At 39.6% G+C, this 61,095-nt stretch overlaps 3 protein-coding genes across 3 annotated transcripts in view; 1 reads left to right on the top strand and 2 right to left on the bottom strand.

The window, feature by feature from the left end:
• The window catches only part of wdr7 (WD repeat domain 7), a 111,964-nt gene extending 107,715 nt beyond the window's left edge, over positions 1-4,249 (bottom strand). The window contains exons 1-3 of the mRNA XM_079847554.1: positions 4,126-4,249; positions 1,043-1,214; positions 237-343 (exon numbers count right to left, since the gene is read on the bottom strand). Of these exons, the coding sequence (XP_079703680.1) occupies positions 237-343; positions 1,043-1,201 (266 nt within the window). The 5' untranslated portion in view covers positions 1,202-1,214; positions 4,126-4,249. The remainder of the gene's footprint in view (positions 1-236; positions 344-1,042; positions 1,215-4,125) is intronic.
• Positions 4,250-9,645: 5,396 nt separating this feature from the next.
• LOC307144751 (lysosome membrane protein 2-like) lies at positions 9,646-50,612 on the top strand (the record flags this gene model as incomplete). Its single annotated transcript, XM_079847312.1, has 12 exons — positions 9,646-9,920; positions 26,428-26,588; positions 27,664-27,811; positions 29,695-29,889; positions 33,595-33,686; positions 33,791-33,910; positions 37,043-37,221; positions 41,387-41,505; positions 42,590-42,663; positions 42,776-42,827; positions 42,909-43,061; positions 50,568-50,612. The coding sequence occupies exons 1-12, from the start codon at positions 9,798-9,800 to the stop codon at positions 50,610-50,612; spliced, it is 1,461 nt and encodes a 486-aa protein (XP_079703438.1). The 5' UTR covers positions 9,646-9,797.
• A 5,356-nt stretch (positions 50,613-55,968) lies between these two features.
• Positions 55,969-60,877, bottom strand: vmo1b (vitelline membrane outer layer 1 homolog b). Its single transcript, XM_079846668.1, has 4 exons — positions 60,495-60,877; positions 59,374-59,510; positions 57,453-57,566; positions 55,969-56,541 (listed from the first exon to the last, which is right to left on the bottom strand). The coding sequence occupies exons 1-4, from the start codon at positions 60,693-60,695 to the stop codon at positions 56,358-56,360; spliced, it is 636 nt and encodes a 211-aa protein (XP_079702794.1). The 5' UTR covers positions 60,696-60,877; the 3' UTR covers positions 55,969-56,357.
• Positions 60,878-61,095: the final 218 nt, after the last annotated feature.

The raw sequence follows: 61,095 nt of genomic DNA, 5'->3' as shown, positions 1-61,095 counted from the left end.
GAAAAACAAACAGGTTCTGAGAAGGTTCGCAAGTTGAACCAACTTTGAACCAGCACCAGTTCTGAACCAGTTCTTTTTTGGTGGAAAGGGGGTAACTGTCATCAAAAACCTAAAGATACAAAACAAAATAAATGCTTTTATGACGTGTTTATACAAACCTGCCAAGTGTGAACACAGCCTTATAGTACTTAAAGAGCCCATGACAAACACACACACTCTCTCTCTCTCTCTCTCACCCGTTCTCGGAGGCGCTGACGAGGTATTGTTTGTCACTTCCAGCGCTGGCCTTGGACAGACAGGTGACGGAGGCCGTGTGTCCAAACAGCAGAGCGCGGGGATTGATCTAAACACACACACACACACACACTCATCAAATAACACTGAGCGTTTATTAGAGCTGCACGCTTATGATATTTTCTGAATAGACAACTAAACAAAATAACATGCCATTTACTCAAGGTTCTGACAAAATGTTAATTGCCACTATGTATTTAAAAAATATTTAATTAATTTGACTTTTTTTTGTTTAAAAAAAACAAAACAGTTTGAATGATGATTCAATGACTCACTCATATAGACTTCACTTGTGTAATTACTGGATGAATCAGTGTTTTTAAACGAATCTCTTGAATGAATTGTCATTCTTTTCTCTTCTCTTATACTCTATATCTATTTTTTAGACTAAACTGGGAAGAGTCACAGCACTTTGTCCTATCGTTAGTTTAACTGCTTCTATTGTTCTCATTTGTAAGTAGCTTTGGATAAAAGCGTCTGGTAAATGATTTCATGTAAATGTAAACAAATCAATGACTCGCTCATAAAGACTTCACTTGTTTCATTACTGGATGAATTAGTGTTTTGAACAAATGAAGTCCGAGCTTCTGTTTTCACCTTTACTTTCATTGTGTGGAAGAAAGAAAGTCAAACAGGTTTGGAACGACACGAGGGCGAGTAATCGATGTCAGAATGTCCCTTTTTGTGTGAACGATCCCTTTAATGGAAAAAAAAAAAAGACATGCGCGACCTCGCTGTGACCTCTCACCTCCAGCTCTGAGGTCATGTCCCAGATGCAGATCTGTCCATCATGGCAGCCGGTGATGATGGTGGCCAGATCGTCCATCACCAGCAGGCTGGAGATACAGTGAGTGGGAGCATTGCGGCCCCACAGAACTATGGGTAATACCAGACTGTTTCCTGACATGTTCTCTGCGATACTGAAAAGAGAGAGAGCAAAAGGAAACAGTGATTAGACACAGTCATTGTTGGAAATTCTCAAAACACAAAAAAGAGGAACTAGTAGAGAAAAAAGCCCAGGTGAAAACAAAAGGCCTGGTCATACTAAGAATAGCAGAAATTAAAATAATCAGAATAATCATTTTAATATATAACATCATGGTTTTATAATTAATATAATACAATAATTTTAACAATAAAACTTAATACGCAATAATTTAACAATATTTTCTTTACAACATTTTAAAAAGATATAGCAATTATATAAACACTTTCAGTTAATAAAAGTGAATAAAACTGTTGCCTGCGATCATTTAAAGCAGGATAATCCAGAATAGGCTTTATAGTCTATGAGTTCTTACAAAAATTACATACTTTTCAATAAATTATAGCAGGCAACAGTTTTATTCAGACATTTAATTAAGGACATAATTAAAAATAAATCGTATATTTTCTGTTAAATATCAAACTGAAAGAGATCATATAATTGCTATATCTTTTGTTGTAAAGAAAATCTAAAAATATATAAAATGTTGTAAAGAAAATATTGTTAAATTATTGCATGCAGGTTTTTTTTTATTTACATAGTTTTATTGTTGAAATAATTACATTTTAGTTTTTTTGTTTTTTTTACAATTCTTGCTTTTAGTTTACAGAATTTGAGCATGTCAAAGAAAACAATGGAAAAATGTTTCATTTATAATGGGTTTCTGATATTTATGATAAAATAACTTATTTATGACACTCATTGGATATGTTTGGCCTGGAGTAGCACACTAGCATACTCATACTGTACTATTCCTGCAGTAAACAGCATGTATATAATGTCAGAATACAAATACTATAGAGTAAATGACATATAAGGACAGAGAGCGTGTTTGTAAGTAGAGCAGACGAACAGATCATTAGAGTTTCACTGGGATTCAGTCACGATTGACAAACATCACAGATTAACCTCAAACTGACATTAAAATCAATATCCATCACTTAATACAACACACAGAAGTTGCCAAGTTCACATGAATGATGATGGGTTCAACAGACAGTAACATCTGACCTCTATGTGATATTAAAGTGGAGCACAATTGTAGATTGAACTGGTAATTAAAATCACACCAGAATAAAATCGAAGCAGAATTCAGACGGACACAGTGTGCTTGTTATGTAACGTACAGATAAACGGACATCAATGATGCTATTGAACACTTTTATAAGTGCTAGTCCAATAAAACAAGACAAAACAAGCTTTTAACATTCACCATGGCTGCTAATTTCCATTTGCATAATGGAAATTAAACCAAATGTATTCAGATATACATAACCGTAACCCAAGATCATGTGCATCAGCGATATTTAAAAGACAAGAAACTGTTTTATAAAACATTTCAGAATTAAATGACAGCATTGTTCAATGAACACAGATCACCTTCAATTAAATTCAATTGTTCTGTCCATATTGCAATAAATACAATGCAGATCATTCTCAACATTAACGAATTAAAACACACACACACGTATATAAAACTTGCTTTACCTGACATGTTTGGGTCTCCTTAAATTAAACCTGAGCCGACGAAACACGTGTTTAATTTTCACTACATGAACCAACTTCATCCTGAAACTATTCCTCTGCAGATTTAGAAAGAATGATGTGTTTTCCTGACGCCGCCGTCGCTCTGGGTCTGTCTGACACACTCACGACAGCACACGAATCAAACCAAACCCTCTCAAAGTAATCAATGAACGGCACAACACAACCAATGAATTCACAAGCTTTCTGATCCTTCTGAAAGTCAACAACACACACACAACATCACTAGACTCATGTGTTGTGATATCAGCCAAACATCCGCTGATGTTGAGATTATGGCCTATACTTTCAGGGAAATTTGAGTTCCATGCCATGCTAGCATGATGTAATGCTTTTTAACATATGACATGTCATACACCATCAAATAAAACCCTTAATAAAGGTAATAACCATAATAGTAAACAAAACAAACTGATGCTGAGAATGCAAATCCATAAAAAGTGACCATGTGCCAGAAAAAAATCTGATTGACGCATAAGTAACATTAATATCACGGGCAGCTATGTATACAATCACATCTAACATAAAAGTTTGTAAACATAAATATGTGTGTGTGTGTGTGTGTGTGTGTGTGTGTGTGTGATTATATATATGGGCTATATATATGTGTGTGTGTGTATATATTTTCACTACATATATATATATATATATATATATATATATATATATATATATATATATATGCTGTATACACACACACACACACACACACATATTCAGTCTGGGCCTACAGATCATTACTGTTTGGATCAAAGATGCACGGTGGGACTATCTGATGTTGGACTGACCAATGGCTGATTAGCAAACATGTTTCAAAACAATCATTACTGTTGGAAATTGCTTTTCTTTTAGTGGCACAGAAATGACACTCTTTTACTACAGTTTTACTATCATGTTCATGTCTGCCAACACACTGAGCATTAGCAGCGGATATTATTCATTCATTTGGACTGAAAATAACCTGTGTATATTTTGAGCTAGAAAAAAGTGTTAATAGTGTACATGACTATATTGTGTATGTATAGTGTGTTTGTAGATGTGATATACACGAATATGTGTGGCTATATGTTTGTGTATAGTGTTTGTGGACATACATATGGATTCTGTTCTCTTCATTATGTTCATTGTGCATATGACTGTACTGTAAATGATGTCAGTGTGTATGTTTGTGTAGAAATATCGTGTGTATATTGACCTCTGGCCCGTTCATCAGTGTGTTTATCATCATTATTATACGACAGCGCGTCACTATCAGTGTCCGGCTGTGTGACAGATTGAATGTCGGTGTGTGTTTTACTCACCGGAGTCGGTCTTTATCGTCTCATGTTCGTTATGTCGTTTATTTTATGAAAATATCGCAGCGACGCGCGTTGATTCCGCACCGGATCGCTGATCAGCTGACAGGAGCACGCTCGTGCGTGATTGCGTCACACGGTGACGTCACCGCCACGGCCTCCGCTGTGTCTGTTTGTTACACTAAATTGAGAAACGACTTTAGTCAACACATTTTACATATATTTAACAACTTATTGTAATACTGTAAACATTCTAATATGTTTAAATCAGAAATACATATCTAGTTGATTAGAGGTAAATATTCATAGCAAGATACATATTTTTGCAGATATTTTAAGGAAATACATTCAGTTTCATGCAGAGAAAACTGTTGTATATTTTGTGAAACATCCAAGTTACATCTGAAACAGTTTTGTGTCACAGGTAATCATTTATAAGATGAAGAATAAATGCGAAATATTAGATCAAATGATGACAGAATCACATTAATATGATTCATTTGTAATTAAAGAGATAATATGTTTAGATCCATTTAATCTGATCTTGTAGGTTTTTAGATTTACCGAGAGTAATTTTGACTGTTGAGTCAAAAGATCCTGCAGGAGGCGCAAGTACATCATTACAAAAATACCTTGGGGTCGATATTTGCAGATCAGGTTCAGAACATCTTCGTAAAAAAATTCAACCAAGGTTAGATAAACCCAAAGAAAATACTATGTTGCTGGCTGCAGACTTGTAAAACACAATCAAGACTTGTGAAAGGGCATAATAGTTCCTCTTTGATATCATTTGACCCTTTAACTCTTGTAACTTTGTGCTCACTGACCTCTTCTCTAACATGCTCCACTCCTCCTCTCTCTCTCGTTCTCTCTCTCTGTGCGGTCCGTCCACGCCTGGATCCGTGTGGAGAAGACAGGGTGGATCTTTATTCTTCAGTCTATATCAGTGGTTCTCAAACTTTTTAGAGTGGCGTACCCCCTGAGGCTTTTAACATACCCCCTCTCTGCACCTTTTTCAGTAAGGGACAATATTTGCCCCTCTAAATCGATTTTTAAATCGACCTTTACAAATACCTTTATAAAAGAAATAATGCTTTACATAATAATAATAAAAAAGTTCAATAGAGGAATATGCAGTGATGGTAAAATGAACAGATGCTTTGAAATATTAAATTAAACCCGCCAGTAGGTGGCGGAAAGTCACCGTCTTTATCAACAACAGGCCAATTTTTACATTTTTACAAATTTTTTTTTGCCAAACATTTCAGAGGATGAAAGGATAAAGCTTGACAATCCTTTAACCTTCTCTGAGGTTTCACAGGCTGTTCAGGAGTTGAGCCTCTGAAGTCACCTGGGTTGGATGGACTTTCAGTGGAATTTTACAAATCCTTTTGGAAACTAATGGGCCAAGATTTGTGTGACGTCCTTTTAGGATGCATTAATGGAGGGACTCTGCCTTTAAGTTGCCGGAGAGCAATGTTGACATTGATCCCCAAAAAAGGAGACCTTGGATGCCTAAAAAACTGCAGACCAGTTTCACTGTTATGTGTTGATTTTAAAATCTTGTCGAAAACATTGACTAACAGACTTAAACAACATATGGCAACCATAATCCATGTGGATCAAACTTTTTGCATCCCTAAACGGACAATTTTTGACAATTTATTCTTGGTGAGAGACATCATTACTGTTGCAAAAAGACACAAGTTGGACATTGGTTTACTTTCTTTGGACCAGGAGAAGGCTTTTGACCGAGTAGACCATTTAAGACTCTGGAAGCTTTTGGATTTGGTCCATACTTTGTATCTTGTATTAAGCTGCTGTACAGTGATATTTATAGTATGCTTAAGATTTTTCAGTGACCAGAGGCATAAGGCAAGGCTGTCCCCTATCAGGCCTTCTGTATGCGATGTCTCTAGAACCGCTTTTAAATATCCTGAGGAAACAGTTATGTGGTGTTTCTCTTCCTGGTTCCCCTGAAATTGCTCCCATTAAACTTACTGCTTATGCAGATGATGTAACGATAGTTATAAGAAATTCTGAGGATATTAACAGGTTAACTTTCAAAAAGCATCATCTGCTTGCATTAATTGGGAAAAACGTACATCTTTTTTTGCTGGATGATTGGCAAATTTTTGTACCTCCAAAATTGGCAAAACAGTGTAAATGGGGCAGGGATGGATTCGAAATGCTTGGAGTTTATTTCGGGAATGAACAATATGAAAAGAAGAATTGGGAGGGATTAGTTGATCGTGTTAATGACTTCACACTCAAAAAAATAACTCTTTGAATGAAAATAAAAAAATCATGGAAAGGATTTCCACATGATTAACTTGCTTTATTTCAACATTATGCAATTCTGTTATTCCAATTTAATGTACTTACGTTGGGTCAACTTAATTTAAGGTTGATTCAACTTATTTACTATGGTTGGGCATAGCTTAATTTAATAGTGTCAGCCCAACTAATTTGCAATGTTTTGGACCAACTAATTTACTTAATTTGCATTTAACTTAATTAAATATAGTTGAATCCAACTTATTTTACAGTAGTACAATTACACTAGTTAATAAAGTTGATCCAATCTATGCAATTTAAGTTAGCCTTACAAAAGTGCTTTATGCTGAAAGAAAGCCAATCACGTGGAAATCCTTTCCATGATTTAATTACATTAATTCAAAGAATAGCTTTTGAGTGTTCAACATTAATTAATTAATTCATTCATTCATTCATTCATTTTGTTCACTCAAATTAAAACCACTTTGCGAAAGATGTTTAATGCATGTATAGAATATACTGAGTGCCCACAGCCCTAAGCTAAACACAGTCGCCACTCTTCTGCATAACGGTAACCACAAAATTCAAAAACATTACAGAAAGTCCTCTAAGTTTCTAACATAACTGAATATTAAACACTAACAACATCTTTCCATTTACAGAAAAATACATAAAATAACACTTTAATCCCTAAATTTACCCTCCTAATGCATTCCCTTGCAAAGCATGATGGGAACTACAGATCCACTGCCCAGTTAGTTGTCAACAAAAATGATTCATGTAGTTTTCACACAAATTAATTAAGTAAACTTCAGTTTTAAATATATTAGGTTGACTGAACACAATTAAATTAAGTTGTGACAAAATATTAAACAATCGTGTTACTTTAGCTTATTTTAATTCATTAAATTTAACAAGAGGCAAAAATTATTCTTTTCTTTTTTTTTTTTTGAGTGCAGAGATGGAGATGGCTACTTTCGCAACTTTCTTTTAGAGGAAGATGCTTGGTCATTAATAACATAATAGCCTCAATGTTGTGGCATAAGTTTACTGTTCTAGACCCTCCAAAAGATTTGCTTAAAAGTGTTCAAAAAGCATTGGTTAATTTTTTCTGGGATGGATGTCATTGGCTTCCTCCAAGAGTATAGAGTCTGGAGTCAAAGATCTTGGCAATGAGGATGCAAACATTGTAGAAACTATTGTATAGTTCAAATGATGTGCCCTGGGTGTTTTTTTGGAAGATCTATACTTAAAGATATTGGTGGAATAAAGGTATTGACAAACAATTATTCCTAATGAAGAAAACTTTTGTCAAAAAGTTTTCTGATCTGTCTTTTAGGTTTTATGTCTCAGTGCTCAAATCATGGGACTTGTTTGAAATATCAAGAACTGTTGAGGAGCATTATGGTGTGGAAGAACCTATTTTTTTTAATCCTCTTATTGAGCTTCCATCAAATATATCTCAGTCTTTAATCAATAGATTTTTGAATACTGGTGTCACTATTGATTTGATTGATTTAAGTAGAGGCCAATGGAGAAGTTCACTGTCACTTGCTGATCAAGTTGGCTTGACTTCTCTTGAATTATAGAAGGATTTGTTAGGGGTTTTAAATCTTCCATTCCTCTATCATTTGATCACTTTGTTAATCATGTTTTGGAAGATGGTGTTGTATGGCTGAACTTTCCTCAGTTAAAGGAGAACAATTTTAACATTGAGCTCATTTTTTTGTACATTTGGAGTGCTGTCAATACAGAGAACAACGACAAAAATCGGTGTTGCCTACACCGTGTTATCCTCTTTTTAAAATTTGCACCCTGTTGACTTCAATGGGGCAAGTCTTAAACCTGCGTTGAGCCTCTTAACATCCTTGATGTGTCATTACAAGTGCACAGGTCATGTGAGTGATTCCTTCAGAGTGATCACGGTGAATCTGACTGCAGTAGATGTGAAAGATATGAATAAAAATTATATTTATTTAGCCAGCGCAAATACCTGTATTTACATCCTGTTTTCGGTCAGTCCATAGTAATCGATTGTCGAGTTCACGCGCATGATCATAGGTACTAAACCAATGTGCGTGAACTCGACAATCGATTACTGTGGACTTCGACTGAAAACAGGATGTAAATACAGGTATTTGCGCTGGCTGAAATAACATCATTTTTATTCATATCTTGCACATCTACTGCAGTCAGATTCACCCGCGTTCACTCTGAAGGAATCACTCACATGACCTGTGCTCTTGTAATGACACATCAAGGATGTTAAGGTGTTTCCTAAAGAATGTGGCATTGATGACTCTGGTTCTATTTCCTTATTAAAAGGTTTTGGAAAATTGTTTTTTGATTGTATAGGGAAAAAAAATATTGTATCATATATGCGTTAAAACTTTACATTTGGGTCAATTGAAAGGAAAAGTCGATACTAAATGGAGATCTCAACTCTTTATATCTGAAGATACTTTTCCATCTTGGAGACTTCTGTATAAACCTCCATTTGCTAAGAGATGTGGTGATCTTCATTGGAGATTGATCCATTGGATCCTAGCTACAAATCAATTTGTTGCAAGGATGAATGAAAATGTTACATCGAATTGCCCATTTTGTGATGCTCTTGATACTATTTTTCATATGTTTTGTGACTGCCCTAGACTTGATCCTATTTTTGTACTGTTGAGAAAAATAACAACAAAATTAGGGTTTCTGTGTACTAATAGCTTATTTATATTGGGCTGTTGTTATAGGAATCTTTACAAGAACAATGTGTACTTGCTAATTTTGTCATATGTCAAGCTAAATTAGCAATTTTGAAATCTCATCAGGAAAAAAAATGCAGGAAGAGACATTTGTATGGTGGCTTTATTACAATCCTTAGTGGAAGCACGAGTGGTTATAGAATATACATATTACAAGCATATTAATAATGTTCTTTTCTTTAAATGGAGATGGGGTGTTAAGGAAGCACTGGTTACAGTTAATGAGTATGGGGGTTGGGTTTAATGACATTTTTTAATGGGTGATTTATAATTGAATATGTTAAGAACATGGAATATGTTTATTTATTTCTTTAAAAAAATGTGTTTAATGTGAATGTGAAGGAATAATGTATATTTACATTTTTTAACAATGTAGAATAAAGGGGTTGTAAAAGTTAAAAAAAAGTCTCTCTCTCTCTCTCTCTCTCTCTCTCTCTCTCTCTCTCTCTCTCTTTGTTCCCTCCCACTCTGGGTGATGTTCGCCCCTCACACTGCACTCATTCACTCAAATACAAAATGTATTATTTCATGCAAATCTGATGCAAGTGCTGAACTTTCAACCCTGTGTGTGTGTTTAGGAGGAGAACCTCACACACACGTCCAGAGGAATCGCTTCATCAGCCTCAGCTTTATTACACCTGCACCATGAGGAAAGGCTCCTGTTGCATGTTCTCGTCCGGAGTCATCGGCGCTCTTCTCCTGATCTTGGGAATCCGAGTGTTTGAGTCCGGTGTTTTCCAGACCTTGATCCACAACAAGCTGAAAAGGGTGAGAGTCTGCTTTCATCTCCATTCATCATTGTGGAGTTTATTAGTGCTTGTGTCTGTGTGAGGTTTGGGTTTGATTGCGGCTTGATGACAGTGAACTTTTTTTGTCAGCCAAAATATTGTAATCTCATTCATTTTAAATGTGTATAATATTTTTATATAAAGTTTTTTTCTTTTAATTTACATTATTATGATTTATCTTATTTTTTGTAAGTGTTTTATATAGATTATTTTTAGTCTTAAATTGTGTATTCGCTGTTTGAGAGTGCGCGCGCGCTTCGGGGCGTACACGCTCAGAAAAAATGCATCATGTCAGAACAGAACGCCAATGAAATGTTTATTCGGCAAAGCTTTAAATCACTTTTGTGATTGTGAATGAGTGAGTGTAACTCTACCGCTGCATTAACATGTGATGTGAATGTACATCGAGTTTTACAGTATTGGGACTGAGGCGCCAGAACTGCAGCTGATAGAATGTGCGCTGCCATATTTTTCCATGCTTATTATGTTTCCACAACAATGTTAGTGAGCAAATCTGCTGAAATGGCCACCATAACAGTGCAGTGTGATGTGTAAGATGAGAAAGCAGAGGTTAACGCCTGTTTCACACATACTCCGTGTGGAGGGCGTATGCCAGAAGCAGCACGCGCTATAGTGCTTTCACATATGCTGTGTTTGCAGTGTGCAGCTGATCCGAGGCTGTACCACAAACACATACTCACTAGTTTTATTTCAAATCCAGAAGTTATCAGCAACTTTTATTAAAAAAGAAAGTTTTGTCAGCATTGCGATTCTCTTTATACACATATACACACTTTAATAGACGTATTCACGTTTAAACACAATTTAAACAATGTATTATTCAATGCATTATTTATACACTGCTCAAAAAAATTAAAGGAACACTTTGAAAACACATCAGATCTCAATGGGGAAAAATATCATGCTGGATATACTAATATGGACTGGGTAATGTGTTATGAACGAAAGGATGCCACATCGTTTGATGGAAATGAAAATGATCAACCTACAGAGGATTGAATTCAAAGACACCCCGGAAATCTAAGTGAAAAAATGATGCAGCAGGCTTGTCAATTTTGCTGAAATTTCATTGCAGCAACTCAAAATGGTACTCAGTAGTTTGTATGGCCCCCACGTGCTTGTATGCATGCCTGACAACGTCGGGGCATACTCCTAATGAGACGACGGATGGTGTCCTGGGGTATTTCCTCCCAGATCTGGACCAGCGCATCACTGAGCTCCTGGACAGTCTGAGGTGCAACCAGGTGATGTCAGATGGACCGAAACACAATGTCCCAGAGGTGTTCTATTGGACGTAGGTCAGGTGAGCGTGGTGGCCCTTCAATGGTATCATTCCTTCATCCTCCAGGAACTGCCTGCATGCTCTCACCACATGAGGCCGGGCATTGTTGTGCACCAGGAGGAACCCAGGACCCACTGCACCAGCATAGGGTCTGACAATGGATCCAAGGATTTCATCCCGATACCTAATGGCAGTCAGGGTGCCGTTGTCTAGCCTGCAGAGGTCTGTGCGTCCCTCCATGGATATGCCTCCCCAGACCATCACTGACCCACCACCAAACCGGTCATGCTGAAAGATGTTACAGGCAGCATAACATTCTCCACGGCTTCTCCAGACCCTTTCCTGTCTGTGAAGGGGTGAACCTGCTCTCATTTGTGAAAACCACAGGGCACCAGTGGCGGACCTGCCAATTCTGGTGTTCAATGGGAAATGCCAATCGAGCTCCTTGGTGCTGGGCAGTGAGCACAGGGCCCACTCGAGGACGTCGGGCCCTCAGGCCACCCTCATGAAGTCTGTTTCTGATTGTTTGGTCAGAGACATTCACACCAGTGGCCTGCTGGAGGTCATTTTGTAGGGCTCTGGCAGTGCTCATCATGTTCCTCCTCGCACAAAGGAGCAGATACCGGTCCTGCTGATGGGTTAAGGACCTTCTACGGCCCTGTCCAGCTCTCCTAGAGTAGCTGTCTGTCTTCCTGGAATCTCCTCCATGCTCTTGAGACTGTGCTGGGAGACACAGCAAACCTTCTGGCAATGGCACGTATTGATGAGCCATCCTGAAGGAGCTGGACTGCCTGCGCAACCTCTGGAGGGTCCAGGTATCGCCTCATGCTACCAGTAGTGACACTGACCCTAGCCAAATGCAAAACTGGTGAAAAACAGTCCGAAAAGATGAGTAGGGAAAAAATGTCAGTGGCCTCCACCTGTAAAACCATTCCTGTTTTGGGGGTTGTCTCACTGTTGCCCATCTAGTGCATCTGCTGTTAATTTCATAAACACTAAAGCAGCTGAAACTGATTACCAACCCCCTCTGTTACTTAACTGACCAGATCAATATCCCAGGAGTTTAACTGACTTGATGCTATTCTCTGATTAAAAAGTGTTCCCTTTATTTTTTTGAGCAGTGTATATAGATTTATATATTAAGTTGCTCAAGCAAGTGGTAAAATATTTAACCATGTTATATTAAAATCGCAAACATTTTAAATTAAAACTTAAAATTGACAAAAACAGCCGACTCTCATGCCTTTTCTTTTGCATTTAAATTTTAATACAATATTGTATCTCACAAAGAACTTGTTTTTCCACCTCCACGAATGAGATGAGTGTTGTTCATTATGTCGCCTTGTTGAGGTAAATTGACGTTTCCCTTGCTTTACCCCGGTCTTGAAGTAAAAAGATGACTGTGAAAAATAGTAGTAGGCCTATTCAATTAAATACATTTATGGTGAGATTACTACATTTTTTTTTATTAAATGCATTTATGGTGAGATTATTATATTTTCATGTCAATCTGTGTTCATTTTGACCACGAACCATGCGCTGTCACTTTAATTCAGCGCGTGCAGCACAGCAAAAATAGACTCGGTGCGGAAACGATCTCTGCACTGCTGTATACACACCGCTCCTGGAACGCATTGGAAGCTCTAACATGGGTACAGAAAAAAAGACGCACCGCATATGCACTGCAAACGGAGTATGTGTGAAACGGCCGTAAGTCGTTTGTCATGGTTGTAAAAAAACAATGGTTCACAATCAGTTTGGAGGGTCATAGAAAAATGTATAGCTGGCGAAGGGAGGGTCAAGTCTATTTTGACTATAGATCTCAAAACTCCTCCGGTAGCCCCTTAAATAAAAAACGAACAGTCCCTAAGCACAAACAGGGCTACCATAATATGTGAGCAACATGTATGTACATGTTTGTATTTTTGAGAGAATAATGTTTATGCATGGCTTTTGAAAAAACTAAAAATGAAAGTTTCTGAAATAAGGCCACAAAACACATACTAAATATGTGTCCACAAGACTTTTGACTAATGGATGTTGTTGCCTAGAGTTTTTGCTTCAAAATGATATGAAAATCACCCTGCCTAATCATTCACATAAAACAATACTTTGATTTAAATTTTGTAAGACACGTTTTGTTTGGAAAGGCAATATGTGTGGGAGCGTGGATGATCATGAATAATGATGTGATTCACACCTGAGTAGACAATGACCTGCATAATGAGCTGCATAATGAGCCTTTCATTGAGGTGTGTCACTGAGAGGGTATACCACAAGAAAGAATGTGAGGACTTATTTTGTATGCATGCAAATTGTATAAAATCCAAGGTAAACATTTGTAGTAACTATGCAGTTAATTCTCATACTGTATTTTAAGAAAGTTTTGGAATATATCCTCTCCCCAAATGTGTCACAAATAAAAAACAATAATAAATAATTTAATGAGAAGGCTTATATTGACAATATATTTTATTGCTATTTTATTAAAAAGTTTTCTCATGTAAATAAATAACAATTACAGTTTTAACAATAATTCAAGTGTAATCTTTCTTTGTAAAAAGTATACATTTTATCATACGTATTTCAAAGTTAATGATTCATTAGTTTGAATATTGGAACAAACACTATAATAACATCTTAGTTGATAATTCAATTTACCTACTTTATTTTTGACAAATATGAGCAGAAATTGACGAACAAAAGCTTATTTGATGTGACAGTAGTCTTTTTTACACTAAAAACTTTATAATCTATCCAAAACTAATCAACAAAATCTTGTCTAAACATTCATATTTCGTCTGTAACATATCATTTTTATGATATATTAGCATATAAATGTTAATTTGCAGTTTAATACGTTGCTTATACAAAGACATTTTATTTAAACTTTTCAGTCGATTTTTACTCATCTCAGTATAGCAAAATAGTTTGGTAAAAGCTAAACTAGTAGATGTGTTCATGTAAAAATAACGTTTACTAATGTAAGTGCAAGAGTGAACGAATGCGCATTGTTGTTTACTACAGCTGTAGTAAACATCTGTGCCTTCATTCATTCACACACAGACACACAATTCATATTTAAACAGTCTTTTTGCAGTTTACAGACACTATTCCATATCGCGATTAGAACAAAGCACTTAAGAATAAAGAACTTACAACCCCAAATCAGAAAACGTTGGTACATTGTACAAATTGTGAGTAAAAAAGGAATGGAATAATTTACAAATCTCATAAACTTATATTTTATTCACAATAGAATATAGATAACATATCAAATGTTGAAAGTGAGACATTTTGAAATGTCATGCCAAATATTGGGTCATTTTGGATTTCATGAGAGCTACACATTCCAAAAAAGTTGGGACAGGTAGCAATTAGAGGCTGGAAAAGTTAAATGTACATATAAGGAACAGCTGGAGGACCAATTTGTAACTTATTAGGTCAGTTGGCAACATGATTGGGTATAAAAAGAGCCTTTCAGAGTGGCAGTGTCTCTCAGAAGTCAAGATGGGCAGAGGATCACCAATTCCCCCAATGCTGCGGCAAAAAATAGTGGAGCAATATCAGAAAGGAGTTTCTCAGAGAAAAATTGCAAAGAGTTTGAAGTTATCATCATCTATAGTGCATAATATCATCCAAAGATTCAATCTGGAACAATCTCTGTGCGTAAGGGTCAAGGCCGGAAAACCATACTGGATGCCAGTGATCTTCGGGCCCTTAGACGGCACTGCATCACATACAGGAATGCTACTGTAATGGAAATCACAACATGGGCTCAGGAATACTTCCAGAAAACATTGTCGGTGAACACAATCCACCGTGCCATTCGCCGTTGCTGGCTAAAACTCTATGGGTCAAAAAAGAAGCCATATCTAATCAGGATCCAGAAGCGCAGGCGTTTTCTCTGGGCCAAGGCTCATTAAAAATGGACTGTGGCAAAGTGGAAAACTGTTCTGTGGTCAGACGAATCAAAACTTGAAGTTCTTTTTGGAAAACTGGGACGCCATGTCATCCAGACTAAAGAGGACAAGGACAACCCAAGTTGTTATCAGCGCTCAGTTCAGAAGCCTGCATCTCTGATGGTATGGGGTTGCATGAGTGCGTGTGGCATGGGCAGCTTACACATCTGGAAAGGCACCATCAGTGCTGAAAGGTATATCCAAGTTCTAGAACAACATATGCTCCCATCCAGACGTCATCTCTTTCAGGGAAGACTTTGCATTTTCCAACATGACAATGCCAGACCATATACTGCATCAATTACAATATCATGGCTGCGTAGAAGAAGGATCCGGGTACTGAACTGGCCAGCCTGCAGTCCAGATCTTTCACCCATAGAAACATTTGGTGCATCATAAAGAGGAAGATGCGACAAAGAAGACCTAAGACAGTTGAGCAACTAGAAGCCTGTATTAGACAACAATGGGACAACATTCCTCTTCCTAAACTTGAGCAACTTGTCTCCTCAGTCCCCAGACGTTTGCAGACTGTTATAAAAAGAAGAGGGGATGCCACACAGTGGTAAACATGGCCTTGTCCCAACTTTTTTGAGATGTGTTGATGCCATGAAATTTAAAATCAACTTATTTTTCCCTTAAAATGATACATTTTCTCAGTTTAAACATTTGATATGTCATCTATGTTGTATTCTGAAATATTGAAATTTGAAACTTCCACATCATTGCATTCTGTTTTTATTCACAATTTGTACAGTGTCCCAACTTTTTCTGATTTGGGGTTGTACTATTCCACCTCAGCTGGATCCGTTGCTCCTCGACGTGAAACTAAAGCAGCAATTCTAAGGTAAATTTCCCAGGATTATTCCTCACAGCAAAGCAAGACGACGTAAAGTGCATGAATCTGATTAAACTTGATGTGTTTTATCGAGCTGATGTGGGCGTTGACACGTTTGCATGGATAACCTCGGATCTTTTGCGTTTGAATAGCGTGCGCTCTCCGTGGGCGTGATCACATTAGCACTTAATGAGCTATAATGAGAACGACTGACATCTCTCTCTTTTCATGCAGATTACATAAACTGAGAATATTTGTTTTTTATATAAATTACATAATTTAAAAGAAGAGAATTCAAGCTTTTTGCCTGTGTGCCTGTATGCCTGTGTGACAAGTATTCGCTGAGTTATAGTTCCTTTTCGGACGCATTTCAGAATGGACTTCACTGACAGAGAGAAGGCAGAATTTGCAAATAAAAGCACAACACTTTGTTTTATTGTGAGTATACACACAAAAAAATAGACACTTAACAGGATCGAATGATGTATAAAAATAAAAATCAACAGAGTATTTTGAGTCTCTTTAGCACTGATAAGAAAAAAAGCGAGCTGGTATCGCAGGCGATACCGCCGAAGGTTCTATATAGAACCCCATTGGACCTTTTTGGAATAAAGGTTCTTTAAAATTGAGTCATAAACCCTTGAATTAAAAGAACTCTTTTGCCAAAAAGGTCCAATTGGGTTCTATATAGAACTCTAGGGTTCTTGACTCAATTTAATTATCCTTTTTCCCAAAAAGGTCCAATGGGGTTCTATATAGAACTCTAGGGTTCTTGGCTCAATTTAAAGAACCTTTTTTCCAAAATGGTCAAATGGGGTTCTATTTAGAAATCTAGGGTTCCTGACTAAATTTTAAAGAAACTTTATGCCAAAAAGGTCCTAAATATAACTCTTGGTCAGGCAACCAACTGGACCTGGTTTACACACGCAACTGCATCACAGACAACATTTTGGTGAGACCTCTCCACGTTTCAGATCATTTCCTCATTACTTTCAATCTACAACTCTCTACCCGTGCACCACCAACTCCCCTACCAGTTACTTTCAGACGAAATCTGCACTCACTTTCTCCCTCCCATCTTTCCTCTGCTGTGTCATCTTCTCTTCCCTCACCCTCACAATTCTCATCTCTGGATGTGAATACCGCAATGGATACCTTATGCTCCATTTTAACTTCTTCTCTAGACAATATCTGCCCTCTCCTCTCTCCTCCAGGCCAGCACGTGCTTCTCCCTCTAACCCCTGGTTATCTGAGGTTCTTCGTGAACATCGGGCCGAACTCAGGGCAGCGGAGAGGAAATGGCACAAATCAAAAGACACTTCTGACCTGAGTATGTATCAATCTCTCCTCTCTTCCTATTCAGTTCTCAGCTCCACACACAAAAGAACCCAGGCCAACCTCTCCCACAGCCAATAACCTTCTCTTCTCCTTCTACTAACCGAGGAAGAAGTATCTAAACTTATTCTTTCCAGTCATCCTACCACCTGCCCTCTAGACCCCATCCCCTCACACCTTCTACAAGCCATCTTTCCCACACTTCTACCAGCACTCACACACATCATCAACTCATCCCTCCATACTGGCATTTTCCCTACTGCATTCAAGCAGGCTCAGGTAACTCCACTGCTTAAAAAACAACATTAAACACATCACTTGTAGAGAATTACAGACCTATCTCTCTCCTACCATTCATTGCGAAAACACTTGAACGAGTTGCTTTCAACCAAGTAACATCCTTACTTCTTGTCTCTGAACAACCAGCTGGATGTCAACCAATCCGGCTTCAAGAAAGGGCATTCAACCAAAACAGCATTACTGTCGGTCACAGAAGCCCTACTGATCGCAAAAGCTGCTTCCAAATCTTCAGTTCTCATTCTCCTGGATGTGTTTGCTGCCTACAACACTGTGAATCATCAGATCCTTATGTCCACCCTCTCATCACTGGGCATCACAGGAACTTCCCTCCACTGGTTTGAGTCCTATCTCACAGGTAGATCCTTCAGGGTCGCATGGAGAGGCGAGGTATCCAAAGCACATCAACTGACCACAGGTGTTCCCCAGGGTTCAGTTCTTGGTCCCCTCCTCTTCTCCATCTACACCACATTACTGGGACACATCATACAGGCACATGGTTTCTCTTACCACTGCTATGCTGATGACACGCAGCTCTTCCTCTCATTTCAAGCAGACAATTGTAGCTGCACGGTTGTAGCTGGACGATTGTAGCCCACTGTAGCTGCACGGATCTCAAGCTGTCTAGCGGACATCTCGGCATGGATGAAGGAACATCTCCTGCAGCTCAACCTGGCAAAGACTGAGCTTCTCTGCCTCCCTGCCAATCCATCTCTACAGCACGACTTCACTATCCAGCTAGATCCATCATCAATCACCCCATCAAGGTCGGTCAGAAATCTTGGAGTAATATTTGATGACCAGCTGACCTTCACAGACCACATTACAAAGACAGCTCGATCATGCAGGTTTGCACTGCACAACATCAGGAAGATCAGGCCTTTCCTAACTGAGCATGCAACACAACTTCTCGTCCAGGCCCTGGTCATCTCTAGGCTTGACTACTGCAATGCTCTTCTGGCTGGACTTCCATCATGTGCAACTAAACCTCTACAAATGATTCAGAACGCTGCAGCTCGTCTTGTCTTCAACGAGCCCAAGAGTGCCCACGTCACTCCTCTGTTCATCTCACTGCTCTGGCTACCTCTCGCTGCTCGCATCAATTTCAAGGTATTGACGCTTGCTTACAGATCTATCACAGGCTCAGCTACCTCCTACTTTCACTCACTCCTACGAGTCTACATCCCTACCAGAAGCCAACGAATGGTCAACGAGCGACGGCTCATGGTTCCATCACAGAGAGCCACAAAATCACTTTCCAGAACATTCTCATTCACGGTTCCATGCTGGTGGAATGATCTCCCCACCCTCATCCGGAATGCAGAATCCCTGACAACATTCAAAAGACAGCTGAAAACCCATCTCTTCCGTGAGCACTTAACCTCTTTCCTTTTCCTTTAATCCTCCCTTTTTGGGCTTATGCTACTCTGACCAATGCCTGAACTTCGTATTTTGAGCACTTCTTGCGTTGGTTTTGCCTCTTCATGATGACTCGCTTAATTTAGTCCTAAATTGTAAGTCGCTTTGGACAAAAGCGTCTGCTAAATGACTAAATGTAAATGTCTTGGGTTCTTGACTCAATTTAAAGAAACTTTATTTCAAAAAGGTCCAATGCGGTTCTACATAGAACTCTAGGGTTCTTGACTCAATTTAAAGAAACTTTATTCCAAAAAGGTCCAGTGGGGTGTTCTGTATAGAACTCTAGGGTTCTTGACTCAATTTAAAGAACCTTTTTTTTTTCAAAAAGGTCCAATGGTGTTCTATATAGAACTCTAGGGTTCTTGACTCAATTTAAAGAACCTTTTTCCAAAAAGGTCCAATAGGGTTCTGTATAGAACTCTAGGGTTCTTGACTCAGTTTAAAGAAACTTTATTCCAAAAAGGTCCAATGTGGTTCTATATAGAACTCTAGGGTTCTTGACTCAATTTAAAGGGGACCTATTATGCCCCTTTTCACAAGATGTAAAATAAGTCTCTGATGTCCCCAGAGTGTGTATGTGAAGTTTTAGCTCAAAATACCCAACAGAATTTTATTTACAGCACGTTTAAATCATAATTTTTTGGGTCTGTGAAAAACACACTGTTTTAGTGCTTCTCCTTTAATGCTAATGAGCTGCTGGTTCACAGCACAGGGGGCGGAGCCTAAGCAGCCGCGATCAGAGCCAGAGAACAGTAAAGATGATAATAATAAAACAGACAGTCACAGTAATGGTGTTCATTTCGACCATACAAATGCCTACAGAGTCAGAGAATATATGCTGTGTGGAGTTGGAACAGGTATAGTTAGTTTAATTACGATTATAACCAAATTTGGCATTGCTTGTATACACTATTAATGCAAGCCTGCTGTAGGCCTCTGTCTGACGATCTGAATTGTCTGAATGATGACACAAAATATACTGATGAGTTTAATAAAGTTTACTGTATGTCACACAAAAGATGAAGCATGCAGTTTTTCTTCAGAAAATCACTGTTAGAGCTGAGTAAACAGTATAAGAAGTGCATAAGTAACTTACATAAATTTCTTAAAAAAAAAGTAACTTACAAAAGAGTTGAGGGAGCATTTTCTTTGAAAACAAAATGAATCCACCTCGTCTTCAGTGGCTGGCAGATTTCAAGAGTAAATAGAGAGAGCTATGTGAATGAATACATCCAGCTACAACACCTTCAACGCTTGGGAGATGCTTCGACGCTTCTCGTGAGTGCATTGCTGCAGCAATGGCTGATGTGTACAACTCGCAGTGAACTCGATCAGGGCGGGTCTAAGTTATAATGGTATGTCAGTCAACACTCGTGGGCGGGGCCTGTGGATTTAGTGATGTCACTAAAGCCACATTCTGAAAACAGGTCATTTGGAGAGACTGCTTATGATTTATGGGGATTAAAAAAAAAGGAGTGAGTGGATTTTTATCACTGTAGGGTGGTTGTGTACACACACTGCCAACACACATTTATGTCCAAACACCATACAAAAGTGAATTTTGCATAATAGGTCCCCTTTAAAATAACCTTTATTCCAAAAAGGTCAAATGGGGTTCTATATAGAAATCTAGATTTCCTGACTCAATTTTAAAGAGCCTTTATCTTCAAAAGTATCTCAAGTTTATTAGAACTATATCTCAGAATATATAGGAAGAATATGAGGGGAGTTTCTCAGAGTTAACCAGTAAGAATATACATTACATCATATAGAAAGATACATTGTATAACAAGTCAAGTCAAGTCATCTTCATTTATACAGCGCTTTATCAATATAGATTGTTTCAAAGCAGCTTTACAGTGATAATAGGAAATTACAGTAACAGAGATTGTTTTGGCTTTACAGCAGATCTAGAATAAAGTTATTGTCCAGCTAAAGTTAGTTTTGATTGATTCACTTCCGTCACAACGATCATTAGTTATTAACTTAGGGGCCGCTAACACGACTGTTCTAACAGAAAACACTTAAGTTCTCTCTGCGCAAACTTTAAAAACGCGAACCTGTGAGAACACTGATGGCGTGCACATGCGTATTATGAGTTTAGTCAATAGGTATGCGCGTTTGAATCCATATGAATCCAACATAAGTCGATATATGGTCAGTGTCCGGCTTAGATCACCACATGTGCGGTGGGATCCAGAAAGACTGTTGTACTGTGTGTAGCATAGAGAATTCACCATCCGAACACGGAGGTCCTTCCTAATGAGCAACAGATGTTGACAGTACCTTCCTACAGAACAAATAAATCCTTCTCTGTGATATCCTTCATGCTATAGACTATGCTGAGACAGTTAAACTGGAACTTCTAACAGCTATGCTCGCTCAGTTTGTGTTCGTGGTGTCAGTGCGTCTGATCTCATTCCTTCAGTTCTACAGGGAGTCAAACACCATCCACAAACTCTAGAAGAGAGTACAGGCCTGAGGAGGAGAAAATCAGCGGTTTGTTCCCCACTTCTGTCTGTTAAGAACACACACTGTAGTTAGTGGTGTTTGCAAAGTCGTATCAGCACTGAAACATCTGAACGGAAATGTTTTTCCTTTACTTTACTTACTATGCACATTTATATGGTTAGTTGCATTTTCTTATCTGCATTCAGCATGTTTTTCCCTGCTGGCTCCGTACAAGCACTTCTACTTTAGAATTTTCTTGTTTAATAATCATGAATATAATAATCATTTCATGAAATAATTTCGATCGCAGAAGGAAAATGAGATGTCTATAGCTGAGTAAAGTATGCACTCAAATGTTTGGGGTCAATAAGATAAAATAAATAAATAATGATAATAATACTTTTATTCATCAACGCATTCAACTGATCAAAATTGAGAGTAAAGACATTTATAATGTTATGAAATATTCCTATTTCAAATAAATGCTGTTCTTTTGAACTTTCTATTCATCAAAGAATCCTGAAAAATAAAATACATCACTAAAATCATCATATCTGAATGATTTGTGAAGGATCATGTGACACTGAAGACTGGAGTAATGATGCTGAAAATTCAGCTTTGATCACAGGAATAAATTACACTTTACTATATATTCACATAGAAAACAGATGATTTACATTATAATAATATTTCACAGTTTTTACTGTATTTCTGATCAAATAAATGCACTATTGGTGAGCAGAAGAGGGTTATTACAACCCCAAAACAGTAATTATTATTATTATTATAAAGTGTTGAACTGAGTGTCAGTTTGTTTTCCAAGCAAGTGTCTCTATTTATAGAGGTGAGAAATGGGTGTGAACTGCATTAATATAGTAAATTGTTAGCAGTTAACCGTCTGTACTCGAGTGTGAACTGTGAAGATAACTATCTTTAACTCTGAATAACAGTTCCTCCTCAGAGACTTTTGTTGAACCCATTACACATTTATATTTATATGTTTGCAGGGCCTGTGTCCTAGTGATAGTCAAACTCCAGAAAGTGTGTGTGTGTGTGTGTGTGTGTGTGTGTGTGTGTGTCGCTGTAAAGCTGTGCTGAGTCACTGTAAAGCTGGTTTCTGGGTCTCTGTGCTGTTCTTGATCTCTGGCCTGTTTTCTGTTAAACGGGAAGTGATCAATCGAGCGCTCCTCAAGAGTCCGATCACCCGTGCACAGCCTGGGTCGAGGTTATCTGAGGGTTGCATTTGAGTGTTGCATTTGATAAGAGTATCTAATAATTACAGTCATGGCTGAATATCTTTCATAGCTCTTGTGATGCTTCATGTTTCTGCTGGTGCTTTGGCTGAAGGTCTAATGATCTGATGGTGGAGGCGGAACAAACGGGATGAACTTCATCAGGATTTGAGGAATTTAAAAATCTTACATTTGAGTAAGCAGCAATATAGCGCATTCGGTCAGGTGACACCAGGCCTAAATACTGTATCCCACAATGCAATGTGCTCAACTTGACCTTCTATTTCCAGTGTGATGAATGCCATAACATAGCATGTTGTTTTGCTGTTGTTTTTTGTTTATTTTGTATTTTATAACATTTCACGAGTTCACACGTATATGAAATCTAATGTAGTATTTATGCGTATTTGGCTTGCTGTCCAGGGGAGGGCTCCGAGCTCGGAATTTTGCCCGAACCCAGAGTACTCCCCCCTATACTGGGGCAGACCCAGCCGAGCGTGAGGTGATGGGGTAGTGGAGGGATGCTGAGAAACTTGTCGTGAGACAGAAGGTGAGGAAAAGCTTTATTTATACCGGCTTCCTCTTGAGCTGATTGGTTGATTACCTGAACGTGCTCCTCCCGAACTTTGTTACATAAAACTTCATAAAATATATATATCTTTTTTTTTTATGTTGTCATGTTATATCTTGTATTTAGTTTTTTATATTATAAAACAACATAAAACACAGCAAAAGATATACCATAACATGTTATGTTGTTGTTTTTATGATGTTATGTTATAAATGAATCATAAATGATATTATAAAAATATCATAAACCAAGGCAAAGCATTACATATGACAACAAAACATGTCATGTTATGTTTTTTTATGATTATTTATTATAAAATAAATAATAATAATAATTTCATTTAATTAAGGGGGTGGAATAACAAAAACAAAACCAGCACAGCTCCAGGATTTCCACTGCTCCTCCTTGATAGCGTTAGAAGCAATCAATACGGGTGGCCTAATGAGTTATTATACAAGATAGTTTTGTAACAAATTCAGTCCAGGCCTTAAGTGTTTTTGGTTTGGCTTTGTTAATTCTCACTGTAGTGAGTTCTAACAGCGCAATGTATTTCATTTCTATGAGCCACAATTTAGCTACTGGAATTGTAGGCTCATGCCAAATCTTGAAGATTATCTTTTTGGCCGCAGTTAGAGCAGTGTGAAGAATCCTACGCTGGCTCACAGTCAGATCAAGATCTGCATCATCATTCAACAAACAGAGACTGGGGTGCTTAAGGATAACCTTATCACATAGTTCTGTCACAACTTGAAATACCTTGTCCCAAAAGTTACCAATATGTTGGCACTCATAAAACATGTGCATATAGGTACCCACAGCATTTGAATTACAGAGTGAGCAGAAGTGGGTAGGCAAGCGCTTCATTTTGTGCAAGATATTTGGAGTAGCATAAGCCCTATGAAGCAGTTTATAGTGTATTAACTGATGGGCAAGATTTTCATCCAGTCCCAATTTAGTTAGCAAGGAGACAATTCCTTTTCCCATATCGTAGTGATAGGAAGCCTACCACAGCCGTGCATGAGCAGTCTGTTGTAAATGAATGACACTGCTCCACGTGCCTGTGACAAGTTCACACAGTCCATCAGCGGATGAGGGTCCAAGTTGCAGTGCCACGCAGCGCTTCTCAACCTTAAAGCTATACTGTGTGATATTTTCCCCCATCTAGCGGTGAAATTGTATATGACTACCCAGTGAATATTAGTTTCTGTTCCTTTCAATTCTGAGGGCGTTTTAACTCCTATGGTGGCCGTATTATTCCAAGATTAACATGGCTTCCAGTTCGACTTCGTCCATGAGTGTTCCTTCAAGTGATGAGGTTACTTTAGAAAACTATTACAAAGTGCATTTAGTTATTTAGTCAGTTAAAACTATTCATCACCTGTGATCCGTCGCAGCACAGATTTATGTTACAAGATAAACAATACTTTTTCACCATTGATGCGAGGAAAAGTAACGCAAGTTATACTAGAGGTCGTTCTGGCGTTATGCACAACCATGCTATGGTTAGACAAGCAACTATAAAACTTTGAATTTACACAAATAGGCTGAATTACCTGTCGAGAAGAAAGCAGGCAACTTCGGCATCCGTTTTAAAATCTTTGCTCCTCATGAGCTCTTTCCATCTGGGAAAAGTTACTCCAATATTGACTTTGGTCTTGCTGATTTGCCTGTCGCGTTGACGTTTTAATTCTCTCTTTCGCTTCCTTGGCGACTCGGTTACAATGTCCCTCTTTGGCGAATGTATTTTCAAGATGGCGGTGCAACATGGCTGCCGCCATTCGAGCGACTCGATCGTATGTATTATAAATGGCAGATTTTACGCTTAAGAGAATACTTTATTAGTTGGTGGAAGTAATTACACATGAATGAGCACATATACTTTTGATAGAACAAAGTGTTTTTTGCTAAGAATCAACTTTAAATACAGAAAATAGGAATGTCCAGGAAGATTATAACACTCTTTCAGATCTTCAAAGGACCGTAAGCCCTGATTATCGAATATATCACCAAGAGTATGTACACCTTGATCCGACCATGGTTTAAAAACAAAAGGTCTGTTGTCGGATTGTAAATTATGATCGGAGATCTCCAGATCGGAGATTCTGATGTGAACTTAGATGAACTTCCCAAGAATTTGCACACCTCTTGCCAGATTTTAAGATAATTGCACACAATTGTATTCCCAAACCTCAAGTCTTTCTTTGATAAACCCGTGAATAAAATATCCTGGAGCCGATGCGGAAGCACAGCTGATGCTTCCACGTCCCGCCAGGCGATCTGTGAGTCAACCTTTAACCAAATCTTGAGCGAGCGCAGCTGACATGCCCAAAAAGTACAATCGTAAGTTTGGAAGTGACAAGCCTCCTTTGTCAGATCTTCTCTGCAATGTTGAGAGTTTAATTCTTGGTCGTTTCTTGTTCCAAAGGAATTTTGTAATCAAGGAATCCATTTCTTTAAAAAAGTTTCTACAAGGAGATAAAGGAATAATGGAAAACAGAAATAAAAGTCGAGGGAGGATATTCATTTTAATGATTGCGATTCTGCCTTGCAGTGAGGCTAAGATAACGTCCCATCTCTGTAAATCTTGTCTGATAGTAGTAAATAAAGAACTATAATTTTCCTTAGAGATAGTCTGCAAAGATTTGAATTCCCACATATTTAAATGTCTGGGATCGAGGAGAACGCTAATGCAGTATTGGTTGACGCTGACAAGGGCATTAATACAGATTTTCCTCAATTAATTTTGTAACAACTTATGACACTAAAGTCATTAAATATTTTAAGACACTGAGGTAGAGAAGGGGAGACATTAGACATGTAGAGTAGGATATCGTCCGCAAAAAGAGAGATAAAATGCTTGGAGTCACCTACAGTATTCGGGGAGATAATGTGGTCCTGCCGAATTGCCTGCACTAAGGGCTCTAATGATACATAGAGGGTCTGAATCATATGAATAAAACGAGGGCCAAAGCCAAAACGGGTAAAGGCAGACCATAAATATGTCCACTCGACAAGTTAATCTTGTAAATCTTGTAATGTAAAACATCCCTATCTGGATTTGTTGTGTGTTTTGTGTGTTTAGGAGCTCACGCTGACGGAAGGCAGTGAAGTTTTTGCCACATGGAAGAATCCACCGCCTCCAGTCTTCATGCAGTTCTTCTTCTTCAACGTCACCAACCCTGACGCCTTCCTGAAAGGAGAAGCCAAAGCTCGCCTCACTGAGATGGGGCCGTACACCTACAGGTACAGCGGACGCTCTGGGCTTCAGTAATCAGATCTCTAGCCAGCCAAACATGAGTGGCAGGGCATCTTTCTTGGTCACACTGTTGCTTGTTTGCAATTGCACTGGGAAGCTCCGCCCACAGTGAGACCTCATTGGTCCACAATCCCACTCTACACAACTGCATAACATGTTTTATGTTATGTTATGTTTTATGTTGTTATGTTATGTTACATGTTATGTTATGTTGTGAAGCTCCGGTCCAAAATCCCACTCTACACAACTGCATAACATAATATGTTATGTTTAATGTTGTTATGTTATGTTACGTTGTGCCTTAAAATAACATAAAATATAACAAAACATAACAAAAGATATCATAACAAAACATGTAATTTAGTGTTGTTTTTATGTTGTTATGTTATGTTGTGTTATGTTATGAAGCTCCGCCCACAGTGAGTCCAAAATCCCACTCTACACAACTGCAAAACATTTTATGTTTTATGTTGTTATGTTTTGTTTTGTTACGTTACATTGCATCTTAAAAAAAACATAAAAGATGCTGTTGTTTTTTATGTTTTTATTTGTGTTATAAAACAAAACATAGCAAAACATTACACATAACAACATGTTTTGCTATGCTATGTTTTTGTAATAAAACAACATAAAGCAACATAAAATATAACATAACATAACATGTTGTTTTGCTAAGTTATGTTTTTTGTGGTTTTTTATATTTTGCTGTTATTCTGTTTTTATCATAACATTACATAAACATTATAACAAAACTTAACGTTATGTTTTGCTGTTATGTTTTATATATTTTTTTGTCAACAAAACAAAAGCATAACATAACAGCAAAAAATATATATTTTAAGTTATGTCAAAATAACATAAAAACATAATACAACAACAAAACATTATAAAACATAATATAACATAAAAGCAAAACCACATTCACTGTAAAAAATGACATTATCAGTGAATCATGACAACTTCTGTTTTAACATTACTTTAACTCTCATTACTTTAATTGAAGCACTTTCAACATTTTTATGTTTTAAAAGTCAGTCTAATAGGATATAATGCTGTTTGCAGAGAGTACAGGCCCAAACACAACGTGTCGTTTGTGGAGAAAGGGACGATGGTCGCCGCTTATACGCCCAAGTATTTCGTCTTCGTGCGTGAGAAGTCAGTCGGAGACCCGAGCGTGGATCTGGTGACGACCGTGAACATGCCAGCGGTGGTGAGAACTCAAAGTTCATGAGAAACATGGTTAACCTTCATCATTCCCTCGGGTCATTTTGACCTGGACCGTTGACCAAGACCCCAGGACTTTTGTTGCAATTGAACCACGAATAAACACACACACAAAATTTTATTTTGTGGTTGAAATTTAAAAAAGTGACAAATCCTTCTCTCACACCCACATGGAAAGAACCTATATGAGGATATATGCGCATATATGAAACCTATATGCAGTTTATATGCACATACAGTGCTATGCATAAGTGAATACACCCATGCTAAAGTTGACTAAAAAGAGGAATAAAAAATCATATTTTGGAAATTTAACTTAATGCCTTAATTGAAAAAATTAGGAAAAATCCAACCTTTAAGGACACCAATTTTCTTTGTGAATGAATAATGTATCGTAAATAAATAAATGTTCTTCCTTAAAATACATGGTGCATAAGTCTGGACACCCCTATGTTAAATTCCCGTAGAGGCAGGCAGATTTTTATTTTTAAGTATTTAAAAAAACATTTTTTTAGGATACTCTGCATCCTGATAAAGTTCCCTTGGCCTTTGGAATTAAAATAGCCCCACATCATCACATAGCCTTCACCATACCTAGAGATTGGCATGGTTTTATTTCAGTTAGCCTAATAGCTAGTTTGATTTGCATTGAGAGATGATCTTATGGAAAGTACCCCATGCCAATCTCTAGGTATGGTGAAGGCTATGTGATGATGTGGGGCTATTTTAATTCCAAAGGCCAAGGGAACTTTATCAGGATGCATAGTATCCTAAAAAAATTTTTTTTTAAATACTTAAAAATAAAAATCTGCCTGCCTCTATGGGAATTTAACATAGGGGTGTACTCACTTATGCACCATGTATTTTAAGGAAGAACATTTATTTATTTACGATACATTATTTATTCACAAAGAAAATTGGTGTCTTTAAAGGTTGGATTTTTCCTAATTTTTTAAATTAAGGCATTAAGTTCAATTTCCAAAATATGATTTTTTATTCCTCTTTTTAGTCAACTTTAGCATGGGTGTATTCACTTATGCATTGCACTGTATATGCTGCATATATACAGCATATATGCACATATATGATAATATATATGCTGCATATATACGTATATGCCACATATAGGCAAAATTGAGGTGCATATATGTGCATATACAGGCCATATAGGTCTCCTGTATTGCTTCTTTATATCCACTTATAAGCCCTATATGTACATGCAAGATATGTTTCCTATATAGCTCATGGCAGGATGGTCATTTTGTAGCTCATATCTCACTTTTGCAACTGTCATACATGATGCCTAGCTCAGATAGGCACATCTATCAATTCGAAGCTCACACAATATATGTGCATATATGTACATATAATATAGGAAAACGGCCAATTTTATATATGTCACATATATTAAAAACCTATATCAAAACCTATATTAAAACATTTATGTTTATATAGGTTCTTTCCATGTGGGCAGGTCAATTAGGAATGAAGGAAATGCGAGGAATGCTTCAGTACACATAGAAAAACCTAAAACTTTAGGACCCAGCGGAACAGAGTATTACATTTATTATGTAAATATTATTATTTTCCACAAGAGGTCGGCAATGACTCCCAGTGTAAGATATTTTGAGCTGAATTAAAAGCGTTATGCATTAAATTGTGAGTTATTTTGAATTTAAGCTGAAAGAATGTGAGGAATGTGCTTAAATGCCTATTTATTTATTATTTATTTATCAAATTTAGTAATTTAAAGGTAAATTAAATAAACAAAAATCTCCAAACAAATTGCATTAAAAAATGAAGGATGAAGGTAGTTAAAGTTTGTTTTTCTCGCTGGTCTGAATCTCACGTTCTGGTTTCCTCACATAGGTCGTGATGAATCGGCTCAAAGGCGCTGGATTCTGGGTGTCCTCGGGCATCTCCATGTACATGGGCTCCCTCGGCACCACCATGTTCATGACACACACGGTGGACGAGCTGCTGTGGGGCTTCAAGGACCCGTTGCTCACTCGCCTGCGCACCATAAAGCCCGACACCGACGAGTACTTCGGCCTCATGCTCCACGTGAGTCTCAAACATCTGATACATCACAACACACCTCACTTACCCTTGCACTGCACTTTATTAAAATGTTTATATTCTTATTTATGTATGGGCTTATTTTAAAATTAAACTAAAATGTTCATGGCTGCACACAGGCATTCATAACTGTGCGCGCCCACGGCGAGGAACAAACAGGGCAGAGTCAATGTTTTTTAGTTCATTCCTACTTCCATTAGCCTGGCAAGCCAGACCTACATCAAGATGTTAGGTCTGGAAACTCACCATAGACGCGGCTCAATCCGAGGTGCGGGATAAACGGCTGTCTTTCAAATTCCCTCTGCACGCAATAGGACAGCACTTCAACCAACCAGAGCATTTTCCCAACAGCGGAGCTTTGATAGATTCAACTTTTGCCATATCTGGCCGGCAAAACGACGAACACATCTTCCTTTTTTTAAGAATGACTTAAGTGCCGTTCTTTGCTCTTTTCTCAAAGAAAAACTTAACTCAGAGTCCTCCAGAGTCGCGGCCAAAGCCGCTTCGAAAGACCGTTGTTCTCCAGCAGCCGTCATTCTTTGTTTTCAAGTGGCAGCCGTCGCAACTCTGTCGTCATATGTTAAGCCCGCCCCCGCCTACTCGTGGAAAGTCGTGGGCGGGACTGTGATGCTCTATACACGACGTGATTGGCCTGACCCAATTTAGGTTTTTGCAGCTAGAAGGTCTATTCACCTTATTCCGGAAGTAGCACTGGGTGGCGCCATCCGCGTAATCTCACTTCCTGGTTTAGCTACTTAGCGCTTTGTTTGCCCTGGTCCAATCTGTTATCTGTCTTGATATAAGTAGATAGACTATAATATTATAGCCAAATGCGTTGGCCTATGGTTATTAACAACTGCTGCAACGTACTAAAGTACATTTCACTTGAAGCTTTTGAAACAATGCCACAATCAAATTATTTAATAGCTGTGTCTTTCTAATAGCCATTACTTAGTTATGAAGATGTGCACAAACACTACTACATGTAAAGTTTGAAACATTATTACACCACAGTTTGTTTGCTTAATCACCAGATACATTTGCAGTGTATAGCCATCAGATGAGAAAACAAGTAATAAAAACTCAGTGAGTGTTTTAGCGCAATTTTCTCACGTCATGGGATCACAACACTAAGAGATAGTAAATGAAAGAGAAAATATAAAAATACCCCAAATCGCACGAAAATAACACCCAAAACACACAATTAAATCGTGCATTTATTAGAACTAGTTTCGGTGAAGAAATGTCACTTTTCCATTTTCAGTGGAAAATGAATAGGAATTGTATTCTGTATTGGCGAAATATTTTAGTAACATATGATAATTAATCAATATTTCTCCAAATATACAACAATAGTTTTATAGGTGAAAAGGCAATATTTTTCTTATTTCTCTTCATATAAAGTTAATTAATTTTTGAAGCATAAAGGAAAGATTTTTTATCAATTCTTTTTTTCTAATATTATTTTAAATTTTAGAAGCTATCGATTGCAATTTGTTTCAACTCGATAGCTATTATGGTTGCCGAGAAATTAGCAAAAAACAGAATTTTTTTCTGGAATTTCCAGGACATAACATAATGCCGAAAACCCAAAGTCTCTAGGTGGTCTGGTTGAGGAGTAGATAGAAGTGCAAGATTGGTGCGCACAGACAGAACAGAAATCATGAGTTAACAATCGCAATTTTGTCCGGTGGAAAATTGCGCTAAAAATAGCCACGAACTGGTGTAGAAAGAAAGTAGAGCCTCAACTAGATGAACAAGAGGGGAACGTTAGCTTAGCTAACTGCTAGCTGCAATTTCTTATGGTTTGATCTCTAACACAAGTAATGGCTGTAAAATAAATCCAGCGACTGAATTCTAGAGGACCATAGCTTTCAAACAAGGTATAGCATGTGTATGTGTCCTGTAGTGAGACCATTACAACATTAGATGTTTGTGGCTAATGTAGGCTAAACACTACACATCGGCCGGGCTGCGATCAGACAGGCAGACGGGTCATATAAACACCTAAAAGTCGTTTAAAAATTACCCCGAGAAACAGTGCATTGCTGTGCTGTTGATACACACGTACATAGCACATTTGGCACAAATTAGCTTATCTTATGTGACATTTTATCAGTGAGACTTCTCTGCAGTTCTCCTCGAAATTGAATGAGGGTCCGCTAAACCGGAAGTTGGTTTACAACGGAAGTACTGGACAGAAGTAAAAGTGGGCGGGGCGGAATAAGGTGAATAGGGATCTCCCAGTCACGTGACCCCTAGCCGCGTGTCAGCCATTTTGACGGAATACTCCAGCGCACCTACACACATGAGAATGCGGATTATCACATGTTTTATGACAGCAAATTGATTAAAATAATGAATAATGGTCACTGTATTAATTATCTTGAGCCTGCTGAAATGTTCCTATAAATATATTTTCTTTCCAACTGTGCAATCTGAATAAAAATAGGCTAAATATATTTATCCACTAAGCTGCAGCTCGTCTTCCCATTAACAGTTTTTTTTTTCTCTTTCTGACATTTCATACCTGTTGGGTTTACATTTTTTAATTAAATGGACTACAAAAAAAGATTGATTGTGTGTGCTGGTGTTTATTCCAGTCTTTTAAAATAGTTGAATGAATGAATGCTCGCGAGGTGCCTGTAACGATGTTAAATAAGCTAGGCTAGGCTAATTAATCAATAATGTACACAGGGTAGAGGAGAATTACAGTCCACTACTTTGAATAGTATAGCATTTTGGGCATAAACATGTAAATAGTGAAAATATTGACATTGAAAAATGACACAGAATGATTAAAATTTAATATTTAAATATTTAATCCAAATAAATAAATGTTAGCACTGGTTAGCACTGATGTTATTCATTTGTTCTCACACACTTCAGCGTCGCGGTCACTGGTTTAGACGAACACTGCCACTATCTATTATTAGCGCACAGCTAACTCTTCACGTCATGTCATCACAAAAAGAAATATACAAGAGTAAGATAAAGGAATTAGGGATCATAGATCCATATGAAGCACCACAAGTTCTTTTTACAGGCATTTAATGTGTAGAAAAACTTCCTGACATTGAGTTCGGTGACATCTAGCTACCTTATTCACTTCTCATCACGTTACACCGGAGCTTCATTAAAAGCATACAAAAGCTTAGCAGGCTATCGGTATCACAGCATCGCTCGGGCATGACAGAGATGAATATTTCGCGACGAGCTGTATTATCACCAGCGGTTTAGCATTTTCTATTCCGTCAAGATGGCTGCTCCAAATGGCGTGACGTCACGCGGGACGTCCCTATTGAGAGCTAGACCCCCCTGGCTGCGAAATACATTTTGCTGCCGCTAGGGTGCGTCTAGATTTCTAGGCTATACTCCATAGGAATTCATTGAAAACGCTTGCTCTACTCCACACCATTATCAACGTCCGTGCGGACCATAGGGTGCGGACGAACATATTTTACTTTCGTTTTTACGTTAGCGATTTAAAAGCCTATTTTTAAAAAATCATTTGAATTTTGTTAGAAGAATCAGTGTGTTTGGTGTTACTCGATATATATTAATGGATTAAAAAAACAATCTGTAAGAACTTTTGAACTATATAACTGTAGATCTCTTTGGTGTTAATCATTTAAAACATCATTAAACTCGTTGCATTGTTAATATTATATATTGTCGTTGTGTTTTCAGAAAAACGGCAGTGATGACGGAGAGTTTGTGTATCACACCGGAGAGCAGAACTACCTGGACTTCGGACGCATTTTCACCTGGAAGGGAGAAAAGTAAAGCACGATTGTGCTGAATATTATATTATATTTGAATATTATATTATATTTGATGAAGCGCTGCGGTGCAGATGTTTGATTTCATGTGCTTCGTGTCTCAGGATGCTGTCGTTCTGGAAAACCAACCAGAGTAACATGATCAACGGCTCCGACGGCAGCGCCTTCCACTCGTTCCTGACCAAAGAAGAGCGACTGAACGTCTTCACCCCCGACCTCTGCAGGTCACATGATCACATTCACACGCATGCACCCCCGACCTCTGCAGGTCACATGATCACATTCACACACATGATCACATTCACACGCATGATCACATTCACACGCATGATCGCATTCACATGCACCCCCTACCTCTGCAGGTCACATGATCACATTCTCACACATGCACCCCCGACCTCTGCAGGTCACATGATCACATTCTCACACATGCACCCCCGACCTCTGCAGGTCACATGATCACATGATCACATTCACAGCATGATCACATTCTCACGCATGATCACATTCTCACACATGCACCCCCGACCTCTGCAGGTCACATGATCACATTCACACGCATGATCACATTCTCACGCATGATCACATTCTCACACATGCACCCCCGACCTCTGCAGGTCACATGATCACATTCTCACACATGCACCCCCGACCTCTGCAGGTCACATGATCACATGATCACATTCACACGCATGATCACATTCTCACGCATGATCACATTCTCACACATGCACCCCCGACCTCTGCAGGTCACATGATCACATTCACACGCATGATCACATTCTCACGCATGATCACATTCTCACGCATGCACCTTCGACCTCTGCAGGTCACATGATCACATTCACACGCATGATCACATTCTCACACATGCACCCCCGACCTCTGCAGGTCACATGATCACATTCACACGCATGATCACATTCTCACGCATGCACCTTCGACCTCTGCAGGTCACATGATCACATTCACACGCATGATCACATTCTCACGCATGATCACATTCACACGCATGATCACATTCACACGCATGATCACATTCTCACACATGCACCCCCGACCTCTGCAGGTCACATGATCACATTCACACGCATGATCACATTCTCACGCATGATCACATTCTCACGCATGCACCTTCGACCTCTGCAGGTCACATGATCACATTCACACGCATGATCACATTCACACGCATGATCACATTCTCACACATGCACCCCCGACCTCTGCAGGTCACATGATCACATTCACACGCATGATCACATTCACACGCATGATCACATTCACACACATGATCACATTCTCACACATGCACCCCCGACCTCTGCAGGTCACATGATCACATTCTCACACATGCACCCCCGACCTCTGCAGGTCACATGATCACATTCACACACATGATCACATTCTCTCTCACGCATGATCACATTCTCACGCATGCACCCCCGACCTCTGCAGGTCACATGATCACATTCACACACACACACACATGATCACATTCACACGCATGATCACATTCTCACACATGCACCCCCGACCTCTGCAGGTCACATGATCACATTCACACGCATGCACCCCCGACCTCTGCAGGTCACATGATCACATTCACACGCATGCACCTTCGACCTCTGCAGGTCACATGATCACATTCACACGCATGCACCCCCGACCTCTGCAGGTCACATGATCACATTCACACACATGATCACATTCACATGCATGCACCCTCGACCTCTGCAGGTCACATGATCACATTCACAGACATGATCACATTCACACGCATTCACCCCCGACCTCTGCAGGTCACATGATCACATTCACACACATGATCACATTCACACGTCTTCACCCCTGACCTCTGTAGGTCACATGATCACATTCACACGTCTTCACCCCTGACCTCTGCAGGTCACATGATCACATTTACTCGCATGATCCAAGGGGGTAATCTTTCAGAAAAAACTGAAGCTTCCCCGGGCGCCGCCATTGATTAGCGGACCATCACCTGCTGTTAGCATTCCATTGACTCCCATTCATTTTGGCGTCACTTTGACAGCGAATAACTTTACATCTGAGGCGTTTAAAGACTCCATTTGTCCATTATTTATTTCTAAAGAAACACGAAAATGTATAAAATGCTCCATTACCTTGTATCTTACGCTATGGCCCCGTAGAAGCAGATTTTGTAAAAATAGGCTAACGATTGTGTCATAACCACGCGACTCTCTGTCGCACAGTAGAGAGATTACCGTATGGACAGGAGGAGAAGCTCGCGGGCAATCGGGGGGACGTGGAGGCAAAATGACAATATAATTAATCAGAATACTTAGCAAAAGTTGCTCCTGCTCCAGCTCATGGACAGCTCCTACTCACACTCTCTGTCTCTGCAAGTTTCGGAAAGGAATGATTCAGATTTCTCTCGGCACAGCTACTAGAAGACAGACGGGTTGCTCACGTCACATCTACGTCGTCAAGCTCAGTTTGAGCCTGCGCAGTCGCTCAGCCATCAGGAAGTGAGTGCTTCTAATTGACTTCACTTTTCTCCATTGAAACCTATGGGGTCGCTGTGTCCATTTCTTTTACTGTCTATGGCATGATCACATTCACACACATGCACCCCCTGACCTCTGCAGGTCACATGATCACATTCACACACATGCACCCCCGACCTCTGCAGGTCACATGATCGGTCACATGATCACATTCACACACATGCATTCAGCAGAGCTTTAGTCATGGAGTCAGTGTTTTCAGCGCCAGAACCGCAGATAAAACGGTAACACTTTACAATAAGGTTCATTAATTAAAGGGATAGTTCACCTAAAAATGACTGTCAATCTATACATACCATATATACGTATCCATACAACCATATATAGTATGGTTTCGGGAAACAGTCGTGACTTGCTAGATGATTTCTTCAATGATGCATCGTACTAGTAGTGAAGCAGCGAGTTACAGCATTATTCGGGAAACACACTCCTGATCAGATTTCTTAGGCGTACTGAAAGAATAACACACACACACACACACACACACACACACACACACACACACACACACACACACACACATTTTAATAATGACACAGTGTTAAATCTCAGTGTAAAACTGGGAGTTGTGAAAATATGATACACCGGTGTTTTGCCAGATGAGAAGTTTATCTATGCATCATCTTTTTACTCTTTTAATTTCTTTTAAAACTGTTTTAATTTTCTTTGCTTTTATTTTGTGATTATTTAAATTCCTCCCTGTAAAGCACTTTGAATTGCCATAGTGTATGAAATGTGCTGTATAAACTTGCCTTGATCAGAGGAAATGCTCTATTCTGTGCTGATGTTCTGCCTCTGGTCCCGCAGGTCGATCCACATGCGCTTCGAGAAGGAGGTGGAGGTGAAGGGGATCCCGGCGTATCGGTTCACTCCTCCTCGAGACGTGCTCGCCAGCGGGAAGAACAACCCGGAGAACCAGGGATTCTGCCTCACGCCCAAGAAGTGCCTGGACGACGGCGTGCTGGACGTGTCTGTGTGTCGCAAAGGTGCATAACCACTCAAGACATTTCAGTCAAATGAGTTATTACTAAAATAAGGCATTTCATTTCATTTCATTTAATCATTCATTTAATTGTATTAGTTACTAATTGTTTATTGTCTCATGTGCTTGAAGTCATATATATATATATATACATGCATATTTATACACCTCGGTTTTGGGGTTGGTATTTTTAATGTTTTTGAAAGAGTCTCACCAAAGCTGCATTTATATACATATTTGAAAATACAGTAAAAATTGTGAAATATTATTACAATGTAAATCAACTGTGTTCTATGTGAATATATAATAAAGTGTAATTTATTCCTGTGATCAGAGCTGAAGTATCAGCATCATTACTCCAGTCTTCAGTGTTACACGATCCTTCACAAATCATTCTGATATGGATTTTTGTCTTTCTCTACTGTTTACATTCAATTCTTAAAGGATTAGTTCACCTCAGAATTAAAATTTGGATTAAAATCCATCATTTTCTAAAAAAAGAAACATATATATACTTTTTAACCACAAATGCTCGTCTTGCACGTCCACGACTTCATACATTACGTAATCGCGTTGAAAGGTCACGGGTGTTCCGGTTCAAAATTATGGGGTAGGGTGAAAAACTCCATCTCATTTTCTCCTCCAACTTCAAAATAATCCGACATCGTTGTTTTACCTTATATTTTTAATGTATTTTGTAAATGGAGTTTGACTTAGTCTTTGCTCGTTGGCTTTGTAAACACTAGGTTGGTTCTTCCGCCTACGTCACGCTTGACCTTTCAACGTGATTACGCAATGTGTGTCGCATATCACAGCTAGTGCAAGACCAGCATTTGCAGTTAAAAAGTATATAAATGTTTGTTTGTTTTTTAAAGGAGTCATAACCTGCAATTTTCACTTTTCCACGAGAATCACTGTATGTTATGATTGCATAATGATTATACACTGGCCGGGAAGCCGATATTTAAAGGTGAACTAAGTAACTTTTTTACCTTAACTGAACAGCTTCGGAGTCATTGGAATGGTTATATTACTTATTTCGGGTTGAATGGTGGTCGTTTCGCACCCCCCTGGTGCCCGTGAGCGGAAAATACGCACTTGCAACTTTGAGCCGGCGGGCCGCCGGCTGCCGCGTCAGGAAGTCTCGCGTGATATCAGGTCTCGCGATGTAAACAATTGCTTTACGGCCAAAAGAAATCTGCTAAAATGCTGTCATTATTGCGCTCCCTCACGCTGTTCGAACCCGAATGAAGAAGACGTTTTAAAGAATGTCACATCTGCTTTGATGTCGTTGATCTACTAGCCTCTGGTGTCCGAGAATCGCCTACGAGTTTTTACAACAGTGTTGTCAAATATCTATTCCGAAGCTGTGGGGGGAGCTCTAGAGAGAAACCTGCGAGCAAAAAGCGAGAATACAGCGAAGAAATCCCGAAGTTACTGAGCCCTGCTTTAAAAGTGAAGCGTTTGTTTACCTCAGGGTTTGTAAAATAGCCCACGTGCACGCGCACTAAAAAACGAGATTTTGATTTCTGCCCCGTCTTGACGTCAAGACGGGGCAGGATATACCATATATGGACACCGCAGACCTATGCTGCAGGAAGCCCTGCCCCTCTCCCCCTCATATTCAGTTCAGTCGAGAAAGATGCAGAAACGTAGTGCACACGTGAGTTGCTCTGTGGTTGACTGCCAGAATCAACATGTAAATGTGTTTTCTCTACCAAGAACGGACCTAGCTATCAGGGACCAGTGGATTAAATTCATTTTTAATGACGCGGTTCCTTCAACCCTTCCCACTGGCTTATCGTTAGGTGTCTGTGCTGTGCTAAACATTGTACGCCGGAATCCTTCACAAATTTGGAGCAATATCAGGCGAAGTTGGCATCGAAGCTCGGGAAAAGCGCCATTCCAACAATCAGAGACTTGCCTGCAATTGAAACGGTAAGACTGTGTTTTTATTGCTCTACTGTGTGTAACAAACAGCAGCTAACTGCTAATGCGGCTATTGTATGCTATTGCGTCTGTCACTAGACAAATAAACGAAAGACTCGAGGTGAAGTAATTATTTATGTTCCCTGTAAACGATTTTTGACTGCATTATAATGATTTCTTAATTCAGAATATGATCAAGATTGCGTAGGTGGATGTGTTCGGGGAATTTGCCAGTTAATAGTAACATTTAAAGCCCCTTAAATGAACGAAATGACTCGAAAAAAGATTTGTTCATTTTGATGAAGGAGATCGAACAAGAGTCAATAGACACTGGTGGCTGGTGTTGCCAGATTGGGTGTTTTTCCGCTACATATTAAGGCCGGTTTACGGTGGGTTTTAGGTGGGTTTTCGCCTGGAAGGCTTTATAGAAATCTGGCATCCTACTGAACGAAGTTAAACTGAGAGAGCGTGGCGTTCACAGACACCAGAATGAACGAGTTCACAGTAACGTTCATCAGGCAGTAATGCGGTACGTTCAGTTCACGTTCGCCCAAAATATGAACGAGTTCATGAACTATCTTTCAATGAACGCGTTCAGGCACAACACTGGCGGGAGTATTAGCTTCGAGGTAAACATGGGGAATGGCTGCTAACGTTACTTTGCAAAAAACAAATGACTGAGATCATTATGAATTCGGCTATTGTTGTATATTGATTGCCTAACGCTTGTACACTGGCCGGGAAGCCGGTCGCGGCCAGGTCGGGTTCATTCATAACTTGCGCCATGATGTCATTTTGGAATGATATGCTAAAGCGTTACCTGCGGTGTCAACCCCCCTCCTTCCTGCAACCAATCAACGCGCCCCTCATTTGCATTATTAAAATGACCGTCCACGACAGCCAAAATATCGCATCAGATCTCGCGAGACAATAATGCCTTCAGAAATAAGGGTCTGAGGAGCTCTGTGTTTATTTTTTTTCCACTTTTCTTTTTTAGAAGGGCCTGAAAGACTATAATACAGCAGTAGGTATCCAAGGTAATACTAGGTTATGACTCCTTTAATAAAATGACTGCTGGTTTGTCTAGATAAGACTCTTATTCCTCGGCTGGATCGTGTCGAGACTTTGAAGCTGCACTGAAACTCACATCTGGACCTTCAACCCCATTGAAGACACTCTATGGAGAAAATCCTGGAACGTTTTCCTCAAAAACCTTCATTTCTTTTCGACTGAAGAAAGAAAGACATGAATATCTTGGATGACGTGCGGAAGAGTAAATTATCAGGAAGTTTTAATTCTGAAGTGTATTACTCCTTTAAGCCATAACCAACTGTGTTTACTTGGATACTTGCTGAGACGGGTATTTATGACATTTTTTGTGTGAAATAGTCCATTCAAGCGCAAGAAGACGCGAAACAGAGCTTGATGCAGTATTTGTGCACTAGCTAATTGATTTCTCTTTTGCGTCTTCTTACACTGGAATATTTAAATTGGCAAGGCTTAAACTTTCGTGATAATGCAGCACTGGTCCGTCAACTGTCCCGAGTATCAATCACGTTTGTTTACGTTCATGTTCTCACAATATTGCATTGTTAGAATTCATAAAAAGCAGTGCTATTAATCGCAATTAAAATCCAAAATAAAAGTTTGTGTTTACATTATATATGTGTATGTACTGTGTATAATTATTTTGTATATATAAATACACACACATGCATGTATACATTTCAGAAAAATTTGTTAAATATTAATATTTTATATATAAATAACAAATTTTTCCTAAATATATACATGCATGTGTGTGTATTGTGTATAGCCTATATTAATATTAATGTATAATATAAATTATGTATAAATATATACATTATATACATGCATATGTGGTGTGTTTTTATATATACAACATAATTATACACAGTACACATATATTATGTAAACACAAACTTTTATTTTAGATGCGATTAATCGTTGTCCAGCCCTAATAAAAAGTTACCGACCAACAGGCGATTGACACCGTTTCACAAACCCAATTTTTACTCTAATTTGACGCTTGACGAGTGTTGATTTTAGGCCCTGCATATCTACTTGAGAAATGTAATTTATTTTGTGTTTTTTGATTTTGGGGTCCCTGGGAATGCATAAACTGCTCAAATGTATGCCTTGAATACAATGCATGTCACTTTGCATGAATGTAAACGGCGGTTCTGTGAGCTTCACGATGTTGTTGGTGTGTGTCACAGGTGCTCCTGTAGTCATGTCTTTCCCTCACTTTCATCTGGGTGATGAGAAGTACGCCAATGCCATCGAGGGTATTTCTCCTGTCCACGAGCAACATCAGACCTTTCTGGATCTGAACCCTGTAAGCGAAACACCAGCTGATCCACCATCAGCCTGCAGACCCACTCAACGTTCAGACACTTTAAACAGATTCTCGATTCAATTCAAATTGAGTAGCATTAAAAACACAGACAGCTGCAGAAATATTAGGCTTATCTTTATACTGTTTACATTCACTTAATTTTTTCAGCTATAAAGCTATAAAATGCTTGATTCAATTTTACAATTTAGGAAGTGTTCTGTTGTCAGTCAGATACAGTATGAGTTTAGTGCTGTCAAATCGATTAATCGTGATTAATCGCATATAACATATAAGGTTGTGTGTGTGTGTGTGTGTGTGTGTGTGTGTGAGTGTATACATATATATAGTATTTAAAATTTTTTAGATGCGATCAATCACGATTTTTATTAACGTTCACAAAAACATTTTTTATACACCGTTCATGGAGTGTTTTTCCTCAAACATTTCAGTTGGATGTTCCTTTTTTAAATGTTGCTACTTGTTTCGGAATATTCCGAAAACATTCAAACGTAACATTCCCATAATGTTTGAAGAATAATACAATGGAATGTTCCCTAAGCATTCACATATTAACCAACATTTGGAGATGTAACTTTTTCATAACTTAATGGGAACATTAGCATAACGTTCCTAGAACAGATTTTTGCTAGCGGGGAAGGAAGCAAAGCAAGAAGGATTCGCGTACCTTCTGTTCATAGCATTTTAGGCGAAATATGGGCATGGGAGAGCAGTACTCTACCACTTCACCCATCCACCCACCCACCCACTTGACACTTTAAAATATACAGTATTTACATATATTTCTTTTGTGTATGGGTTCTGTTCATAGTATTTTAGGCGAAATATGACCGAGTATTTGTACTATTTCATCAAATATAATTGTAGTACGTTTATGAGAATCATGATATGTGAATGCTTGGCTAAAGAGATGCGTCTTTATCAGGAAGGCTATTCCAGAGTTAAGGAGCCAAATGTAGAAAACGCTCACTTTCGTCATCTGTGCCTCTTTCTAGGATGTATTTTTTCCTGTGTAATTAGTTTGTCAACTGCAATCTGACTCAGATCTTGACTTCTCCTGTGTTAGACTATGGGAGTGCCTGTTCGTGCCATGAAAAGAGCCCAGATCAACATTCATCTCGACAGAGTAACCGGCTTTCCGTGAGTGATGTTTTCCTGTCTGATATATTTAATCACGGCGTTCTGATAAACAGGCGTGAGTGTTTATATAGTTTTATGGCTGTTTTATGGTCGTTTGTCTCTGTTTCCTCAGTATGACCAAGAATCTCAACAACACTATCTTCCCCATTGTGTTTCTGAATGAGGTGAGAGTTGGTGGGATGATTTAATCAGCCATTACAGTTGAATATCGTATTGAATGTGTGTTTGCATGATTTGTTTTGCAGTCGGTGGTGATTGATGACGCTTCGGCCGCGAGGATTCAGAAACTGCTGCTGGACGTGACTTTAGTCTCTCATTTTCCTCTAATCATCATCGCTTTGGGAGTCATCCTGCTCTTAGTTTCCATCATCCTCGCCATACGCTTCTATCAAAACAAGGTAATGAAGTGTTGAAAGCAGTAGAAGCAGTGGTATTTCCCCAGATTATTCTTCACTTTCCCACCAAATCATTGGCTGTCAGTGCGGTTCACACGAACTAAAGCATATTTCGTTAACTTTTAAAGCTTGGAAGGGTTCAATTTCAGCAGATGTTTTTTACCATCATCACTGTCCCCGTCAGAGCTCATTTGGCTCATATTCGCCATCTCAACATCTTCTCAAAACTATCATTTTCAGCACCTTCAAAATCAATATTTTGATCACTGACAGCTTCTTCACCAGATCCACCATCAGTGACACTAATATTTGATTGTGATAAAATACTTGTTCTGCTGTAAATCGCTGAGCCATTTCAAGTTTTGCTGATATATTCATTTGCTTAATATCTGCGGTAATTATGAGTGAAACATCATGCCATTCATGTGTATCAGACATCGCCACCTTGAGGAATAAAGGTGAATTGCACTTATTGAATCATCAGAGATTCAATTATTGTTGTGCAGAAGAAAAAATACACTATTACATACCTCGGGTCAACAGCGACCCTATAAACTTTTTACAGAAAACATGATATTTGTAAGCCGATAACCGATAATTTTTTATATTTTAAAACCGATAACCGATAATTCTTTGTTTGAAAGCCGATAACCAATAATTCTTTATATTTGTAAGCTGATAACCGAATTTTTTTTATATTTTAAAACCGATAACCGATAATTCTTTGTTTGAAAGCCGATAACTGATAATTCTTTACATTTGTAAGCCGATAACCGATATATTGGCCGATAAATCCAAATCCAGATTCTTATATAATTTTTGAGAGCCTGATTACAAAAACAAAAGTCTCACCATTAAAATCCATGTCCCAAGAATACAATTATAATGTTCTCATTATAATTATATATAGCCTATATGACAGACTTAAATGTAGTGGAGCTGAGGTTTCATCCAGACTCTGCTGTTGTTCAGACTGTGGTTTATGTGACTCTGTGGTTTATGTGATGCTGTTTCCTGTCATAACTCAATCAGAAGTTACTAACCACCACATCCTGCTCTCCAGAATCAATTCACTAACCTTGTATCAATGCTATACTAATAGCATCTGCTAATTCAGGCCTGTTTCACACATCTGTGGCGCATATTCTTTTCTGCAAAAATATCACATGAGAATTGTGTCACATGCTGAACTCCTCTTGCTCAAACAGTAGATCAATTGACAAAAATATGTTTTAAGAACGTTTTGCTAACATTCCCATTAAAATGGGATTTCTGAATGTTCAATACATGCAGTTTTTAAAATGTTTTTGTGAACGTTTAGGGGACATTCCATTGTATCATTCTTCAAAAATTATGGGACCGTTACTTTTCTCTGAAAATTCCGAAACAAAGTAACATTTAAATAACGTTGTACAAACATCCAGTGAGCGTTCCATGAACAATGTATGAATTATGTTTTGTGAACATTATTAAAGACCAGCTAACTTTAATGGACATTCTATTAACGTTACTGGAAGAACGTTTGTTTATAACTTTGTTTATAACGTTCAAAGAACGTTTTCTGTTAGCTGGGAAAGTCATGGGTTTGATCTCGAGGAAATGCATGAAATTATCAAATGTAAAGATTCTTGGAATAAAAGCGTTTAAAAAACATTAGACAACGTTCAAATAAAACGTTTAAGTAAGTTCCATGAACGTTGTATAATTTTTGAATGTTTAAGGGTTTTTGAATGATTGTAATGAATGATTATTATCATTGATTATCAGCTGTCGTGGGCAGCGACAGTAGCTGCATTTACATGGACACTTATAATCGGATTGACGGCTCAATCGGACTAAAAAACCTTCATGTAAACACCTTAATCGATCCGATTGAGCTCGATCCGAATGAAATTTCGATCGGATTGAAAGAGGTGGTTTATCCCTTTTGTAATCCAATCGAGAGAACATGTAAACACTTGATCGGATTGAAAACCTAAACTGAAAGGACTGCGCATGTGCAATGACGTTAAATAGCGTAATGACGTATGACGTTCGGAACGAGCTGTTCTTCCTGTTGAATAAAGTGTCTAAGTTTCCCGTCATTCTAAAATTCTCATTTCACTCGCACGTCTGTGAAGTGAAGCTGGACAACGTCCCACCAGTGCTTGTTTTGGATTCTCATCCACAGACGTCTGGTTTTGGCCGCGGGGAGGGGCATTTTTACTGCGTGATCAATAAGCAGCACGGCAAAACGGTTAATATTGTTAGGGGTTAATAGTTTTGGACCCAAGGACCAGATGTTAGAAAGAAGACCCACAGTCAGAATTATAAAAAATTGAAGAAAAGTTTTACTGAAAATAGTTTGCAGTTTCATCAGCAGAAGTCAGCTTCAAGACTCACAGGAGTTCGTAGGCCGCCCCGCTTTCAGTTACAAAGATCACAGCAGTTATACCATTTCCAAGGTCTAAGCTACGTCATTGCTTACAGGCTGAATGATTCTGATTGGCTAAGAAATTGATAAACATAGTAATTTTCCACACATATACAGATAGACTGAAGCATATCTCCATAGACTATGCAACTGACACTCAGACCCTGAAGTCAGGCACGTCGTGACCTTCCAGGTCGCAGATTTGGGTTGCTGGGTGCCAGGATGTCTCGAACAACAATGCCAGTGGTTCCTTAACCTGTAAGCAAGAAGACTAACACACACACCGACACACATCTTTTCCAAGGTTGGATTTGGCCAGGCTCTAACTATAAACAGGAGTCTTGTCTCAAAACATCAAGATAACAAGTTCTTTCTCTCAGGATAGGACACTTTAGTCTAAATGGAAAATATAGGCTTTAACAAAGAAATGGTCCCTTAAACTATTGGCTTCAATGACCCCTATGTGTTTTAACACGTTGAAGACCTTTCTCAAACACAAAACCAGTCCCTATTTCATTTCTGGAAGCTAAATAAATCTTAAATAGGCAAGCATTGTTACTGCATTCAGATATTAAATACAGACATTAAAGAATACAAGAAAATAACATTTCAGTAATCACACTGGTAACTTCTATAACAAAGTAAAATCTCCAGAGAAGTCATTCAACTCATTTGATATTTAGAAGGAAAAATATTGATTAATTCCTTGACTATAATCACTCATTACATATACATTGAAGCAGCAGTGGATTCCAATCCACCCCCTTCAATATGCTCTAAATTATGACCAGAGACGAATTAATATTACGTCTGCTGTTTAAAACAAATAAAGAACCAATATAGGAGAATATTTATGCGCGAACAGCGGGAAACTCTGTATATTCATGCAGTGTGCGCATGTCAGAACATTAGATCCGATTTGAAACTTGTGACATATAAACGTGCACATCAACCCGATTACTTTATTTATCATTCAAGTAAACACCTTGTTCGGATTCATCAATCGTATTGATTTCATTCCGATTGTGTCCATGTAAACGTAGCTAGTGACACCTGGAGGGGCGTGATTGGGAGGAACGGCCCCCCTGATCTGAACCCGAGCGGTGTTCTGTTATTGGACTTCTGTGCTAGTTACAGCTTGTCCATAACGAACACCATGTTCAAGCATAAGGGTGTCCATCAGTGCACGTGGCACCAGGACACCCTAGGCCGGAGGTCAATGATCGACTTTGTGGTCGTTTCATCTGACCTGAGGCCGTATGTCTTGGACACTCGGGTGAAGAGAGGGGCGGAGCTTTCAACTGATCACCACCTGGTGGTGAGTTGGATCCGATGGCGAGAGAGGAAGCTGGACAGACTCGGCAGACCCAGGCGTACTGTGAGGGTCTGTTGGGAACCTTCGACTGGGTTCCGAGGGAGTCTGGAGATATTGAGTCCGAGTGGACCATGTTCTCCACCTCTATTGTTGACGTGGTCGCTCCGAGCTGCTGCCCCCGCGACGCGGCCCCGGATAAGCGTAAGAAGATGGATGGATGGATGTTTGTTTGTTTGCCGGTCAAACTGAGCTTAATGGGTTTTAATACAATGCACTAAGAATGACATTATGAAAATAGTAGATAATAACCATAGCAAAGAGATCAAATCAGTATTATATTATAATGAAATTATGACATATTCAACAATACATATAAGAACATATAACTATTTGTGTAGAACATGGACAGGATCTAGTCCTCTCCTGAGTCAGACTCATAAGCGAGTGTATGAATATGTACATGCATTATTAATGTAAATACTCAGATGTGTGAAACAGGCTTAACTTACTTCAGCTTGAACTGAATCTCCTCCAGTCTGGTTAATCACATGATCCTTTCAACTGGTTTAAGGACTAAAACATGCTGTACTCGAGGAATATGTTGGCCAAGTGTTTGTGTTTGTCACGAACTGCTCAGAGACACAAAGTAGGAGATCCAAATGCAGCTTTATTGGCTGGGGCAATCCAGTGGCGTAATCCAAAGTACAGACTAGGGTCATACACAGGCAGGTAGTCAAAACAACAAAACAAACAAAACAGGCAGGGACCAGAGGCAAGAGAGTAATCCAGGGACCAGAGGCAAGAGAGTAATCCAGGGAACAGGGCAAGATATCAAAAACCAAGAAACAAGAAAACCAGGGAAACGCTCAGAAATGCAGTGTAACACTTAACAAGACTTCGCGGTGAGTGAATGAATGAACAAGGTATAAATAGACTGAGACTAACAGGGTGATGGGACACAGGTGAATGCAATCAGTGATAATGAGGTACAGGTGAATGTGATGAGTGTTCAGAGATAATGAGTCCGGTCAGTGAGTATGGGAATTGTAGTCTGAGAGTGAACGTGAGTGTCTGATGTGGAGTGCCCTCTGGTGGCTCTCAAGGGCACTCCAGCTGGTGACCATTACATAGCCCCCCCTTTAAGGAGCGGATTCCAGACGCTCCTAAATTGTCCAGGAGGGTGGTGGAGCGGAGGCGGACCCGGGGGCGGGATGGAGGGCCAGGCCCGTGTAGCGGAAGAGGACCTGAAGACTCCGGCAGGGCGGAAGGCCAGGGCGGAGCAGGCTGTGCAGGCGACCAGGGCGGATCAGGCTGTGCAGGCGGCCAGGGCGGAGCAGGCTGTGCAGGCGGCCAGGGCGGAGCAGGCGGCCAGGGCGGAGCAGGCTGTTCAGGCGGCCAGGGCGGAGCAGGCTGTGCAGGCGGCCGGGGCGGAGCAGGTTGAGCAGGCGGCCAGGGCGGAGCAGGCTGTGCAGGCGGCCGGGGCGAAGACGACCCTTCAGGCGGCCGGGGCGGAGACGACCCTTCAGGCGGATCCAACGGTTCAGGAACATGAACGGGCTCTAGAACAGGAACAGACACCGGCTCAGGGACAGGAACAGACACCGGCTCAGGGACAGGAACAGACACTGGCTCAGGGACAGGAAAAGACACCGGCTCAGGGACAGGAACAGACACCGGCTCAGGGACAGGAACAGACACCGGCTCAGGAACAGACCCCGGCTCAGGAACAGACACCGGCTCAGTGGCGGCCATCTTTTCCGAAGACACTGGCTCGGTGGAGACCATCTTGTCCCGAGACACTGGCTCGGCGGTGGCCATCTTGTCCGAAGACACAGGCGTGGTTTCAGCCATCTTGTCCGAAGACACAGGCGTGGTTTCAGCCATCTTGTCCGAAGACACAGGCGTGGAGTCGGCCATCTTGTCCGAAGACACAGGCGTGGAGTCGGCCATCTTGTCCGAAGACACAGGCGTGGAGTCGGCCATCTTGTCCGAAGACACAGGCGTGGAGTCGGCCATCTTGTCCGAAGACACAGGCGTGGAGTCGGCCATCTTGTCCGAAGACACAGGCGAGGATTCGGCCATCTTGTCCGAAGACACAGGCGTAGAGTCGGCCATCTTGTCCGAAGACACAGGCGCAGAAAGAGGAAGAGGAACAGATTCAGGCTCAGTATTCGGATCAGATTCAGTCTCGGCGGGACGAGACTCTTGACGGGCGAACGTGACGTGAAGCTCAGTCTCAGGATCGGCTGACGTGACGTGAAGCTCAGTCTCTGGATCGGCAGAAGTGACGTGAAGCTCAGTCTCTGGATCGGCAGAAGTGACGTGAAGCTCAGTCTCTGGATCAGGATCAGCGCGCTCTGAGCTTGACGGGACCAGCGTCAGCGAGGGCTTTGAGCTGGATAGGACCAGCGGCGAAGAGGACTTTGAGCTGGACAGGACCAGCGATGAAGAGGGCTCTGAACTGAACGGAACCAGCGGCGAAGAGGGCTCTGTGCTGGACGGAACCAGCGATGAAGAGGGCTCTGAGCTGGGCAGGACCAGCGGCGAAGAGGGCTCTGAGCTGGACGGAACCAGCGGTGAAGAGGGCTCTGAGCTGGACGGGACCAGCGGTGAAGAGGGCTCTGAGCTGGACGGAACCAGCGGTGAAGAGGGCTCTGAGCTGGACGGGACCAGCGGTGAAGACTCTAGCTTGGCGAGCATGTCGCTTGCTGTCTCAGGGGCGGCGGGCATGACGCATACTGCCTTGGCTTCGGCAGATCTGGCGTGAAGTGCGGGCTCGGCTGGACTGGCGTGAAGCTCTGGCTCGGCAGACGTGACGTGAAGCTCTGGCTCGGCAGACGTGACGTGAAGCTTTGGCTCAGGAGATACTGTGGGTTCACGGAGCTCTTCCTCTACCCCGCCCACAGTAAACGATGAGCCACTCAACAAAAGGGCCAGATTAATATACTGCTCTAAAGTCCCGTGAGGATCATGCCAGGGCATGAATGAACTGAGCGGTTCAGATAGTCCTCCACGAAAAAATATCATTAGGCACTCTGTGGTCATTGAGGTAAGATGTGCCAGTTCAATAAACTCTTCGACATACCTCTCAATCGAACGATTCCCCTGACGGAGACGCAGGATTTGTGCACCTGTGTCCATGGTTGGCATGGCTGCTGGATCTTTGTGTGGCGAAGTCTTCTGTCACGAACTGCTCAGAGACACAAAGTAGGAGATCCAAATGCAGCTTTATTGGCTGGGTCAATCCAGTGGCGTAATCCAAAGTACAGGCTAGGGTCATACACAGGCAGGTAGTCAAAACAACAAAACAAACAAAACAGGCAGGGACCAGAGGCAAGAGAGTAATCCAGGGACCAGAGGCAAGAGAGTAATCCAGGGAACAGGGCAAGATATCAAAAACCAAGAAACAAGAAAACCAGGGAAACGCTCAGAAATGCAGTGTAACACTTAACAAGACTTCGCGGTGAGTGAATGAATGAACAAGGTATAAATAGACTGAGACTAACAGGGTGATGGGACACAGGTGAATGCAATCAGTGATAATGAGGTACAGGTGAATGTGATGAGTGTTCAGAGATAATGAGTCCGGTCAGTGAGTATGGGAATTGTAGTCTGAGAGTGAACGTGAGTGTCTGATGTGGAGTGCCCTCTGGTGGCTCTCAAGGGCACTCCAGCTGGTGACCATTACAGTGTTCTTGACCTTGCATTGTTTGTTTTAGACTGATAACACACACTCACGTAACGTACTAAACAATCGTTGTGTTTTCTTTCTTATTTTTAGCCATCCGCAAAGAAAGACACAACACAACACGCATTCACACACTGATTCTTCCTCAGGACTGAAGCCGTTAGGAACCAGGCATCTTGAAGAACGACTGAAGAGTGTCTCTGCACACACACACACACACACACACACACACACACACACACACACACACACACACACACACTCTTCAGGGTCATTCAGCATCTGTTTAGTTACATATTTAAACACTGAGCAACACTGAAGCTGCTGTAAGTGATTTTTGGAGGATCACTCCTCTCGTGTGTCACTATGTGAGCTGTGGAGCACAAACACATTTAGGCCTAAATTTAAGGTTTATCTATTTAATTTGAATATCAAATTTACATTTGATGCCATACGTCGAGTGACGTGGCGTCGGTGCTGTCTCAGGTTGGACAAAACCTTTCTAACCAGCATGCACTGCTGTTTGACAGAGGGCGTGTATGTATCTTTTAGTGGGCGGGGTTTATCACAGAGAGGGTGTGTGTATCTTTTAGTGGGCGGGGTTTATCACAGAGAGGGTGTGTGTATCTTTTAGTGGGCGGGGTTTATCACAGAGAGGGTGTGTGTATCTTTTAGTGGGCGGGGTTTATCACAGAGAGGGCGTGTATGTATCTTTTAGTGGGCGGGGTTTATCACAGAGAGGGTGTGTGTATCTTTTAGTGGGCGGGGTTTATCACAGAGAGGGTGTGTATCTTTTAGTGGCCGGGGTTTATCACAGAGAAGGGCGTGTGTATCTTTTAGTGGGTGGGGTTTATCACAGAGAGGGCGTGTGTATCTTTTAGTGGGTGGGATTTATCACAGAGAGGGCGTGTGTATCTTTTAGTGGGCGGGGTTTATCACAGAGAGGGTGTGTATCTTTTAGTGGGCGGGGTTTATCACAGAGAAGGGCGTGTGTATCTTTTAGTGGGTGGGGTTTATCACAGAGGGCTTGTGTATCTTTTAGTGGGTGGGGTTTATCACAGAGAGGGTGTGTGTATCTTTTAGTGGGTGGGGTTTATCACAGAGGGCGTGTGTATCTTTTAGTGGGTGAGGTTTATCACAGAGAGGGTGTGTGTATCTTTTAGTGGGCGGGGTTTATCACAGGGCGTGTGTATCTTTTAGTGGGCGGGGTTTATCACAGAGAGGGTGTGTGTATCTTTTAGTGGGCGGGGTTTATCACAGAGAGGGTGTGTATCTTTTAGTGGGCGGGGTTTATCACAGAGAAGGGCGTGTGTATCTTTTAGTGGGTGGGGTTTATCACAGAGGGCTTGTGTATCTTTTAGTGGGTGGGGTTTATCACAGAGAGGGTGTGTGTATCTTTTAGTGGGTGGGGTTTATCACAGAGGGCGTGTGTATCTTTTAGTGGGTGAGGTTTATCACAGAGAGGGTGTGTGTATCTTTTAGTGGGCGGGGTTTATCACAGAGGGCGTGTGTATCTTTTAGTGGGCGGGGTTTATCACAGAGAGGGTGTGTGTATCTTTTAGTGGGCGGGGTTTATCACAGAGAGGGTGTGTATCTTTTAGTGGGCGGGGTTTATCACAGAGAAGGGCGTGTGTATCTTTTAGTGGGTGGGGTTTATCACAGAGGGCTTGTGTATCTTTTAGTGGGTGGGGTTTATCACAGAGAGGGTGTGTGTATCTTTTAGTGGGTGGGGTTTATCACAGAGGGCGTGTGTATCTTTTAGTGGGTGAGGTTTATCACAGAGAGGGTGTGTGTATCTTTTAGTGGGTGGGGTTTATCACAGAGGGTGTGTGTATCTTTTAGTGGGTGAGGTTTACCACGGAGAGGGTGTGTGTATCTTTTAGTGGGTGGGGTTTATCACAGGCGGCGTGTGTCTCTGTCAGTGGGAGGGTGTGTGTGTGTGTTTTTGAGATGGTCACTGGTTTCAATCTCTGAGCCATTTTATTTGAGTTTTATAATTTCTTTCTTGTCATTATACCGATGTGCCAAACATGAAAAAAATGCACTTGATGAATTTGATTCACTTGGACGTCAATGGAAAAATCACACAGTGAAATTTCATATTTGATCCCGAGTTCAAATGATAGTGTCTGTATCCGAGCTGAGACTGAATCTTTGAGCTTCAGTGTGAATGTAATGTGCTTTAAATGCATTTTGTGTCTTTCCAGCCTTTCAGGTGTTAAATGATGCAGATCTTGCCTTCATCAGTGTATAAACTATAAAACTTTGATCGATGAACACAGACTGTTTATTGTCTTCTGCATCTGTCCAGCTGTTAGATTTCTATATTCAGACTGCACAAATAATTGTACAGTTTTGTATATAAATGACGCCTTTTTCCTGTGGATTTATAAGAAAATACAATTAAAAAGACTTTCTGAAAGGCATGTTTTGTATTTTATTTTGTACTCATGTGTTTGTATAATAACTCCTTTTCTGAATCTGTAACACAGTCTCACCCCTTCTGATTATACTTACACACTGACATTAATAGTAACCTAAAAATTACATCTTAAATATTATTTAACCACTGTATAAACCTAAACAGGTCAATTTATATGAACAAAACTAATTTCAGGAGCTAAATTGGGTAAAATGAGCTCTTTAAGGTACCAGATTACCACTTTTTATAGAGTACTTGAGACTGCAAATATGGCGGCTGTTATGATAAACTACAGTGCTTGTTACTTATAAGTTGCTTTGGATAAAAAATTAAATGTAAATGTATGTAATGCAAATGTATCTATGGAAGCCATCACAATAAGAAAAAAAAAAAGCATGCCTTTGTAAATAAATTATGACATAAAAAGTCCAAACTATGATGTACAAGGACGAATTTGACACAAAATTGAAATTTACAAAATGTCAGTGACAGTCATTTCCACTTTTTATCTCATAATTATGACATTTTGTGTCACATTTGTTCCATATGTCTCCCAGATACCTAAAATAAAAATGCTAGATTTCGTTGGAAACACTGTATAATGACATGATATATCCACATCAGCCAAAGATGATAAAAAAGTTGCAATTATCTTGCCAATGATAATGAAAAAGGTACACAGTGCAAATTAATTCAACGTTTTATTATATATTAGCTCATGTAGTGCCTTTATGGACCCCAAATTATTAAAATCTGTGGCGAAGTATTTTTGATTAAATGCAATACATTTTCTCATAATGTATTCTCTCGTTATTTCATCTGACTCCAAAACGAAAAGGTTTTAATGATATCTGTGCATCATTAAATGTGAGTGAATGTTTGACTATTTTTTAACTTTTGAAAAATAATGTCAAAGTCAGTTAAAATAATCAAATGTAGCAATTTGTTATGTCAGGTAAATGCATCATGCCAATTTCATAATCAGTTCAAAGATAATCAATACAATAACATTGAATGCTCTAGTCTAGAATAAAGAGAGATGTGAACCTAACATTAAAATACATGATGCTAAGAGTTTTGGTCACTCTTAGCATCATGGGCCAACTTGAGTTACAAAAAGGCACAGAGTCCTTTACTGCATTTCATTATATAGACAGAAGAAATGTAGATTAGGGGTCGAGCTAGCCTCTGTTTTGTTTGACAATACTTTGAACGTCAACAAGAAGTGACGTCACCCAACATCGCTTAGAGCACCTCTAAGACAAACCATCAGGGGTGGCTGGCCAATAGAGGGCGCTAGGGGCGCTAATCAATCAATGATTCAATGGTTCATTCATAATACAGCCACTTGCTTCGTTACTGTATGAATGAATGACTCGATGACTCACTAATAAAGACCATGACTTGCCGCCACCTATTGGCAAATTTAATATGTAAAATGTAATGATGTAATAATATTTAAAAGGATCGTTTTTACATATTACGTTTTTACCATCATTGCATATTTCTCTATTTCATTTTTTTTTATTTAAAGCATTATTTATTTTATAAAAGTATTTGTAAAGGTAAAAAATGCACGGGCAAATATTGTCCCTTATTGAAAAAGCTGCAGAGAGGGGGTATGCAGAACGGTGTTAAAATCCTGTGGGGGAATAACACTCTAAAGTTTGAGAACCATTGGGTTAATAGAACAAAATAAACATCAACGCACAATACACACACCAAGGGCAGAAAGTAATATATAGAGGTCACTTGCAAAGTTAGGTTAAAGAACAAAGAGGGATTCAAGCTAATAACATCAATAACCAGGTAGAATTTACAGACTGTAAGCTGAAGAGTAATATTCATAGAAAAATGTGTTTTTGAAGGAGAGAAGGGTGGATGCTTGACGGATGTCTTGAGGAAGAGCATTCCACAACCTGGTAGCCACAACGCTAAAAGACCTGACTCCCATGGTTACCAAACTATTGAAACTGACTTAATATGGCACAGCCCTACCTAATATTTTTCACCAGCCGCCACTGCAAACCATGTGTAAGTTCATAAGTCGACAGCATTGCTGAGTATTTCCTCCTTAAAACTGCAGTGAACCAAAGACAGTCTCAAAAACACGCTTTGAAATCGCTGGTGTTTCTGACGTCACAAACTACCTTGTAACCAATCAGATCAACCTGTGATCGTCAACGAGTGGATCTCTGAGCTACTGTGAGTGAGTGGAGGCGGTGCTCATTTGCATATTCATAGAACACAACGAAGAAGTCAAAACCTGCCAACAATGAAGGAGGAAATGATATCAGTGCGACTCGAATTAAAAAGCAGAGCATCCCACTTCACGTAATGTCACTGCGTCACACAACAAATCCTGTAGGAAAGGTCAAACAGGACTTAAGAGAGGGAGACTTGGAGGACATTAAAAATGTGAATGAAGTACTGTATATTGAGTGTTTCTTCATGGGTCAGTTCTTAAAGTAATGTTCTGGGTTCTATGAAAGCCCATTTCCACCACAAAAGGAAAACTGTGCATTGGTAAATCTTAATTATGACATACTAAGTAATAATTATCACAACAAAAAGTCAAAATTGTGACAAAAATTCGAAATTATGCCGTATTATTCATAACTATGGCATATTAAGTCAATTTTGACTTTTTATCTCGAAATTCTGAAACGAAAAGTAGAAATTATGACATAGTAATTCAATTATGAGATCAAATAATGAGATAAAACTAGAAATTATTACTTTCTATGCCATAATGACCTTTTAAGTCATAATTTTGACTTTTTGTTTTATAATTACACCGTAGTTGTATGTCATAATTACGATTACCAAATAATATTTTTTCTTATGTAGCAGAAATAGCAGACTTCCATAGGTTTCAGCATAAGGTTACTCAAAAAAAAAAAAAAAAAAAAAAAAAAATTCAGGAGGCTAATTGTTTTACTCACCCTGTGTTGCTCTTGTCTAAAGCCATGGATGACCTTCGTTCTTTTTTTCTGAACACAAAATAACAAAACTTATAAAGATGTCCCTCTCACTCTTATGGCATTGAACACAAAAAGTTTTACAGAAAATATGCAAAAGTCATGGCGTATATTTAGACATACAATAGGTTTCTTGTATACAAACAATACCGGATGCGCGCGCATCCAAGGGGCAAAACCGCTATCTGTTATTCCGAGTTCTGTAAAAGAACATTGTAATTAACGTAGATTTCGCATTGTTTGTAAATTCTTGTTGACTCAAAAATAAACTGTAATTTCAGAGTTGGATCTGTATGTTTGTCTTTTATTTGCATATTAATACAACATTATGTAAGCCTTTCACAGAATCACATGTAGTAACTTCATAGAAATGTAGGCTATTTCCTAGACTGATGACTAGTAGTCACAAACGTGAGGAAACTCTTCAGTATGTTCAAGAAAAATTCCACCAAATATTTTTTTCTGAAACAAGCATTCAGTTCAATCACAGCAGAACATGCGCACGTCATTGAGGGCCGTGTCGTCTCCGACTCCCTGCGGTTGCTCCACCATCGTCTCGATGCCACAGATTCCTTTTCCTCTGCACGGCTCGCTCCAGTCGCCCCAAGTGCCCCATGACATCCCAGATCCCTGCAGTTGTTCTGCATTTCCACTGCAGTTGAACCTGGTGAAAATTCAGCAAGACTACAGTGTCAGTCCTGTTTGGACAGATGCTGTTCTGTTTACGCTTGTTAAGTTTTGAGAGTGACAACCAGAACTGTCCTTTGAGACAACTGTCCAGTCCACTGTTAAAGTCCCCCTGTAATCAATAATTGTATCCCTTAAAACTCATATTTAATCAAAATGACATATTTAAACGTTTTTTCCTTGAAAAAAAATTTCTTCATGCCTTAAAATATCTTGAATGTTACTCGACACCCTTGCTTCATATAGTATATGCGGTTCTATGAATATGCAAATGAGCCCTGCCTCCACTCACTCAGCTCAGAGATCCACTGGTTGACGATCACACGTTGATCTGATTGGTTACAAGGTAGTTTGTGACGTCAGAAACACCAGCGATTTCAAAGCGTGTTTTTGAGACTGTCTTTGGTTCACTGCAGTTTTAAGGAGAAAATACTCAGCAATGGTGTCGACTTATGAACTTACACATGCTTTGTCTTAAAGCATATTAAAAACACCACATAGACACATAAACAACATTAAAAGCATGGATTTTCACCACAGGGGGACTTTAATAATAAAGGTTCTTTATTGGTATCCATGGTTCCATGAAAAACCTTTGAATATCATTGGAACCTTTCCATTGCAGAGAAGGTTATTTATAGTGGAGGAAAAAACTGTTGGCAGAAAAGTTCTTTTGAGAACCCATAATGGTTCTTCTTCTGCATCGCTACGAAAAACTGCTTTTGGACCCTTTATTTAGGCTACTTGTAGTGTATTTTGTTGTTAAATAACTCTTGGTCACTTGATATCTGTGCCAGATGAGCCTCATGCAGTGACATGTTTATGCAGCTTGTTATGGAATGCTGTTATGATTTCAAAATAAGTTTTAAATTAAAATAAAATCATCACCTGATATTGTTTGCGGCCGTGTCGTCCCAGGTCCCTTGATAGGGTTCCACTCTCAGCTGAAAAGATGTCAGTAATCCTTTCGAGCACCATTTTAAATCTGACCATTTACCCCAGCTGAGGAAAGAACGTGATAAGGAACATTAATGATTTAACCAGTTATCTGTGAGATTATAGGGGTCCTACACTTTTTTCCATGTTCTGCTGTGTGTAATGTTGCTGTTTGAGAATGAAAAAGTAGGCAAAGGGAGTTATTTACAGTTAACTTTTACAGTTCCTCCTGAACCAAAACAATGAGCTTATGCTGCCACGCCATAACTACCGTAATTACGAGATGGCAACCCATGATGTTCTCCCTGGAGCGGTTCACTTCCTCAGACTAATGGCTTTTTATGTCAACACTATCAACGCTGAAAGGGATCTGCAGCAGTCAGGCTGTAGAGCTAGAGGTCTGTAAGTTGTTTACGTTCATTATTATTGTAATGTTATTAGGGCTGTGAATTCAACGATTCAATTAGATATTGCGTGATTCGCATTGCATCCTCACTTTTCAATATTACTGCACATGCCTACATTTTCATCAGTGAATAAAAGTAGTCAGATATAAACTCCCTTTTTATTTTATATGCTCCAAGAAAGTACACTTCCTACATCCACAAAACATCAAACACAACTTTAAGTCTGAACACAGCAGACAACAGGACTATTTAGATGAAACACTGTAAATACTAAAAACGCATGAAACTGTCAAGTGTACTTAAGCTACAATAACGCTCACACACACTCGAATGCACACATACTCGCACTTGACTCGAGCACTCACACACACTCACACGTACATGCACCCATGCAGCCTCGCAAACACACACTTGCACTTGACTCGCGCACACAGACACTCAGACATTACATGTACACACACGCATGTAGCCTCGCACACACACTCGCACGCACACGCACACGCACTCGACTCGCGCACACACACACTCGAACGTACATGCACGCATGCAGCCTCGAACACACTCGCATGCACACACTCGCACTCGCACTTGACTCGCGCACACACACACTCAGACATTACATGTACACACATGCATGTAGCCTTGCACACACACTCGCACACACACACACTCGACTCGCGCACACACACTCGAACGTACATGCACGCATGGAGCCTCGAACACACTCGCATGCACACACTCGCACTCGACTCGCGCACACACACACTCAGACATTACATGTACATACACGCATGTAGCCTTGCACACACACTCGCACTCGACTCGAGCACACACACAAACTAGAACGTACATGCACGCATGCAGCCTCGAACACACTCGCATGCACACACTCACGCACGCACACTCGCACTTGACTCGCGCACACACACACACTCGCACGTACACGCATGCAGCCTCACACGCACGCTCCATTTTATGCTAGTGCGAGAATGTGACGAATAACGTCAGAGAAATGTCAATAGGCTATGATCGATTATGGTCTATTACTGCATTGATGAGAATCGTCCACATCACGATGCAATGATTAATTTCAACTCTCTTTAATGTTATGTGCTTTTAACATGAGGTAATTTAACGCCATCTCTCGTCTCCTGACAGTTGCTAACTTGCTATTGCTAGCCTCTCTGAAATTGCCTACCCTACCTTTAAGGTGGAAGCTTAGTGAGGTGGAAGTGATGTGAATCAAGTATTATTAAGCTTTTTACTTGTGCCGACTGTATTTAGGCTTCAAAGTTCATGAAAGGTGTGTTCAATTTTGAAGATTATCATGATGAATAAAACATTAGAAGTGACGGATTTAAAGCGATCCACATTGGCAGCAACATGGCCGGCAATACTCTCTATATAGGCAGCTCCTTAGGTTTTGCTACAGCTTCTCTGTATTACGTCCAGTTCAAACGCGTCACCTTCCTACGTCGGATTGAACTGTGGCGTAGTCCTCATACGGGCCTGATGAGCTTTTGGACGGGTCGATGCAGTGAAGGCGAATCCCATTGAGCGCTGTGTTATCACCAATCAGCAGAGATTCCCACATGCCTGCCACCTTCAGGAAAACACCAGTTTAGAGCAGTGCTATTAACTTAAACTAAAACAGAAACTAATTAAACTGACTAAAATACACAACATGTAAACGAAAATATAAAGACTTTAAATAATAATAAATACTATATTTTAGATACTAAATTAACTTTGGTTTAGAGCTGGGCGATAGAATATTTTACATAGGGCGTCATTATAAATTATTTGCTATTTATAATGTATGTATGTGGGTAAAGTTGGCTATATGTAAAGTATAATAGTTGTCAGTTGAAGTGAGTAAATCATTTTGCGCTTACAGTGTTTGTGTGTCAATTACGCATTTTGGTCGTATCACAAAATGCAGTTGAACACATGAGAACTTAATTAAAAGTCACGGCAAAATACAAAATGCATATTGTATACACTGCAAAATAATTATCTAAACATTCGCAATTCAAGATCCATTTAATGGAGAAGCAAAATGACTGAAGAAAAAAAGTCTTAAATAAGTTAAAATTAACTTTTTAAATTAAATTAAATTAAAATTATGCTTAATATCAAGAACTAAAATCTGCCAGTGTGAAAAATAATCTATTTTTCCTTTGAATTAAGATATTTTTCTGACCCCATTGACAGATGTTTTTTTCTCGCTTAATTTTGATACTTTTTTCAGAAAACAAGACTTAACATCTTGCGTCTCTAGTAAATGCATCTTGACGAAGACAAAAATACTGAAGAAGATTTTTTTTTAAATTTTGCAGTGTAACATCTTTATCAAGAAAGGCTACTTTGGCATTTAGTATTGGTTAACATTAACATTAACCCGTTGTCTGCATGACCTAGATAAGATTGCATCAGCCAAAAGACAAATTCATTTTGATAACATCATAATAATTACCTTTAAGCGCAATAATCATCCAGGGATTAAGGAAAGTAAATAGAGTCCGTTTTGTTTTACCAGCACAAAGTTTTAACCACTTAACCTCACATAGTGGTGATAGTTACTGACCTTAAGACTAAACCCTGCGACGTACATTCCAGTCGGGCATATTTCCTTCTGCCCCCACGTGCCCCATCTCATCCCGTTATGGACCCTCAGCACTGATCTGACGGGTCTTCTAGCGGAGCGCTCGAAGCGTCTCTCTGTGCTCACGTACGGCCCGAAAACAGCCAGCAGAGAAATCAACGTCAGGGGAAGAATTCTGGACATGTTTGAGGGCCGTCCTGATGTCTTCTGCTGGAGCCCAGAGCAGATGTGTGTGTGTGTGTGTGTGTGTGTGTGTGTGTGTTGGTTCCTCTGTGAAGCTCACTGTGGGACATTGACTTGATCCAAGTCCAACCTGCAAAGCAAATAGAACATCTCTCCTAAACGTTATCAATGTAAATACAGTCAGAATATAAACTGATCCATGGCTCAAGACATTCGATTTTATCAATGGTAGGCTATGCCAGACTATTTGTGGAGCAGGAATACTGAACTCATTATTCCAGTAAGTGCATGTAAACAATGAGAAGATCAGGTCAAATAACGCTGAGACAACAATTATCTATAAAAGCTTAGTTAATTTAAAATGGTTTTCAGGTAAAAGCGTTCAGCGCACATACAAACA

This window comes from Squalius cephalus, assembly GCF_949319135.1.
Source record: "Squalius cephalus genome assembly, chromosome: 17".
NCBI classification, from domain to species: Eukaryota; Metazoa; Chordata; class Actinopteri; order Cypriniformes; family Leuciscidae; genus Squalius; species Squalius cephalus.
This window is presented reverse-complemented; position numbering and strand designations above follow the sequence as displayed.

What these genes read in the sequence shown, in the direction of transcription:
- vmo1b (XM_079846668.1), bottom strand. Translation starts at nt 60,695, where the DNA reads ATGTCCAGAATTCTTCCCCTGACGTTGATTTCTCTGCTGGCTGTTTTC. An exon ending in GTTCAATCCGACGTAGGAAG is followed by an intron (nt 57,567 to 59,373) that starts GTGACGCGTTTG and finishes TTCTTTCCTCAG; the next exon opens with CTGGGGTAAATGGTCAGATT. An exon ending in ACGGCCGCAAACAATATCAG is followed by an intron (nt 56,542 to 57,452) that starts GTGATGATTTTA and finishes AATTTTCACCAG; the next exon opens with GTTCAACTGCAGTGGAAATG.